Source organism: Ranitomeya imitator, chromosome 6 (assembly GCF_032444005.1).
Source record: "Ranitomeya imitator isolate aRanImi1 chromosome 6, aRanImi1.pri, whole genome shotgun sequence".
Taxonomy (NCBI): Eukaryota; Metazoa; Chordata; class Amphibia; order Anura; family Dendrobatidae; genus Ranitomeya; species Ranitomeya imitator.
The window spans coordinates 81,656,224-81,728,312 of NC_091287.1; the positions used below are offsets into that span (position 1 = coordinate 81,656,224).

At 43.8% G+C, this 72,089-nt stretch overlaps 1 protein-coding gene across 1 annotated transcript; it reads left to right on the forward strand.

The window, feature by feature from the left end:
* Window positions 1–3,501: 3,501 nt before the first annotated feature.
* Window positions 3,502–57,683, forward strand: TMEM196 (transmembrane protein 196). Its single transcript, XM_069732239.1, has 4 exons — window positions 3,502–4,199; window positions 52,647–52,703; window positions 57,269–57,511; window positions 57,561–57,683. The coding sequence occupies exons 1-4, from the start codon at window positions 4,029–4,031 to the stop codon at window positions 57,681–57,683; spliced, it is 594 nt and encodes a 197-aa protein (XP_069588340.1). The 5' UTR covers window positions 3,502–4,028.
* Window positions 57,684–72,089: the final 14,406 nt, after the last annotated feature.

The following is a 72,089-nucleotide window of genomic DNA, read 5'->3' on the forward strand; positions in this document are numbered from 1 at the left end:
TCTTTCTCCTGCAAGAAGTTAACTGAAAGTTTTTTGGAGTTGTTAACACAGATATGGCATCCACCGAGTGTTGTCCTGTCGCGTCTCCTTTAAATTATTTCCAATAAGATGTTAAACTATTAATTTAATAAAATCAATAATTAAAAAAATAATTGAGTAAGTCAAAAGCACATTGCAAATAAACATTAATTACAAATCAAGAAGCATGGCGCGTCCGAGGGTGAGTAGATACCGAATAAGAATATAATCACCCTCGGACGCGCAATGCTTATTTACAACAGCCTTCCTTCCTAAGAATCAGCCCTTTCGTGGTGTAGAGAGAGGTTGTGTTACACTCCAAGGTGTTCCCCGGGTTGCCTTTCATGAGCTTCGATCTTCCGGCTCTCGTTTAGTAGTTGGTGGAAACTACGCTGCATTAGGCCTACAAATTTGGTATGGGGTGTAGAGACAGGTTGTGTTACACTCCAAGGTTTTCACCAGGTTGCCTTTCCTGAGCTTCGATCTTCATGCTCTCGTTTAGTAGGTGTCGGAAAGTAGGCTGCATTAGGCCTACAAATTGGGTATGGGGTGGAGAGAGATGGTGTGTTACACTCCAAGGTGTTCCCCAGGTTTCCTTGCCATTGCTTCGGTCTTCCGACTCTCGTTTAGTAGTTGTAGAAAAGTACACAGCATTAGGCCTACAAAATGGGTATGGGGTGGAGAGAGATGGTGTGTTACACTCCAAGGTGTTCCCCAGGTTGCCTTTCCTGAGCTTCTATGTTCAGGCTCTCATTAAATTGTGGTTAAATGGAACAACTGCATTTGGCGTACTAGTTGGTTTGGGGCCTACTATCGGTGTCTGCCACTCCTTGCTGTTCTCCTGGTTTCCTGTCCTGAAATACCATTTTCAGCCTCTCGTTAAGTAGTTGTTAATGTTAGACTGCATTTGGCCTACTAGTTGGTTTGGGGCCTACTATCGGTGTCTGCCACTCCTTGCTGTTCTCCTCCACTGAACAAAGCTGTGCCGCCTGTTTACTACGGTTGCCAATTTTGAACTGCATTTCGACTACTTACTGATTTGGCCCTACTCTCTGTGTCAGCCTCTCATTCCAGTTGTCCTCCACTGCAATGCCCCCTGGTTATTCCTGTGTTACCAATTTTGAACTGCATTTAGCCCACTTTCTTCTTTGGGCCTATATCTGTGTTTCCACTTCATCGTGCCCATTGCCCAGCCAGTGATAGATGAGTCTGCTGGTACATTGACCCATAACGCAACATTCCCCGTGCACGCTACACAACAACATTGTGACCCTGCTGAAAGTCAGGTTGCTCTTCCCGCATACCATACCACCTTACACGGGGACAAAGAGGAAGGTGCAGATGAAAGTGCAGGTTCCTTCATCAGGTGGGGGGAGGAATACTAGTTGGCGACGTCACTGGCACAGGGCCTCTCATAGTACGCAAAAGTGTTGCTGCCGGTGGGAGGCGCCCCCGCCGTGCAAACACACCGCTGTACTTTGAGGGGCCCTGTGCCAGTGCCAATGCCAACGAGTGGGCCCCCCCTGCTTGCTCAGGTTCACAGCACTTGCAAAGTTGAAATACTTACCTCTCCCTGCTCCACTGCCGTGACGTGGTCCAGATTTCCTGGGCCCACTAATTACTTGAACCAGCCCTACCCCCCACAACTTTAGCCAAATGACCCCCAATTTCAAATGCCTTCCAATTATTATAAGGTAAATTACGCTTGACAAGCTTCATTAAGAAGAATGGATGGTTTTGACATTAAAATGGGCACTCTAGGTGTTTTCCTGGCCCCCACTCACTGCCGACTATGCTGCCCCATTGACTTGCATTGGGTTTCGTGTTTCGGTCGATCCCGACTTTACGTCATAATCGGCCGATTTCACTCGACCCGACTTTGGACATAGTCGGGTTTCGCAAAACCCGGCTCGACTCTAAAAAGGTCAAGGTCGCTCAACTCTATTGCTGACTGTTTTTAGTTAGTATCTGATACTTCTAACTGTAATGTAGGGTAAAGAAGTGTATCAAAAAGTCTCAGAAGACAACACACAACTTGTCCTTGAATTTAAGAAGACTTATTACAAAGGACATTTTACACTGGCATGCAAGTAAATGTACATTTCTAGATTTCACATAGATTTTTTTATGTCAAACAATAAAGGTTGACCGGTTGTAATAAATAGGTTGTGACTATGAGTAATGTACAACATCATTTAGACAATGCTAAGCAAATGTATACAGAAGGATCACAATGTATCGCGGGTGTCAATAACAGATCTGTGGTTAATCACACGGCAGCAGAGTCACCCACAGCTGCTCAGCAATGGAGCCAACACTGGGCACAATCAGGAGTAGCCAAATGCAGTGATCCTTTTATTATAGAATACCCTAATACACTGCACACAAAATAAAAGGGACACTTGCATATAACAGAATAATCAAAATCAATTCAACTTCAGGGATATAAATCTCCGCGGTCGGGAAGCATCAGCGATTGCGAATGATTTCACCTGCTTTGGTGCAAATGAAAGCGACAACACGTGCACTGGAGAGGAACAGCAAGACGACCCCGATAAACCAAATGTTTTTGCCGAACGATTGACCACAGACAATTCCTCTATCCTTATCCTTCCATGGGGATTCTTCTCTAGTTTTGCACTTTGCAATTATTTTTGTCACTATTGGTAGCATGAGGCAGTACCGGCAGCCCATTCAGGTTGCACAGGTTGTCCAGCTCCTCCTGTTTTCTAGCACAGTCTCAGGAGCATGAAGCAGATACCAGGACAGGCGCATTACTGGAGGAGAACTACATCAAACCAACTGCAGGACTGGTATCTGCTCCTTTGTTATTCAATTTACTGGGCGATCTGTGAAGCTGCGGTGAGAGACTTCAAAGGTCCAGCAGTCATGAAGACCATCACATCTCACTGTATGGCTCCAGAAGCCAAGATGATATTTAAAAAATGTGAGGAAGTTGATATTTGCGTAATTCCCAATATATTGTAGTGTATTCTTTCTGATAACTCCAAATATGCAGAGTCGCTTTAATTACAACTGTTTGGTAATGGCCGGGAGCCCTGCTTTTAGACCTCAGGTTTCCATGCTGTGTCATCAGCTCCCGTCATGTGCTCTTCTGATCAATACACATCAAGCACATTCATGTAACATTTATCACGTGTCTCGCTGTTTTCCCGGGGAACATATGATTCATTATAGTCAGTTTGTTATAAGATCTGCTATATCTTAAAGCAGCACTTATACAGCAGCGGTTTCTCTCTTCACAGCGAATGTCTGATAAAGGCAGAGGTGATAAATCTCCTGCCCCTGCTGCTGCTATCACGAGGCTCTGCAGTTCCAAGAGGAACAGCTCTTTAAATTGCCTGTGTCTCCTCATACTGCTGGAGACACCCACCTCTTTACGCTGCCTTAGGCAGTGCCTAATCTAACCTAATGGAATAGCCCTCCCTGCCTGGTGCATAAAACCTCAGTCTGCAATAGTGACACGAGAGACAAACTAGGAATGACTCCAGTGGAGGTTGAACATGAGAGATGTAGTCGACAGGAGGTTTAATGAAGGCGGCTGAACGAGACTAGAGCTTCTCAAATTCTCTGCTCAGAGAAGTGGATGGTTCAGCACTCTGGACAGTGTCTCATTGCGAAAGGAAAGCAGTGAATGAGAAGGTTCAGCACTCTGGACAGCATTCAATCCGATGGAAAGGCTATAGAGTGAATTGGAGACTTCAGTACTCTGGACAGCTACAACTCACACAATGAAGACTCGATCGTTGAGCAGATGATTCCCCGATAACTTGCATTATCACGCTGAAGTTTGAAGTCTCCGCAAGGAGTTTTTCTTCTTTCTTTCTTTCCAATAAGAATCACCATTCATTACTTATCATCAAATAATATGTATTGTAGGAAAAGTTTACATTAGAGCAAATCAGAATAACCAAACAAGCTCCTCTGAAGGTTAATGGTCGATAGTTGGCTTTTTTGCTTAATCTGAAAGGAATGATGATTGGAGAAGCATGTGCACCAGTACCCAAATCATTGGAAGCCTCTTGGTGCTCTCTGTGTTGGAGATAGGACTGGGCTTGTCCAGTGTGGCTGTGGGAGCTGTCACTTTTGCCTGGGTGAGGACAAGGATGGATCCACCACCACAGCTGGGAGACTCTTCTCCGGTATGGAGCGGGGCGTGTGTACGTTAGTCATTTCACTATCTTTTCACTTTTATTAATCAAAGATTTGCTTAGGATAGTTATACTTTATATTGGTAATTAGCTACAAAAATGCAGTTGTCTATGAATGCCTGTGAATGTTAGTGAAAGCAATAATTGTGTTAACAGTGTTATTCATTATTATTACTGAAACCACTTAGTGCAATAATTAACGTCTTTTCAATGTGACCTTTACATTTTGGGTGGTAACAAAGCTGCTGCATAATGTATGATCGTAAACAGCATTTCCTAAGAAACATATTAAATATTCTATTATTTTTACTATTATTTTGGGCATAGTTTATGCACGGGGGGATGAAGTGGTACAGTAATCACATATATCACTGTCATCTAAATCAAGATAATCTAATATATTCATAGATATTTTTAGTTCCCCAATTTTCTATTTAAATGCCGGTTTTCTGAGAGTACTGAATGTCATGACTGGTAGGCTGTGAATACGACAAGTGAGAGTCAATGGAAATACAATAAGTTAGAGATCATATGTAGCAAACCATCTGTTTTATTAGTCTTGTTACGTCATGCAAAATGTTGTCACTCTTACATACTACAGAGTAAAAGCCAACAATGAGAGAGTTAATATTGTAAAGCGATAATGTTTTATGCTGGCATTCCTCAATGAGATCTGGGAATCATATAACTATTAATCAAGAAAAGTAATGCCACCTTAGATTACATGAATATAGTTGGCACATAGTGATGTTCAGTGTTCCAAAACCATCACTGGAAAATCCAGTCAGATACTTTATCCTAAATAATTCTACGGCAATATTATATACGGAAAGTAATGGCGCTGTCACTTTGTGCTTGGATAGGTTTAAATGAGTGTAAACAATGGGATCCTGACTTTTTAAAGAAGAAAATGAAATGTGTTGAAGGATATTTTTATGCAAGGAGATGTTTTATTTTTTAATTGTCCATTGCCTTCATCATTGCTTTGAGCTTATTGTGAAAAAGAATGCATTACAAATGCTTTTTGTTTGTGGTAAGCATCATAGTTTGCTGCATACAGTAGTTGTAGACTTGTCATAGTGCCCATGAGACCATTATTTAGTGTTGTAAGTGATCACAATGGGCAAATAAGCATCAGTAAAGCAATGAAAAAAATGTTTTGGTCTGATGAATTATGTTTTCTCTTAAATACATATATGGTATTTGGCAAAAAAAAAGGTAAGCCTAAATAACTGAGCGACTTTGTCAAGGGTCAAATTGTGATGGCTAGACAACTGGGTCAGAGCATGCAGAAAACGGCAGGTCTTGTGGGATGTTTATGGTAGCAAAAGTGGTCTAAGGAAGGACATCCATCACTCTAGATCTAATCACAAAGGCCAGTCAGTCTGGTCCTACAGAAAAGTTACTGCAGCACAAATTGCTAAAGCCTTACTGGTGGCTATGATGGAAAGGGTGACCAGAAAAATGCCCACAGGAAAAATGCCCACATGAAAATTGCCCACAGGAAAATTGCCCACATGGAAAATTGCCCACACAGAAAATTGCCCACATGGAAAATTGCCCACATGGAAAATTGCCCACACATAAAATTGCCCACACAGAAAATTGCCCACACGGAACACTGCCCACACATAAAATTGCCAATGGCAGCATCACAAAGTTTCAGATCCATGATATTTGAGGTGCAAGGTGAAGAATGCCCACAGAAAATTGCCCACAGGCTGAATTATAGGTTAGGTTAAATGCTCTGTAGGTTCAGGGGGATAGTATATGCATTTATACATGAAATGCTCTGCAGGGCAGAAGAATAATATAGAATTATAAGTGACATGCTCTGCAGGATAGAGAATAGCAAAGACCTACAGGTTAAATGCTCTGCAGGACAGGGGGATAGTATGCAGGTATATGTGAGATGCTGTGCAGGGCAGAAGAATAATATAGAATTATAGGTGAGATGCTCTGCTTGACAGAAGAATAATATAGAATTATAGGTGAGAAGCTCTGCAGGACAGAAAATAGCAAAGAGATATAGTTTAAATGCTCTGCAGGACAGGGGGATAGTATGCAGGTATATGTGAGGTGCTGTGCAGGGCAGAAGAATAATATAGAATTATAGGTGAGATACTCTGCAGAACAGAGAATAGCAAAGATCTCTAGGTTAAATGCTCTGCAGGACAGGGGGATAGTATGCAGGTATACGTGAGATGCTCTGCAGAACAGAGAATAGTATAGAATCATAGGTGAGATTCTCTGCAGAACAGAAGAATGTCGGCGATAATTGCCCACACAGAAAACTACCGACAAGTTTGTTAAGAACAGTTTATTAAGGAGTTCTAATAACAACAATAACTTAAGTTCATTAAACAATCATTGCACACCTGAAAATAATTGGCTGCCGGGTGATAGTCCTTGACTTCCATGGGCTCCATTGAAATACAATACAGTACAACACAGGTAGCAAAGAAAATGCAGAATGGATTTCAACAAAGGTCTCTGGACCCAGTTTACTTCTCCAGGTTCTACAGGTTCGGTTCACTCATCCCTAGTCCCAGAGTACAGATTCTGTTCTTAGGAGTTGTCATTCCACTGTGCTAACAATAATTCTACTCTCATTGTGGCATTTGTGGTGTATCTGGGCCTAGAGACCCTAATTCGACTCTCATTGTGGTGTGTCTGGGCCTAGAGACCCTTATTCCACGCTCATTGTGGTGTGTCTGGGCTTAGAGACCCTTATTCCACTCTCATTGTGGTATGTCTGGGCCTAGAGACCCTTATTCCACTCTCATTGTAGTGTGTCTGGACCTAGAGACCCTTATTCAAATCCAGTCTGCATTTCCTTCCATCCTATGCCTTCCTGCACCTGCAATATATGTGTATGATACTGTTATGACCTGGTGGTTAGGACAATAATGGACCTGGTGGTTAAGAGCACACGGAAAGACCTGATAGTTACTAATAATATAGGACGAGCTCTGAGACGTGGGAACTCTGCTGACCGCAATCCCTAATCCTATCACACACACTAGAAATAGCCGTGGATTGCTCCTAACACTCCCTATGCAACTCGTCACAGCCTAAGGAACTAGCTAGCCCTGAAGATAGAAAAATAAAGCCTACCTTGCCTCAGAAAAATTCCCCAAAGGAAAAGGCAGCCCCCCACATATAATGATTGTGAGTAAAGATGAAAATTACAAACACAGAGATGAAATAAATTTAGCAAAGTGAGGCCCGACTTACTGAATAGACTGAGGATAGGAAAGGTAACTTTGCGGTCAGCACAAAAAACTACAAAAAGGCCACGCAGAGGGCGCAAAAAGACCCTCCGCACTGACTCACGGTGCGGAGGCGCTCCCTCTGCGTCCCAGAGCTTCCAGCAAGCAAGACAAAAATCAAAATAGCAAGCTGGACAGAAAAATAGCAAACAAGAGAAAAACAAGCAGGAACTTAGCTTCTGCTGGGAAGACAGGTCACAAGAACGATCCAGGAGTGAACTAGACCAATACTGGAACATTGACAGGTGGCATGGAGCAATGATCTAAGTGGAGTTAAATAGAGCAGCCAGCTAACGAATTAACCTCGTTACCTGTGGAAGGAAACTCAGAAGCCGCAGCCCCACTCACAACCACCAGAGGAAGCCCATGGACAGAACCAGCCGAAGTACCATTCATGACCACAGGAGGGAGCTCAACAACAGAATTCACAACAGTACCCCCCCCTTGAGGAGGGGTCACCGAACCCTCACCAGAGCCCCCAGGCAGACCAGGACGAGCCAAACGAAAGGCACGAACCAGATCGGCAGCATGAACATCGGAGGCAAAGACCCAGGAATTATCTTCCTGACCATAACCCTTCCACTTGACCAGGTACTGGAGTTTCCGTCTCGAAATATGAGAATCCAAAATCTTCTCCACCACATACTCCAACTCCCCCTCAACCAACACCGGGGCAGGAGGATCAACGGATGGAACCACAGGCGCCACGTATCTCCGCAACAACGACCTATGGAATACATTATGGATGGCAAAAGAAGCTGGAAGGGTCAAACGAAATGACACAGGATTGAGAACCTCAGAAATCTTATACGGACCAATGAAACGAGGCTTAAACTTAGGAGAGGAAACCTTCATAGGAACATAACGAGACGTCAACCAAACCAAATCCCCAACACGAAGTCGGGGACCCACACAGCGCCGGCGGTTAGCGAAACGTTGAGCCTTCTCCTGGGACAATGTCAAATTGTCCACCACATGAGTCCAAATCTGCTGCAACCTATCCACCACAGTATCTACACCAGGACAGTCCGAAGACTCAACCTGCCCTGAAAAGAAACGAGGATGGAAACCAGAATTGCAGAAAAACGGCGAAACCAAAGTAGCCGAGCTGGCCCGATTATTAAGGGCGAACTCAGCCAAAGGCAAAAAGGACACCCAATCATCCTGATCAGCAGAAACAAAGCATCTCAGATATGTTTCCAAAGTCTGATTAGTTCGTTCGGTTTGGCCATTTGTCTGAGGATGGAAAGCCGAGGAAAAAGACAAATCAATGCCCATCCTAGCACAAAAGGCTCGCCAAAACCTCGAAACAAACTGGGAACCTCTGTCCGAAACGATGTTCTCCGGAATGCCATGTAAACGAACCACATGCTGGAAAAACAATGGCACCAAATCAGAGGAGGAAGGCAATTTAGACAAGGGTACCAAATGGACCATCTTAGAGAAGCGATCACAAACCACCCAAATGACCGACATCTTTTGAGAGACAGGGAGATCCGAAATAAAATCCATAGAGATATGCGTCCAGGGCCTCTTCGGGACCGGCAAGGGCAAAAGCAACCCACTGGCACGAGAAGAGCAGGGCTTAGCCCGAGCACAAGTCCCACAGGACTGCACAAAAGAACGCACATCCCGCGACAAAGACGGCCACCAAAAGGATCTAGCCACCAAATCTCTGGTACCAAAGATTCCAGGATGACCAGCCAACACCAAACAATGAACCTCAGAGATAACTCTACTAGTTCATTTATCAGGGACAAACAGTTTCTCCGCTGGGCAACGGTCAGGTCTATCAGCCTGAAAATTTTGCAGCACCCGCAGCAAATCAGGGGAGATGGCAGACAAAATTACCCCCTCTTTGAGAATACCCGCCGGCTCAGGAACACCCGGAGAGTCGGGCACAAAACTCCTTGACAGGGCATCAGCCTTCACATTCTTAGAGCCTGGAAGGTACGAAACCACAAAATCAAAACGGGAGAAAAATAGCGACCAACGAGCCTGTCTAGGATTCAACCGTTTGGCAGACTCGAGAAAGGTCAAATTCTTGTGATCCGTCAAGACCACCACGCGATGCTTGGCTCCTTCAAGCCAATGACGCCACTCCTCGAATGCCCACTTCATGGCCAACAACTCTCGATTGCCAACATCATAATTGCGCTCAGCAGGCGAAAACTTTCTAGAAAAGAAGGCACATGGTTTCATCACCGAGCCATCAGAACTTCTCTGCGACAAAACAGCCCCTGCTCCAATCTCAGAAGCATCAACCTCGACCTGAAACGGGAGCGAAACATCTGGCTGGCACAACACAGGGGCAGAAGAAATATGACGCTTCAACTCCTGAAAAGCTTCCACAGCCGCAGAAGACCAATTGACCACATCAGCACCCTTCTTGGTCAAATCAGTCAACGGTTTAGCAACACTAGAAAAATTACTGATGAAGCGACGATAAAAATTAGCAAAGCCCAGGAACTTTTGCAGACTCTTTACAGATGTCGGCTGAGTCCAATCATAAATGGCCTGGACTTTAACAGGGTCCATCTCGATAGTAGAAGGTGAAAAAATGAAACCCAAAAATGAAACCTTCTGAACTCCAAAGAGACACTTTGACCCCTTCACAAACAAAGAATTCGCACGAAGGACCTGGAACACCATTCTGACCTGCTTCACGTGAGACTCCCAATCATCCGAGAAGACCAAAATATCATCCAAATATACAATCAGGAATTTATCCAGGTACTCTCGGAAGATGTCATGCATAAAGGACTGAAATACTGATGGAGCATTGGAAAGCCCGAATGGCATAACCAGGTACTCAAAATGGCCCTCGGGCGTATTAAATGCTGTTTTCCATTCATCGCCCTGTTTAATACGCACAAGATTATACGCACCACGAAGATCTATCTTGGTGAACCAACTAGCCCCCTTAATCCGAGCAAATAAATCAGACAGCAGCGACAAAGGGTACTGAAATTTGACTGTGATCTTATTAAGAAGGCGGTAATCAATACAAGGTCTCAAAGAACCATCCTTCTTGGCCACAAAAAAGAACCCTGCTCCCAATGGTGACGACGACGGGCGAATATGACCCTTCTCCAAGGATTCCTTTACATAACTCCGCATAGCGGCGTGCTCTGGCACAGATAAATTGAACAGTCGGCCCTTAGGAAACTTACTACCAGGAATCAAATTGATAGCACAATCGCAATCCCTATGAGGAGGTAGGGCACTGGATTTTGGCTCATCAAATACATCCCGGTAATCCGACAAAAACTCCGGGACTTCAGAAGGGGTGGATGACGAAATAGACAAAAATGGAACATCACCATGTACCCCCTGACAACCCCAGCTGGACACAGACATAGATTTCCAATCCAATACTGGATTATGGACCTGTAGCCATGGCAACCCCAAAACGACCACATCATGCAGATTATACAACACCAAAAAGCGAATATCCTCCTGATGTGCAGGAGCCATGCACATGGTCAATTGGGTCCAGTGCTGGGGCTTATTCTTGGCCAAAGGCGTAGAATCAATTCCTCTCAATGGAATAGGATACTGCAAGGGCTCCAAGAAAAAACCACAGCGCCTAGCAAACTCCAAGTCCATCAAATTCAGGGCAGTGCCTGAATCCACAAATGCCATAACAGAAAAGGATGACAAAGAGCAAATCAGAGTAACGGACAAAAGAAATTTCGACTGTACCGTACCAATGGTGGCAGACCTAGCGAACCGCTTAGTGCGCTTAGGACAATCGGAGATAGCATGAGTGGAATCACCACAGTAAAAACACAGCCCGTTCCGACGTCTGTGTTCTTGCCGTTCAGCTCTGACCAAAGTCCTATCACATTGCATAGGCTCAGGTCTATGCTCAGATAATACCGCCAAATGATGCACAGCTTTACGCTCACGCAAGCGTCGATCGATCTGAATGGCCAAAGACATAGACTCATTCAGACCAGCAGGCATGGGAAATCCCACCATGACATCTTTAAGGGCTTCAGAGAGACCCTTTCTGAAAATTGCTGCCAGGGCACATTCATTCCACTGAGTGAGTACAGACCACTTCCTAAACTTCTGACAATATATCTCTACCTCATCCTGACCCTGACACAGAGCCAGCAAGATTTTCTCTGCCTGATCCACTGAATTTGGTTCATCATAAAGCAATCCGAGCGCCAGAAAAAGCGCATCAACATCACGCAATGCCGGATCTCCTGGTGCAAGGGAAAATGTCCAGTCTTGAGGGTCGCCACGTAAAAAAGAAATAATGATTTTCACTTGTTGAACAGGGTCACCTGAGGAGCGAGGTTTCAAAGCAAGAAACAATTTACAATTATTTTTGAAATTCAGAAACTTAGATCTATCCCCAAAAAACAAATCAGAAATAGGAATCCTAGGCTCTAACATCGGATTCAGAACCACAAAATCTTGAATGTTTTGTACCCTTGCAGTGAGATTATTCACACAAGAGGACAGACCTTGAATGTCCATATCTACACCTGAATCCTGAACCACCCAGAGGTAAAGGGGAAAAGAGAGGCAAAACACACTGCAAAGAAAAAAAAATGGTCTCAGAACTTCTCTTATCCCTCTATTGAGATGCATTAATACTTTGGGCCACCTGTACTGTTATGACCTGGTGGTTAGGACAATAATGGACCTGGTGGTTAAGAGCACACGGAAAGACCTGATAGTTACTAATAATATAGGACGAGCTCTGAGACGTGGGAACTCTGCTGACCGCAATCCCTAATCCTATCACACACACTAGAAATAGCCGTGGATTGCTCCTAACACTCCCTATGCAACTCGTCACAGCCTAAGGAACTAGCTAGCCCTGAAGATAGAAAAATAAAGCCTACCTTGCCTAAGAGAAATTCCCCAAAGGAAAAGGCAGCCCCCCACATATAATGACTGTGAGTAAAGATGAAAATTACAAACACAGAGATGAAATAGATTTAGCAAAGTGAGGCCCGACTTACTGAACAGACTGAGGATAGGAAAGGTAACTTTGCGGTCAGCACAAAAAACTACAAAAAGGCCACGCAGAGGGCGCAAAAAGACCCTCCGCACCGACTCACGGTGCGGAGGCGCTCCCTCTGCGTCCCAGAGCTTCCAGCAAGCAAGACAAAAATCAAAATAGCAAGCTGGACAGAAAAATAGCAAACAAGAGAAAAACAAGCAGGAACTTAGCTTCTGCTGGGAAGACAGGTCACAAGAACGATCCAGGAGTGAACTAGACCAATACTGGAACATGGACAGGTGGCATGGAGCAATGATCTAAGTGGAGTTAAATAGAGCAGCCAGCTAACGAATTAACCTCGTCACCTGTGGAAGGAAACTCAGAAGCCGCAGCCCCACTCACAACCACCAGAGGAAGCCCATGGACAGAACCAGTGTGTGTGATAGGATTAGGGATTGCGGTCAGCAGAATTCCCACGTCCCAGAGCTCGTCCTTTATTATCAGTAACTATCAGGTCATTCCGTGTGCTCTTAACCACCAGGTCCATTATTGTCCTGACCACCAGGTCATAACAGGTTAGGTTTGTAGTTAGGGTTATGGTTAGGGTTGGGATTAGGGCTAGGGGTGTATTGGGGTTAGGGTTGGGATTAGGGTTAGGGTTGGGATTAGGGTTAGGGGTGTGTTGGGGTTAGGGTTGTGATTAGGGTTATGGTTAGGGTTGTGATTAGGGTTATGGTTAGGGATTGGATTAGGGTGTGTGGGGGTCAGGGTTGTGATTAGGGTTATGGTTAGGGTTGAGATTAGGGTTAGGGGTGTGTTGAGGTTAGGGTTGCAATTAGGATTATAGTTAGGGTTGGGATTAGGGTTGGGGTGTGTTGGGGATAGGGTTGTGATTAGGGTTATGGTTGGGATTGGGATTAGGGTGTGTTGGAGTTAGGGTTGTGATTAGGGTTATAGTTAAGGTTTGGGATTAGGGTTATGGGTGTGTTGGGGTTAGGGTTGGAGTTAGAATTGGGGGGTTTCCACTGTTTAGATACATCAGGGAGTCTCCAAACGTGACATCGCTCCACCATTGATTCCAGCCAATTTTGCGTTCAAAAAAGTCAAATGGTGCTTCCTTCCTTCTGAGCTCTGCCGTGTGCCCAAACAGTGGTTTACCCCCACATATGGGGCATCAGCATACTCAGAACAAATAGGACAACAACTTTTGGGGTCCAGTTTCTCTTGTTACCCTTGGGAAAATAAAAAAAAATCATTTTTGTGCATATTTTTTTTTAATTTTCACGGCTCTGCGTTATAAACTTCTGTGAAGCACTTGGGCGTTCAAAGTGCTCACCACACATCTAGATAAGTTCCTTTGGGGGTCTAGTTTCCAAAATGGGTTTACTTGTGGGGGGTTTCTACTGTTTAGGCACATCAAGGGCTCTGCAAACGCAACATGATGCCTGTAGCCCATCCCATCAAAGTCTGCATTCAAAAACATCACTACTTCCCTTCAGATCCCTGACGTGTGCCCAAACAGTGGTCCCCCCACACATGGGGTATCGGCGTACTCAGGATAAACTGGACAACAACTTTTTGGGTCAAATTTCTCCTGTTATCCTTGTGAAAATAAAAAATTGCGAGCTAAAATATAATTTTTGAGGAAAAAAAAGATTTTTCATTTTCACGTCACTGCGTTATAAACTTCTGTGAAGTACTTGGGGGTTCAAAGTGCTCACCACATATCTAGATAAGTTCCTTAAGGGGTCTAGTTTCTAAAATGGTGTCATTTGTGGGGGTTTCCACTGTTTAGGCACATCAGGGGCTCTCCAAACGTGACATTGTGTCCGATCTCTATTCCAGCCAATTCTGCATTGAAAAAGTCAAACGGCACTCTTTCCCTTCTGAGCTCTGCCACATGCCCAAACAGTGGTTTATCCCCACATGGGGTATTGACGTATTCAGGAGAAATTGCACAACAAATTAAATTTTGTGGTTAATTTTCTCTTTTTACACTTGTGACAATAAAAAAAATTGGTTGTGAAGTAAAATGTTTGTAAAAAAAGTTAAACGTAAATTTTTTCCTTCCACATTGCTTCAGTTCCTGTGAAGCACCTAAAGTGTCAATAAACTTCTTGAACGTGGTTTTGAGCACCTGGAGGGGTGTAGCTTTTATAATGGTGTCATGTTTGGGTATTTTCTGTCATGTTACTCCCTCAAAGTGACTTTCAATGTAAGATGGTCTCTAAAATAAATGGTTTTGTTAATTTTGTTGTAAAAATGAGAAATCTCTGGTCAACTTTTATCCCTTATAACTTCCTAACAAAAACAAATTTTGTTTCTAAAATTGTGCTGATGTAAAGTAGACATGTGGAGAATGTTATTTATTAACTATTTTGTGTGACAAATCTCTCTGATTTAAGGGCATAAAAATTCAAAGTTTGAAAATTGCAAAATTTTTAAATTTTTAGCCATATTTAGTTTTTTTTTCATATATAAACGCAAGTAATATCGAAGAAATTTTACCAGTATCATGAAGTACAATATGCAGGGCCGTATTTGCCACTAGGCACTCGAGGGCACGTTCCCAAGGCGGCGCCTATGCGGGGGGGGCGGCACCAGAGAAAAGTTTTTTTATTTTTAAGGTCCGGCGGGGTCACCTGGTCTCTGTCCCTAATAATACCCGCCCCCCCCCGTGTTCGCCCGCCCTTGCCCCGACATCATACAGTCAGTGTCAATACATAGATACTCACCTAGCTAGCTCCAGCGATGCCTGGTCTGGTCTGGTCTCCGCGTCGGCCGGCGGCAGCTCGTCCTGCGTGAGGTGCATTCAGGTGGTACCGCTGCTCATTAAGTTCATGAATATGCACATATTCATGAACTTAATGAGCGGTACCACCTGACCGCTCACGCAGGAGGACGAGGGTGCTACGCCGCCGCCGGGACAGAGGTGGATTCCGCGCAGTGAGAAAGGAGTCGGACGGCGACGGACCGACGGTGACTCGGAGTCGGTGAGTATGAATGTCGACAGCCAGGGTGGGAGGACGGCGGGGGGACGACCGTGGACGGGGAGCGGAGCAGTGAGCCGAGCCATGATAGGATGCATTCATGGGACTGGAGCGCGGAGTGGCGGGGTCGGGGAGCCTCAGCCGATGAGCCACCCAGCCCAGGCCCATGAATGATGGTGACGCTGATGCGGCGCCCGGCGGGCCCATGCATGGAGGATGGAGCCTGGGGGCGGCTGGCCAGGGGGGAGAGGAGGGCGGCGATGAGCCACGCGTACAGGAGGGAGGGGGGGATGGGAGATTAGCCAGAGCCACCCCTGCATACAGGGAGGCCTGGGAGGGGGACAAAACATGAGCCACGCATGGGGGGGATGGGAGATCAGCGGCTCATCTCCCATCCCCCCCATGCGTGGCTCATGTTTTGTCCCCCTCCCAGGCCTCATCATGAGCCAGAGCCACCCCTGCATACAGAGAGGCCTGGGAGGGGGACAAAACATGAGCCACGCATGGGGGGGGATGGGAGATCAGCGGCTCATCTCCCATCCCCCCATGCATGGCTCATGTTTTGTCCCCCTCCCAGGCCTCCCTGTATGCAGGGGTGACTCTCTGGCTCATCTCCCATCCCCCCCATGCGTGGCTCATGTTTTGTCCCCCTCCCAGGCCTCATCATGAGCCAGAGCCACCCCTGCATACAGAGAGGCCTGGGAGGGGGACAAAACATGAGCCACGCATGGGGGGGATGGGAGATGAGTCAGAAAGTCACCCCTGCATACAGGATGGCCTGGGAGGGGGACAAAACATGAGCCACGCATGGGGGGCATGGGAGATGAGCCAGAGCCACCCCTGCATACAGGGAGGGGGGACAACATGAGCCACGCATACAGGGTGGGGAGATGAGCCATGCATACAGGAGGGGGGGAGAGATGAGCCATGCATGATGGGAGCGGGATGCCGATGAGCCATGCATGGGGGGGGAGATGAGCCATGCATACAGAATGGGAGGGGGGGTGGGCCATTAAACATTATGCGTGGAGCATCATATGTGGCCATTATACAGTATTGAGCATCATGTGTGGCCGCCCATTATGCAGTATGGAGCGTCATGTAGAGCCATTATACAGTATGGAGCATCATATGTGGCCATTATACAGTATGGAGCATAATATGTGGCCATTATACAGTATGGAGCATCATATGTGGCCATTATACAGTATGGAGCATAATATGTGGCCATTATACAGTATGGAGCATAATATGTGGCCATTATACAGTATGGAGCATCATATGTGGCCATTATACAGTATGGAGCATAATATGTGGCCATTATACAGTATGGAGCATCATATGTGGCCATTATACAGTATGGAGCATAATATGTGGCCATTATACAGTATGGAGCATCATATGTGGCCATTATACAGTATGGAGCATAATATGTGGCCATTATACAGTATGGAGCATCATATGTGGCCATTATACAGTATGGAGCATAATATGTGGCCATTATACAGTATGGAGCATCATATGTGGCCATTATACAGTATGGAGCATCATGTGTGGCCATTATACAGTATCAGTAATAGAATGATAAAGTCCATATAGTAATCCTACAATGTCTGCTGGACATGGTATGGGGAGAGTTTATAGTTCAGTTAGTACACAGACACCGATACTTGTTAACCAGTTAATGCTCTCTTGTCCACCACACTGCAGTGTCAAAAGAGGAAGACGGCGAGACAGGCAGCAACATCGCATCAGAGAGCTCTTGACCTCGAAACAGAAGATCCTCAGATCCTGGTATTGTGACATAATATTAAGAAGAATATTAATTCACTGATATTATTCTATTAACTCCACAGCATTTTTCATGCATCAACACTGTCCCCATTGGGGCTCACAATCTATACATCCTATTAGTTGGTCTTTTGAGTGTGGTAGAAAACCCACACTAACACGGGGAGAACATCAAAACTCTGCAGATGTCATCCTTGTTGGGATTTGAACCCCAGACCCCAGTGCTACAAAGCGGGGGATGGGAGATGAGCTAGAGCCACCCCTGCATACAGGGAGGCCTGGGAGGGGACATCACATGAGCCACGCATGGGGGGAGATGTGAGATGAGCCAGAGCCACCCCAGCATACAGGGAGGGGGGACATGAGCCACGCATAGGGGGGGGATGGGAGATGAGCCAGAGCCACCCCTGCATACAGGGAGGGGGACATCATGAGCCACGCATATGGGGGGGAGATGAGCCATGCATACAGGAGGGGGGGAGAGATGATCCATGCATGATGGGGGCAGGTAGCCGATGAGCCATGCATGGGGGGGGGAGATGAGCCATGCATACAGGATGGGAGGGGGGTGGGCCATTAAACATTATGCGTGGCGCATCATATGTGGCCATTATACGGTATGGACTCGGAGCATCATGTAGAGCCATTATACAGTATGGAGCATCATGTGTGGCCATTATACAGTATGGAGCATCATGTGGGGCCATTATACAGTATGGAGCGTCATGTAGGGAGCCATTATACAGTATGGAGCATCATGTGTGGCCATTATACAGTATGGAGCACTGTGTGGTCATTATACAGAATGGAACATCATGTAGGGCCATTATACAGTAGGTGGAGCACTGCGTAGCCATTATACAGTATGGAGCACTGCGTGGCCATATTTTTTTTTTGTTTTAATTATTCTATTTGAAACAGTGTGATCAGCAGTGCTAAATGGGTGTGGTTGGGACTTGGATATGGGTGTGGTCAGAGGCGTGGCCTAACATTTGCCGTGGCGCACGTAGTGCGCCGCAACCTTTAGACCTTTTTCCCTTCTTCAAAAGTTGGGAGGTATGGCACCGCATTTCCCAGATCACAGCAAGTACCGCAAATCCCATAGGGAATGAATGAAACCAAATGCAGTGTTGCTGTAAGTGATCCGTTACGTGGCAGATGCAGAAAAACTGCCGGATCTGCTGCAAAAGGCGACTTTCACATCAGCGATTCTTGCCAAAGTCTATGCGGATAGTGTCATACTCACCAATGGGGGAGGCAGCACTAAAAGTGCCTAGGGCAGCAGAAACTCTAAATACGGCCCTGACAATATGACATGAAAAAACATTCTCATAATCAGGGGGATCCGTTAAAGTGTTCCAGAGTTATAATCTCATAAAGTGACAGTGGTCAGAATTGTACAAATTGGCCTGGTCATTAAGCAGCAAATTGGGGTTAATATACGGTAATCATTTCTATTTAGTATACTGCATATAGCAATAAACACAGAAGTCTTCAGCCCATCTGATCCAAATAATGGTGGTGCATTGAATTGTAATATAGAAAATTCTACTAGCAATCCTGCGCACAGAAATCCTTTTTATATGGAGAAATGTGCTATATGACCTTTGCCTGTCCCTTGTGAATATTGTAGATAAGATTTTAGTACTGAACTGTTACTTTTATTCCACACATATTTTCATCTAAACGTCTCTGTAGATAATGATCTGTTTTGTCCATGGTGTTAATCTGTATTTAGCTGTTGATGTGAAGAAAAGCTTTGGAAAAAAATACTGGACTGTAAGATTCCTCTTAATGCAGTGTGGTTTGAATAGAAGTGTATAATTTAATTTGTAAAGTACTCCAGTGCGACCAGTCAAGGCATAGCTCCCACCTCTAATTGATTTACAACATTGGATGATGACTGAGCGATGATGTTATTGCTCTGCCACTTTCTGTATTTCTTGTCTGCTGCATTTCATCTTTTCCAATACTTGAATCTCACTAGAAACCTGTTATCACCAATATCTCTTGCAAAAAGTAGTTTACTAAGGGCCTTGGTAATTTCTGTCTGTGAGCATAGATTTGGGAACAATTTGAAAAACATTTTCTGTTGAGTTAGGTTTTTGAGCTGATTTATACTAAAATTGGCATACTGATTCCAAAAATGTAGTCAGTTTTTTTCTAGCACGTCAAGTTTTTCCTACACAGCTTACCTGCCAGAGAAGCACAATTGCACTGATATCTGTAATAAGACTTGTTATCTGATTACAATTCAACTCATATAGAGCTACGTGGCAACTTGTAAGAGTAGTCACAACTTTGTCATGCCTATTTCTTATATATTTCATTTTTTGTTCATATTTGTACTATTTAAAAAAAACAACACTTTTTAGGTACAGTAGTTTACATAGTTTTGAGAAGACAAAAATCCTATAGTTCAAAAACTTGATGTGATAGAGAAAAACTGAGATCATTTCTGGATTCAGCATCCAAAAATTAATTAAGAACAGTTGTCTGACCTAACTCCTTAAAAATTGTGTTCCCCAGTGATATGGATTGGGTAGGGGGACTGCCCATCTTTTTATGGAACGGTTTAATTTCTAGCCTTCAATCTGTCCAGTTTTTGGACTGACTCATTACTGAGTTTAGAAAGCTTTGCAATATGTGCACTGAGGAAAACTGAAGGAGCAGAAGGTGTCTTCTCCAGAGACTCTATTATTGAGGACTGCTGGTCTCCAGTTGGTGATATTAGCGTGAGTTAACGTGAGCTTTCTTTTTTAATGGCATTTGTCTAGTTAGTGCTTAGCAGAGATAGGGTTAATTTATGTTTTGTACTTGAATGTTAAGGATTTGCATTTATTTTGTTAACCAACAATGAAGAATTGGAGACGCCCTGCTTTGAATCGATCATATGTGTCACTATCTGACTGAATTCATCCCATTTTGCCAAGCACTACGCAGCTATTCTTCAGTAGTATACACTGATGAGCAAAAGGGTAACAATGTTTTGAACTTTTGACTTTCAGGCTATATATCTCACCATCCACAACTGTTTCGAACGTGGGACTACCATCATAACATCATTTTAGAAGACAATTATCCAAGACAATTATCTTGGCTATCTCATACACAAATTTGAGTCGCAACTTTTTATCATATGATTAGTTACATAGTTTCTTGTCATGTCACTGCATTGTTACTCTTTTGCTCCTCGTGGTGGTAAAATCTTTTTCTTCCTGTATACTACAGATTACAACCTGTTCTCACATTCCCTAATAGCTCAGTGTGTTATGTTGATTGTTATGTGAGAAATGTCACTGGTTCAAATCGAGGACCAGTCATGAAGAACATTTCCCAAGAAAAGAGAAATAACACCATCCAACTCATTGATAGCTCATCAATAGCGTTCTCTCGGTCAAGAAAATTGACAAACTGCATCATGTGAATGATATGATATGTTTGAAGAATGCAAAATGAATTCCATCTCTCTATGCAAATGTCAAGAGGTGGACTTACAGGCAAAATATCGGAGTCAGCGAGTAGGCTCATCACAAGGTCTATCAGTTCTGGCATGACAAACATGGCCGTGGAGGTGGCTGGTATGCTTCTTAATACTGATATCGCAAGCATCCATGCAAGCATAGCATGATGCACGTTACACAAGTCTGGAATGGTGGTTTGAAAAAAGGTGAAGAACCTGGACTTCAATATTGTCATAAGAAGAGTCTGCTCGAGCTTTCAAAAAAGTATGAAAAGTGGACAATAGAGGATTGGAAATAGGTGATTTGGAGCGATGAGACAAAAGTAAACAGACTAGACTCTAACGAGTGCAAATCAATCTAGGAAAAAAGGGCTAACTGATCGAGAAATTAAAGAAACTGTCCGGTGGAAGAAGCGTGATTATAAAGGGTAGTTTCACAGCCAAAGGAATTGGATTCTTGATCAAGATCGATGGTGTTCTCAATTTTGAGCTATATGTGAGTATCCTACAAGACAAGTTACTTTGTACACTCGAGTTCTATTTGTTTGAAAAGGATGATATACTGTTCCAGCAGGACAACAACCTGAGGCAGATGTCGAGATTGGAGAAGAAATAGATGAACAACAATGAAGTAGAAGTTGTGGATTGGCCCACACAGTCCTTAGACTCAATCAAACATTTGTCGGTAGAGTTGAAGATAAAGTTGTATATATACCCAAGTGAGTCGACCAGTATGCACCAACTTTGGGAACATTTAAAAGAGACCTGGGATCAGATTTCAGTTGATACATACTTGAATCTGATTGAGAGCATGCCCAGAAAGATTCAGACAATGTTCAAAGCCAAAGGTGTGTAAGGTGCCCGAACGAGGTAGTCATGGGAGAGCAGTAGCTCCTGCTGAGTCTGGCACCCTACAGACAAAACGTGTCCTAATACCGGTGTATTACTTGTGGCCCACAGGCCTCCACTGGCTCTAGGCTTTCATCTTCCCGACCTTATGCAGCAAACAGTACAGGTGACATGGAATTCGTAAAAATAATCAGTAGTGGATGCTTTCCTGAAATGGAAAGTACTTGCAAGCAGCAATACAAAGAATAGCAGGTTTACCCAGAATCCTTTGCAGTAGGCGGAGCTATGCAAATCATCTCTTTCCACCCCTGTCTAGTTTCTAAATTTACACAGCCAACCAATTTCAGGAAAGCATCCACTATGTATTTCCTTTAAGCAGAGGGCTTTTCGGTCTCTTTCTTCCCGCTACATTTAGCCCAACTTGGGTCTCTCCCTAAGGTGGCTAGCATGTATGTATCGCTTGCTCACCGAGCCCCACTCCATACAGCCAACCAATTCCAGCCCTGTGCTGATGAGGGCCTAAAGCCCGAAACACGTGTCCACAGGTAGGAATTGGTTGGCTGTGTAAATTTAGAAACTAATCCGCAGCATTGCACGCTTGGCGGTTCCAAGCGCTGTGGATTAGACAGGGGTGGAAGGAGATGATTTGCATAGCTCCGCCCACTGCAAAGGATTCTGGGTAAACCTGCTATTCTTTATATTATGCTGCTTGCAAGTACTTTCCGTTTCAGGAAAGCATCCACTATGTATTTCCTTTAAGTAGAGGGCTTTTCGGTCTCTTTCGTCCCGCTACATTTAGCCCAACTTGGGTCTCTCCCTAAGGTGGCTAGCATGTATGTAAAAATAATCAAACTTTTTACGACTTGTAGTCTTGACAATCAAGCATATAGGATAAAGCCCAATGGATTACAGTCTTTCACACAGGTACGGGACTTGACTTCAGCCCTGGTTCTCGGTATGAGTAGAACATCCCTCTTTCTAACTTCTCTAGCACTAGGAATTCTTCTCCACCACTTGCTGTGCACGTGGATTGCATCACCTCCCACCTCTGAGGGTTTGAGTCCATCTTTACCTGTAGACAAGGGCCTCGACATTCATTTCAAGGTTCCCAGGCCAATAGATGAATTTGCATGGAAGGGTTCTATGGCAATTCACTGCCTCAAATAACAGGTTTATCCATTCCTTTCCAAGGCCGGTGCAGACCTGGTTTGCACAGGGTGACACCCGAATGGTAGACAACCTGGTTGGCCTAGTAGAAAGTTAACAGATGGTCGAGAGGTCCCTAATGAAGCTGAGTGGTGTTGAATCCCCATACTGGGGTACCAAGAAAGAGCCCGAATATCAAAAGTACGGTAGTAGAGCCATCACTGGGGGAGTCAAAGGTCCACCCAGTGAGGTTGCTCAAGAGCCGGGAGCCGACAACAGATTTTCATATTTTACTTTAAATGAGGAGCTGCTTTATTGGGTAACTAAACCAAGATGGGAAGTGATAGAGCAGCAGTTGTTTCTGGGTCCCTATAGGCATAGGGTATTACATCCTCCCCATTCTCATGTTTTGTGTGGGCATCTGGGAGTAGACAAAACTCAAGAGTGGGTCCTTCAGAGGTTTTACTGACTTGGGTGTTTCCAGGACACTGTTAATTCCTGCCGATCTTGCCCTGACTGTCAGCTAACTGTTCTTGTATTCCACTTCCAGAGACCACAAGTGCCATTGCCCATAATAGAAGTCCCATTTGACTAGATTGCCATGGACCTTGTCGGGCCCATAGTTAAGTCTGCTGGGGGTCACCAATACATCCTGGTGGTAATGGACAATGCAACACGGTACCCAGAGGCGGAACGGCTGAGAAACTCCTCCACCTGGAGTATAGCATGACAGATAGTTAATATATTCTCGCGGATGGGCCTGCCAAGTGAGACAGTTGTGTAAGGCTCTCCAGATTACCCAACTTCAGATGTCGGTGTACCATCTGCAGATAGATGGCATGGTTGAGAGTTTTAGCAAGACCTTGAAATCTGTGCTGAAGAAGGTCGTGGAGAAGGATGACCGAGACAAAGATTACTTGCTAACATACCTACTGTTCTCCCTTAGAGAAGTCCCAAAAGCCTCTATGGGGTTCTCATCAGTCGAGCTGCTACATGGACTGCACCCTCGGAGACTTCTGGTCATTAAAAAGGAGACCTGGAAAGCAAAGGTAACACCTCACTGAAGCATCATCGAATATGTGGCCCAGATGCAGGACAGGATCACAAAGGTGATGTGAATTGTGAGGGAGAGACTCCTTCAAACACAAGAGTTCCAGACAAAGGTCTACAATCAGCAAGATTGAGACAGTTTAGCCCTGGAGACTGGGTAAGTTGCTGACCAAGTGGCAAGGGCCATACGAGGTGGTCGAAAAGTTGAGTGATGTCAAATACAAGGTCCACCAACCAGGGATAAGAAAGCTGTACTACATGTACCACATTAACATTTTCAAACCATGGCGAGACAAGGAACTGGTGGAAGTGACATGACTATGGTTCAATCCTGAAGCCAGGTTCGAGGATATCACAGTGTCAGAGACACTGTCACTATCCCAGAAGTAACAGTCCTGAGAGCTGCTTCAGCAGAACTGAGACCTGTTTTTGCAGTTGCCAGGCTGTACGCAGGTCGTGGAGCATGAAATCCTGATGGAACCATATGTGAGGGTAAACCAAAAGCCTTTTCGGATTCCCAAATCCAGCCGCGAGGTGATCTCCAAGAAGGTGAGGAGAACATTCAGTCTGGGCATCATTGAGGAGTCAAAGAACAGCTGATCCAGCCCCATTGTCCTTGTTTGGAAGCTGAATGGAGATTGCCATTTTTTATAATGACTATAGGAAGCTGAACGAGGTGTCCACATTTGATGCATATCCGATGCCCAGGTCGATGAGCTCATTTAGAGACTAGGGTCAGCCAGGTATATCATCACCCTAGACCTAACTAAAGAGTGCTAGCAAATTCTCCTGTCCCCAAGTGCCAAGTAGAAGATAGCCATCTCTACACCTGACAGGTGCTTTCAATACTCCAGAATGCTGTTTGGTCTGCAGGGAGCCCCAGGTACCTTCCAGAGGGCCAGGAACCGGATTCTAGCCTCTTACAAAAATTATATCGCAGCTTATCTTGACAACATTGTTATCTTTAGCCCTGATTAGGAAAGTCATCTTCAGAAGGTCCAGAGGTGGCACTGGATGCGCTGAAGAAGGCAGGGTTTACCATAAACCCAAAGAAGTGTGCCATGGGGAAAGAAGAGGAGAACCTGTTTGGGTGCATGGCAGAGCTTGGAAGGGAAGCAGTGATGTTTTGCAATGCAGACTTTGATGGAATGATCTGCGGACGTCATGTTGTGTTTGCAGAGCCCCTTATGTGCCTAAACAGTAGAAACCCCCCAAGTGACCCCATTTTGGGAAATAGACCCCCCAAGAAGCTTATCTTGATGTGTGGTGAGCACTTTGAACGCCCAAGTGCTTCACAGAATTTTATAACGCCGTGAAAATAAAAAATCTTTTTTTTCCATTTTTTTTATTTTCCCAAGGGTAGCAGGAGAAACTGGACCCCAAAAGTTGTTGTCCAATTAGTCCTGAGTACGCCGAAGCCCCATATTTGGGGGTAAACCACTGTTTGGGTGCACGGCAAAGCTCAGAAGGGAGGGAGCACCATTTGACTTTTTCAACACAAAATTGGCTGGAATCAATAGTGAGCCATGTTGTGTTTGGAGACCCCCTGATGTACCTAAACAGTGGAAACCCACAATTTTAACTCCAACCCTAACCTCAACACACCCCTAACCCTAACCATAACCCTAATCACAACCCTAACTCCAACACACCCCTAACCCTAATCCCAACCCTAACTACAAACCTAACCCTCATTCCAACACACCCATAACCCTAATCCCAAACCTAACCCTATTCCCAAACCTAACCCTAACCCCATCCCTAACCATAACTCTAATCACAAACCTAACCCTAATTCCAAACCTAAGGCTTCTTTTACACTTACAGGGTTTTTTGCGGCCCGTTATTGTGGGCTTTTTTTGCGGGCTGTATTGGCTCAATTTTCACGGTCTGCCGCAATAATGGACCGCAAAAAACTTGCAGATTGCTGTTTTTCGGGTTTGCAATACTATGGCAAATGTATTGGGAAAAAAACAGCAGTCCACAAAACCGGAAGTCACAGTGCACCCCAAAAACAACCTTCTGTTGTTTTTGCGGCCTCATTGAATTACAATGGGGGCCGTGTCCGTTAGCCATGAAAAATATCGAGCAGGCTCTATATTTTTTCACAGCCGTAAATACAGCCCTCACGGCCATACGGCATACAGTGCTCCACAGGATTATTGCGACACATTTTTGCGGTCCCATAGAAATCATTTGGTACTGCAAAAACAGGACGCAAAACCACGGTAAGTGTAAAAGAAGCCTTACCCTAACCCAAACCCTAATTTTAGCCCCAACCCTAGCCCTAACCCTAATTTTAGCCCTAACCCTAATTTTAGCCCCAACCCTAACCCTAATTTTAGCCCCAACCCTCACCCTAACCCTAACCCTAATGAGAAAATGGAAATAAATACATTTTCTTAGTTTTATTAGTTTTCCCTAACTAAGGGGGTGATAAAGGAGGGTTATTTACAATTTTTTTATTTTCATCACTGTGATAGGGTTTATCATAGTGACCAAAATGAACCAATAGGAAAAATCTTCCTATTGTGGCCAAGTACCTGCGAGCAGATCTTGGGGGGGGGGGTGGACACTGCGCATGCGCCCGCTATCTTTTCCCTGATAAAGATGGTGTCGCCCACCGGAGGAAGCAGGAGGGCCGAGGAGCATCGGGAGACACTGGTAAGTATGGGGGGGTGATCGGGGACCCTATTTCTATGTGCGATCACATCAGAGGAGAGAGAAATTACATGGCACATCGGTCTTTTTTTTGCGGCCACCGCTACACTGTTATTAGCGGCGATTGCAAAACCGGGTCGGTAACAACCAACGTGAATTATGTTCTTTGGGGTCTCGGCTACCCTTGGCAGCCGAGACTCCGAGATCTGCCGAGTACCGCCGGCAGATCTCGGCGGGCGCATGTGCCCGCCATTTTTCTGGGTACAGATGGCAGCGCCCATGGGGGGAGGAAGCGGGAGGACCCACGTACATCGGGAGACACAGGTAAGCATAGGGGATTGATCGGGGACCCTATTTCTCTCATCTCTAATGTGCAATCACATCAAAGAAGGGAGAAATTAAATGACAAATCGTGTTTTTTTTTGCGGCCGCCGGTTAATTACCGGCGATCGCAACCTGGGGGTCGGTAAAAACCGACCCGAATAATGTTCTCTGGGGTCTCGGCTACCCCAGGCAGCCGAGACCCCGGAGAAAATCTGACTCTGGGGGGCGCTATACACTTTTTTCACAGCGCCGTTAATTAACGTCTGTAAAGACGCGCTGCATGTCCATCTCCATGGGTGATCTGCAGGTGTCGGTGCACACATAGTGGACATGGGATTTCTTGAAATCCCATCCACTATGCTGTAACATCTGCACACTGCAGGATGGATGCTGTGGATGTATGCAGTGTCCAAACCGCAGCGTTTACTGAGCTTAATATCCTACTGCAAAAAATATTGTAGCCTTAGCCCAGCTGGTCCACCGCAAGTAAAATGATCTCACTTTCAAGAAGTCTTAAAAAGTAGATTCAAGAGTAATCACCATGAATGATGAAAATCATTATATAGATTTAAGAAAAGTTATCTCTACTTATTTATGGATAGAGAAATGAAGCCTTTATGATTTATATTGCATGGGTGAAAAGAAACAACTCCGTCGGTACTGTGCAAATCTGTATATTCTGCAGTCCTCCCTCAAAGTAACTTACTTAAAGGCGTTGTGATCTTTCAGAGATTATTGCTTGAAATGCTTAGGGATGGAACACAAAAAAGAAAAACAGAACATGCTGAACTTTAACTCACACTCCAGGTGATGACCGCTTCTGCTCCAGTCTTTGTTGATCAGCTGCAACAGTGACATCATATTCATAGCACTGCAGCCAATCACCAAGCTCAGCAGCCCGTGCCATCTACATGAACAAGCTCACTTAGTTTAGTGATTGGCTGCAGTGCTGCCACAACTGCAGCCAATAAACAAAAACAGATAAGAGGCAGCACTACACCCTACGAAGTTGTGTAAAATCAAGATTATTTTTATAATTTTTTCATTCCTTACCCTTTGTAGTAATAATCTTTCAAAGAGGACCATCCCGTTTAGGATGTTCACTGCCTGGTACATCACCTTAAAGTCTGCTAGATAATACACACATATGTGAAGCCCCGTGAACTATCACTCTCCTAGAGCTTCAGGCAGACGAGCTGACATTCTAAGAAAGTCATGATGTACCTATACATTACTAGATATAAATGTAATTTTGGTGGTTGATTACTATTTCTACTATTCAACTACAGAAAATGTAAACTGCATTTTATTTACATCTAATAAAAGCTTATGTCTTTTAAATGCTGCAGTATAATTACACTTATTCCTATTATGTTTTGCTGCATATCCATGCCTAGAAAGCTATTAAGGCTTTTATTTGTAAGTTGAAAGCATGGAGAAGCTGGAACCATTTGGATTTCTTAACACCTTGTATTATCCGATATGTGATTGATCTCACAGAGAATAATGGGCTTTTTTTTCGCATTAGAGGATGACAAACGAACACAAATAAGAACAGTCTGTAGGTAAAGAGGCTGTAACTGAAGCTACTTGTTATCTGGTAGCCATGGCTCAGAAAAGAATAAAAGAATTGCAGTTTGCTGAGATAGTTAAAAAGGTACAAGGGAACCTGTGATGTCCAGAAATGCTTATTCAACTGCATCAGTGTACACTGATGAGAATATTCACCAGACGGCACCTGTGCAATTAATAAATAAAATTAAAAAAATGGTGTGGGGACCCCTCTATTTTTGCTAACCAGCACAGGTAAAGCTGACAGCTCTATATTGGCTGGTTATCAAATAGCTGATGAACTCTGGTCACCTTTTCATGTCGGTGCTCGTCACTGAAGCTGTGTTCTTATGCTCTGCTCATAATCTCCTGGATTCACGGCTGAGCGGTCGCATCATGACACCGCACAGTCATGCAATCCAAATGAAGCAGACTTGGAGCACATTGTGGAACATATGGATTATCGTCGGACAGGTGAGGAATATGGTGTTTTAATATTTTTAATTTTACAATAATAAACAGGTGAAAGAGGGTGGTGAGTGTTTACTTCAAATAAAGGTGTTTGCGTTTTTTTTTTTAAATTAAAGGACTTTACTTTGTGTGTGCTTTTATTACATTTTACTATGGGGTTAGTAATGGGGGTGTCCTATAGATGCCTTTCCCTTACTAACCTGTGGCCTTGATGTCAGCTGACATTGCAAAGCTGACATCAACCCCACAAATATTACCACACTTGCCACCACACCAGGATAAGTTGGAAGAGCCAGACAAACTGCTTGAATTGGCTCATCTAAAAGATGTGACTTTTCTGGGGCGGCTGTGTGTTGCCATTTTTAGGCTGGGGAGGGCCAATAAATAATAAGGAGAGCTGTAAGTATTCATAGATATGGTCGTGAGCATGTAAGAATACTTTGAATGTTTTACTTTTTACTGGAGATATTTATTAGGCTATGGCTATGCTATGATTTGGGTCACCCCAAATTGCTGTAAGAGAGTTGCAGGGTTTGCAGTTGCATCTGGGTCCTAGAGCCTAGCCCATATTAGAAAACCATTACTATTAAACACCAATGATAGTTGAGGGCCTTGTTGGAGATCTTGGACTAAGGCACAAAAGCTTCAAGAAACACCCCTGTGTAAAAGTGTTGCAATACATTTTCGCTTTTAGCATGACTGACAAGCCACTTTGTGAGATGATTGTCATGATGGTAATTAGCAGAAAATGCACAATTGCCAGGAAGACGCATTATTGCTAGTTGCAAGAAAAGTCTGTTTTTTCTCATTTAAGCTAGCATAATTAAAGCGAAATTCCTACAAAACACTTTTGTAATGGCTGTTTGGTTGTCAAGCTCCCTCTAAGTTTAATATACCACTATACTGATATGTTTTACACACGCATTGTTAAGTGTTGAGTTCCCGCCGCTGCACAGGGGGAATTTCGACTCTGTGCTGCAACAGAGTTCGCTTTCAGTTCACACGGGGTGAAGCTTAACCCACGTGTGAGCTCAGAGTTTATCCACCATTACTTTGCAGCCGATATCTCTGCATGGCGTACCCCGTGCTGCGAACGCACCTTGCTGCTTCGTACCTATACTCGGTGCGTTCCGCTAGCCCTAACAGGCATTAGCTCAAGTTGATTTTGTGCACATTAAGTGCGGCAATATAAAGACATTATTCCATTATTAATTCATTCATTGTTATATACTTACATATATATCCTATTTTACATGTATTTGACTTTATATTGCAAAAAATGTGAAGTAAGATAGGTGACTTCAACATCTGAGCAGCTTTGCTATATAGTATGTGTCTGGCAACTATTGCAAAAAGCTAAGGCTTGACTTATGACTTCCAGATGCTTTACTGCGAGGTGGCTGATCATTCCATTTTATATAAGCAAGGCATAAACTATCAGTAAAGGGAAAACTTCCTGATTAAATCAATTTACTGAAAACTGGTCTACATCGTGTCCCATTGACACATGCTCTTGACACATTACAAAACAGAACTTTGATACGTTAGATGAATAGTATACCATCAACATAACAAGTCATTATCATCATAGGATTTAAAACTTTGGAATTTTCAAAATAAAGAGGAATTGAAAAAAAAGCTATATTGCTTTAGTTTCATTTATATAAAACAAAGACAAATAAGCATAATAGGCAGTAGACATGTAAAGAAAAGATATCCCAGGAGTGGACATATCTTTGATGGGACCTGTGCAGTCTCACAGGGGCACTTTTCTACCTGCAAAACAGGTGGAATTACAGTTTGCATTATGATGAGCTATTAGACTATAAAGGGCCCATATATTGTTCTTGCACAGGGGCCGTTTTCGGTCTATGTCCATCAGTGAGACATCCACTCTATCTGCTCATTGTAGATGTGAAGCTGCCATTCTTACCACATTATCATTGTTTTGTATGTTTGATTTCGCCATTGTCCCATCTATGATAATATTATCATGTAGGATGACTTATCTAAATCATACCTGCCTATTATGCATCTTCACAACCCTCTTTGAGATGGACATTCAAAATGTAATAAAATAACCATTTTTTTGTTTAGACGACCTCTCAGAGAGGATGTCCAGTACGATGGATCTAGTTTAGGATATGATGGAAAAGACAGTATATCACAGAAATTCTGGTCTAAAATGTTCTTAAGTATTCTGGCTTTTATTTACTTAGTTGCATTTTTGTGTTATAGTTGAACTTTTCAGGATGGATCTGGTGATTTTATGGCTCATGTGCCCTATAGCTGTACTTTGGGTTTTCGGCTAGTTATCATAGCCCATCTATATATATAATTGTCTAAGGGGTACTTCCGTCTGTCTGTCTGTCCTTCTGTCACGGTTATTAGTTCGCTGATTGGTCTCGGCAGCTGCCTGTCATGGCTGTCGCGACCAATCAGCGACGCGCACAGTACGGAAGAAAATGGCCGCTCCTTACTCCCCGCACTGACTGCCCGGCGCCAGCATACACCTCTCCACTCACCGCTCACACAGGGTTAATGCCGGCGGTAACGGACTGCGTTATGCCGCGGGTAACGCACTCTGTGACCAAGTTTTTTACTTGGAAAATGGCCGCTCCTTACTCCCCGCACTGACTGCCCGGCGCCAGCATACACCCCTCCACTCACCACTCAGACATGGTTAATGCCGGCGGTAACGGACTGCGTTATGCCGCGGGTAACGCACTCCGTGACCAAGTTTTTTACTATTGACACGGCCGATGCAGCGCCAATAGTAAAAACATCTAATGTTAAAAATAATTAAAAAAATAAAAAACGATTATATACTCACCTACGCCGCCTTTACCGCTCCTCGCGATACAACCGCCACGTTCCATTGGCACAGATAGTCTGGCAGAAGGACCTGCCGTGATGTCACGGTCATGTGACAGCACCATCATTACAGGCCCTGCGCGCCTGGGCGACCAGGACCTGCCATGACGTCACAGTCATGTGACCGCGACGTCATCATAGGCCCTGCGCACCTGCGAGAGCAGGCTGGGACTGGAAGCTGCCGCATGTACCTTGCACAGGCGACAGAACTACAAGTATGGTGAGTATGTTAGAACTACAAGGGGCCCTCGGATCGGAAGGTGAGTATGTTTATTTTTTATTTTTTAACCTGTCACATACGTGGCTAGGCAATATACTATGTGACTGGGCAATATACTATGTGGCTCTGTGCTGTATACTACGTCACTGGGCAATATACTACGTGGCTGGGCAATATACTATGTCGCTGGGCAATATACTACGTCGCTGGGCAATATACTACGTGGCTGGGCAATATACTATGTCGCTGGGCAATATACTACGTCGCTGGGCAATATACTACATTGCTGGGCAATATACTACGCAGCTGGGCAATATACTACGTCACTGGGCAATATACTACGTGGCTGGGCAATATACTATGTCGCTGGGCAATATACTACGTCGCTGGGCAATATACTACATGGCTGGGCAATATACTACGTCGCTGGGCAATATACTACGTGGCTGGGCAATATAATGCGTGGCAGGGCAATATAGTACGTGACTGGGCAATATACTACGTGACTGGGCAATATACTACGTGGTTGGGCAATATACTACGTGACTGGGCAATATACTACGTGGCTGGGCAATATTCTACGTGACTGGGCAATATACTACGTGACTGGGCAATATACTACGTGACTGGGCAATATACTACGTGACTGGGCAATATACTACGTGGCTGGGCAAAATACTACGTGGCTGGGCAATATACTACGTGGCTGGGCAATATACTACGTCACTGGGCAATATACTACATAATATACTACGTGTCTGACCAATATACTACGTGGACATGCATATTCTAGAATACCCGATGCATTAGAATCGGGCCACCATCTAGTATCATATAAATGGGCATGTTTCTGGCATAAATGAGCATCACCTACCCTAACACTGAAAGTCATCTATGAAAGCAAACTGCAAAAATGACTAGACTCGGTAATTTCATTTTTTTAAGCAATAACATGTACAATAAGTGAATATTTTTCAGCATTATTAAAACTTCCAGAAAACATCTTTAAGGTTCGGTCTTTATCAGAGAGTTACCTACAGTATTTTGAAAAGCTTTTACTCCACTTACAGGAATTGACAATCTGCCAGCCCTAACGCTCGAGGCTGGGACCGTAATATTTATGGTATTTGACATTTGCTTATATAATTTCGTTTTTAGCATGAGTATACAATGCATAGTTTTGGCTATATGAAAGATAAATAACATGTATTGATCAGAGTTAAACTGGATCAATAGTCTCCAGGGACTCATTTCACGGTCCAGCGGAAATGACCAACTTAAGTTTAGCCCATGTAACTTCAATAAAAAGACAATATATTGCACCATTTCATTTATCCTGATTTCTTAGCTAGATCATAATTTTGCATTATTCTGGACTGGAAGAACCAGATCATGAAAAGATACTGAGAGTATGTGACATCAGCAGTTGAAACTAAATGTAATTTTCCTTGCTTTTCAGAGACGGTGCAATAATACACAGTGTTTCATTAATAATAATTGTCCTGACACTAACTTTAAGATCCACTGGGCTCCAGAATGAGGACTTCTTATTTTTGTAGCTTCTAACTCTAAGGGTATGTGCACACGATCAATGAACGCTGCAGGTTGGACACTGCATACTTGTGCAGCATCCAACCTGCAGCAGCCAGTTCTTACATCATAGTGGATGGGATGTCAAGAAATCCAATGTCCACTATGCGTCCACAGACACCCGCTGCTCGCCTATGGAGACTGACATGCGGCGCGTCTTTCTAGACTGCAGCATGTCAATGTCTTTTGAAGAGACGCAAGTCTCCACAAAATAAATTTCACCCATAAAATGTATTGGACGCGGTGAATCCGCATGACTCAGTGAACACATGCAGATTTACCTGCGTTCAATAGATGTCAGTACTGTGGATGCAGCTGACATGCGCTGAGTCCAAAGTGCTGTGACTTCTGGATTGTATGAACATACCTGAACAAAGCTGGGCAATATACTATGTGACTGGGCAATATACTACATGACTGGGCAATATACTACGTGGCTGGGCAATATACTATGTGGCTGGACAATATACTACGTGACTGGGCAATACAGTACGTGACTGGGCAATATACTATGTGGCGGGGCAATATACTATGTGGCTGGGCAATATACTATGTGGCTGGGCAATATAGTACGTGGCTGGGCAATATACTATGTGGCTGGGCAATATACTACGTGACTGGGCAATATACTACGTGGCTGGGCAATATACTACATGGCTGGGCAATATACTACGTGGCTGGGCAATATACTACGTGGCTGGGCAACATACTATGTGGCTGGACAATATACTATGTGGTTGGGCAATATACTACGTGGACATGCATATTCTAGAATATCCGATGCGTTAAAAACGGGCCACCATCTTGTGTATATATAATTGTGATATTTAGGGGCAAGTTATTGTTAGTGTACCAAGTCCTTTCTGTTGTTAGTGTACCAAGTCCCTTTCTGTATGGTCTGTGCATGTCCTGAACAGAATTAGAAATTCATTCTCAGTGCTTGTTTTATTGACTCTTGGGTTTTCATTATTCCAGGAAATCTTTTGTGCGATTTACAGTGGGTACAGAAAGGATTCATACTGCTTTAAATTTTTCACTCTGTTTCATTGCAGCCATTTGGTAAATTTGAAAAAGTTCATTTGTTTCTCATTAATGTACACTCTGCATCTCATCTTGACTGAAAAAAAAACAGAAATGTAGTAATTTTTGCAAATTCATGAAAAAAGAAAAACTGAAATATCAGATGGTGATAAGTATTCAGACCCTTTGCTCAGTATTGAGTAGAAGCACCTTTTGAACTAGCACAGCCATGAGTCTTCTTGGGAATGATGCAACAAGTTTTTCACACCTAGATTTGGGGATCCTCTGCCATTCTTACTTGCAGATCCTCTCCAGTTCCGTCAGGTTGGATGGTGAACTTTAGTGATAGCCATTTTAAGGTCTCTCCAGAGATGCTCAATTGGGTTTAGGTCAGGGCTCTGGCTGGGCCAGTCAGGAATGGTCACAGAGTTGTTCTGAAGCCACTCCTTTGTTATTTTAGCTGTGGGCTTAGGGTCATTGTCTTGTTGGAAGGTGAACCTTCGGCCAAGTCTGATGTCCAGAGCACTCTGGAAGAGCTTTTCATCCAGGATATCTCTGTACTTGGCCGTATTCATGATACCTTCAATGACAACCAGTCGTCCTGTCCCTGCAGCTGAGAACACTACTATAGCATGAAGCTGCCACCATCATGTTTCACTGTTGGAATTGTACTGGGCAGGTGATGAGCAGTGCCTGGTTTTCTCCACACATACCACTTAGAATTATCACCAAAAAGGTCTATCTTTGTCTCATCAGACCATAGAATCTTATATCTCATAGCCTGGGAGTCCTTCATGTGTTTTTTAGCAAACACAATGCAAGTTTTTATTTGTCTTGCACTGAGGAGAGGCTTCCGTCGGGCCACTCTGCCATAAAGGCCCGACAGGTGGAGGGCTGCAGCGATAGTTGACTGTTGTGAATTCTGTTGTCGAGCTCCCTCCTGTGGTCGTAAATGGTACTTCGGCGAGTTCTGTCTATGGGCTCCCTCTGGTGGCTATGAGTTGTTGTGAATTCTGTGGCAGAGCTCCCTCCTGTGGTCACAAGTGGTACTTCGGCTGATTCTCTCTGTGAGCTTCTGTTGGTGGAGGGAAGTGGTACTGCGGCTTCTGAGTTTCCTCCCTCAGGTGATCTTGTGAGGTCGTTAGGTGCTTCTCTGCTTAACTCCACCTAATGCTTTGATCCTGGCTTCCTGTCAATGTTCCAGTGTTGGACTTGCTTTTCCCTGGATCATTCCTGTGGCCTGCTGCTCTGCATAGCTAAGTTCTTCTTTGCTATTTGTTTGCTATTTTTTCTGTCCAGCTTGTCTAATTTGTTGCTGGAAGCTCTGGGACGCAAAGGGTGTACCTCCGTGCCGTTAGTTCGGTACGGAGGGTCTTTTTGCCCCTTTTGCGTGGTTTTCTTTAGGGTTTTGTGTGGACCGCAAAGTTGCCTTTTCTATCCTCGCTCTGTTAAGAAAGTCGGGCCTCATTTTGCTGAATCTATTTCATCTCTACGTTTGTCTTTTCATCTTAACTCACAGTCATTATATGTGGGGGGCTGCCTTTTCCTTTGGGGTATTTCTCTGAGGCAAGGTAGGCTTATTTTCTATCTTCAGGCTAGTTAGTTTCTCAGGCTGTGCCGAGTTGCATAGGCAGAGTTAGGCGCAATCCACGGCTGCCTCTAGTGTTGTTTGGAGAGGATTAGGGATTGCGGTCTGCAGAGTTCCCACGTCTCAGAGCTCGTTCTATGATTTTGGGTTATTGTCAGATCACTGTATGTGCTCTGACCGCTGTGTCCATTGTGGTACTGAATTGCCTTTCATAACAGTACAGGAAGCCAAAAGTACTAATGATTCTCAATAGAGGGAAAGGAGAAGTTCTGAGACCATTTTTTTTTTCTTTGCACTGTGTTTTGCCTTTTTTTTCCCCTAGACATTTGGGTGGTTCAGTACACAGGTGTAGCGATGGACATTAGAAGTCTGTCTTCATTTGTGGATCAGCTCTCGGCAAGAGTACAAAAGATTCAAGACACTATTGATCAGAAATCTATGTTAGAACCAAGAATTCCTATTCCTGATTTGTTTTTTGGAGATAGAACTAGGTTTCTGAGTTTCAAGAATAATTGTAAATTATTTCTGGCCTTGAAACCTCGCTCCTCTGGTGATCCAGTTCAACAGGTTTTGATTGTTATTTCTTTTTTGCGCGGCGACCCTCAGGACTGGGCATTTTCTCTTGCGCCAGGAGATCCTGCATTGAGTAATATCGATGCGTTTTTCCTGGCGCTCGGATTGCTGTACGATGAACCTAATTCAGTGGATCAGGCAGAGAAAAATTTGCTGGCTCTTTGTCAGGGTCAGGATGAGATAGAGGTATATTGTCAGAAATTTAGAAAGTGGTCCGTGCTCACTCAATGGAATGAATCTGCGCTGGCAGCTATGTTCAGAAAGGGTCTCTCTGAAGCCCTTAAGGATGTCATGGTGGGATTTCCTATGCCTGCTGGTTTGAATGAGTCTATGTCTTTGGCCATTCAGATCGGTTGACGCTTGCGTGAGCGTAAATCTGTGCACCATTTGGCGGTATTACCTGAGCTTAAACCTGAGCCTATGCAGTACGATAGGACTTTGACCAGAGTTGAACGGCAAGAACACAGACGTCTGAATGGGCTGTGTTTCTACTGTGGTGATTCCACTCATGCTATCTCTGATTGTCCTAAGCGCACTAAGCGGTTCGCTAGGTCTGCCACCATTGGTACGGTACAGTCAAAATTTCTTCTGTCCATTACCTTGATCTGTTCTTTGTCATCGTATTCTGTCATGGCATTTGTGGATTCAGGCGCTGCCCTGAATTTGATGGACTTGGAGTATGCTAAGCGTTGTGGGTTTCTCTTAGAGCCCTTGCAGTGTCCTATTCCATTGAGAGGAATTGATGCCACGCCTTTGGCCAAGAATAAGCCTCAATACTGGACCCAGCTGACCATGTGCATGGCTCCTGCACATCAGGAGGTTATTCGCTTTCTGGTGTTGCATAATCTGCATGATGTGGTCGTGTTGGGGTTGCCATGGCTACAAGCCCATAATCCAGTATTAGATTGGAAATCCATGTCGTTGTCCAGCTGGGGTTGTCAGGGGGTACATGGTGATGTTCCATTTCTGTCAATTTCGTCATCCACCCCTTCTGAGGTTCCAGAGTTCTTGTCTGATTACCGGGATGTATTTGATGAGCCCAAGTCCGATGCCCTACCTCCGCATAGGGATTGTGATTGTGCTATCAATTTGATTCCTGGTAGTAAATTCCCAAAAGGTCGACTGTTTAATTTATCCGTGCCTGAGCACGCCGCTATGCGCAGTTATGTGAAGGAATCCCTGGAGAAGGGGCATATTCGCCCGTCATCGTCACCATTAGGAGCAGGGTTCTTTTTTGTAGCCAAGAAGGATGGTTCGCTGAGACCTTGTATAGATTACCGCCTTCTAAATAAGATCACGGTTAAATTTCAGTACCCCTTGCCATTGTTATCTGATTTGTTTGCTCGGATTAAGGGGGCTAGTTGGTTCACCAAGATAGATCTTCGTGGTGCGTATAATCTGGTGCGAATCAGGCGAGGAGATGAATGGAAAACTGCATTTAATACGCCCGAGGGTCATTTTGAGTATCTAGTGATGCCATTCGGACTTGCCAATGCTCCATCAGTGTTTCAGTCCTTTATGCATGACATCTTCCGAGAGTACCTGGATAAATTCCTGATTGCGTACTTGGATGACATTTTGATCTTCTCGGATGATTGGGAGTCTCATGTGAAGCAGGTCAGAACAGTTTTTCAGGTCCTGCGTGCTAATTCTTTGTTTGTGAAGGGATCAAAGTGTCTCTTTGGTGTGCAGAAGGTTTCATTTTTGGGGTTCATCTTTTCCCCTTCTACTATCGAGATGGATCCTGTTAAGGTCCAAGCCATCCATGATTGAACTCAGCCGACATCTCTGAAAAGTCTGCAAAAGTTCCTGGGCTTTGCTAATTTTTATCGTCGCTTCATCTGCAATTTTTCTAGTATTGCCAAACCATTGACCGATTTGACCAAGAAGGGTGCTGATTTGGTCAATTGGTCTTCTGCTGCTGTGGAAGCTTTTCAAGAGTTGAAGCGTCGTTTTTCTTCTGCCCCTGTGTTGTGTCAACCAGATGTTTCTCTTCCGTTCCAGGTTGAGGTTGATGCTTCTGAGATTGGAGCAGGGGCTGTTTTGTCGCAGAGAGGTTCTGATTGCTCAGTGATGAAACCATGCGCTTTTTTTTCCAGGAAGTTTTCGCCTGCTGAGCGAAATTATGATGTGGGCAACTGATAGTTGCTGGCCATGAAGTGGGCATTCGAGGAGTGGTGTCATTGGCTTGAAGGAGCTAAGCATCGTGTGGTGGTATTGACTGATCATAAGAACTTGACTTATCTTGAGTCTGCTAAGCGGTTGAATCCTAGACAGGCTCGTTGGTCGCTGTTTTTTGCCCGTTTTGACTTTGTGATTTCGTACCTTCCGGGCTCTAAAAATGTGAAGGCGGATGCTCTGTCTAGGAGTTTTGTGCCCGACTCTCCGGGTTTGTCTGAGCCGGCGGGTATCCTCAAGGAAGGAGTAATTGTGTCTGCCATCTCCCCTGATTTGCGGCGGGTGCTGCAAAAATTTCAGGCTAATAAACCTGATCGTTGTCCAGCGGAGAGACTGTTTCTCCCTGATAGGTGGACCAATAAAGTTATCTCTGAGGTTCATTGTTCGGTGTTGGCTGGTCATCCTGGAATCTTTGGTACTAGAGAGTTAGTGGCTAGATCCTTTTGGTGGCCGTCTCTGTGGCGGGATGTGCGTGCTTTTGTGCAGTCCTGTGGGATTTGTGCTCGGGCTAAGCCCTGCTGTTCTCGTGCCAGTGGGTTGCTTTTGCCCTTGCCGGTCCCGAAGAGGCCTTGGACACATATCTCTATGGATTTTATTTCTGATCTTCCCGTTTCTCAAAAGATGTCAGTCATTTGGGTGGTCTGTGATCGCTTTTCTAAGATGGTCCATCTGGTACCCTTGTCTAAATTGCCTTCCTCCTCTGATTTGGTGCCATTGTTCTTCCAGCATGTGGTTCGTTTACATGGCATTCCAGAGAATATCGTTTCTGACAGAGGTTCCCAGTTTGTTTCAAGGTTTTGGCGAGCCTTTTGTGGTAGGATGGGCATTGACTTGTCTTTTTCCTCGGCTTTCCATCCTCAGACTAATGGCCAGACCGAACGAACCAATCAGACCTTGGAAACATATCTGAGATGCTTTGTTTCTGCCGATCAGGATGACTGGGTGTCCTTTTTGCCTTTGGCTGAGTTCGCCCTTAATAATCGGGCCAGCTCGGCTACCTTGGTTTCGCCATTTTTCTGCAATTCTGGGTTCCATCCTCGTTTCTCTTCAGGACAGGTTGAGTCTTCGGACTGTCCTGGTGTGGATACTGTGGTGGACAGGTTGCAGCAGATTTGGACTCATGTAGTGGACAATTTGACCTTGTCCCAGGAGAAGGCTCAACGTTTCGCTAATCACAGACGCCGTGTGGGTCCCCGACTTCGTGTTGGGGATCTGGTTTGGTTATCTTCTCGTCATATTCCTATGAAGGTTTCCTCTCCTAAGTTTAAACCTCGTTTCATTGGTCCGTATAGGATTTCTGAGGTTCTTAATCCTGTGTCTTTTCATCTTACCCTTCCAGATTCTTTTTCCATACATAACGTATTCCATAGGTCATTGTTGCGGAGATACGTGGCTCCTATGGTTCCATCTGTTGATCCTCCTGCCCCGGTTTTGGTGGAGGGGGAATTGGAGTATATTGTGGAGAAGATTTTGGATTCTCGTGTTTCTAGACGGAAACTCCAGTATCTGGTTAAATGGAAGGGTTATGCTCAGGAAGATAATTCCTGGGTTTTTGCCTCTGATGTCCATGCTCCCGATCTTGTTCGTGCCTTTCATGTGGCTCATCCTGGTCGGCCTGGGGGCTCTGTTGAGGGTTCGGTGACCCCTCCTCAAGGGGGGTACTGTTGTGAATTCTGTGGCAGAGCTCCCTCCTGTGGTCACAAGTGGTACTTCGTCTGATTCTCTCTGTGAGCTTCTGTTGGTGGAGAGAAGTGGTACTGCGGCTTCTGAGTTTCCTCCCTCAGGTGATCTTGTGAGGTCGTTAGGTGCTTCTCTACTTAACTCCACCTAATGCTTTGATCCTGGCTTCCTGTCAATGTTCCAGTGTTGGACTTGCTTTTCCCTGGATCATTCCTGTGGCCTGCTGCTCTGCATAGCTAAGTTCTTCTTTGCTATTTGTTTGCTATTTTTTCTGTCCAGCTTGTCTAATTTGTTGCTGGAAGCTCTGGGACGCAAAGGGTGTACCTCCGTGCCGTTAGTTCGGTACGGAGGGTCTTTTTGCCCCCTTTGTGTGGTTTTCTTTAGGGTTTTGTGTGGACCGCAAAGTTGCCTTTTCTATCCTCGCTCTGTTAAGAAAGTCGGGCCTCACTTTGCTGAATCTATTTCATCTCTACGTTTGTCTTTTCATCTTAACTCACAGTCATTATATGTGGGGGGCTGCCTTTTCCTTTGGGGTATTTCTCTGAGGCAAGGTAAGCTTATTTTCTATCTTCAGGCTAGTTAGTTTCTCAGGCTGTGCCGAGTTGCATAGGCAGAGTTAGGCGCAATCCACGGCTGCCTCTAGTGTTGTTTGGAGAGGATTAGGGATTGCGGTCTGCAGAGTTCCCACGTCTCAGAGCTCGTTCTATGATTTTGGGTTATTGTCAGATCACTGTATGTGCTCTGACCGCTATGTCCATTGTGGTACTGAATTGCCTTTCATAACAATGAGTGAAGCTGCTGCTTCTGAGGTTCCTTACACAGGTGACGTGGTTTATCCTTTGGTTGGCTGCTCTATTTAACTTCCCTCAGATCGTTACTCCATGCCAGCTGTCAATGTTTTTGCATTGCTTCAGTTCGCTCCTGGATCTCTCTGGTGACCTGCCTTCTCCTGCAGAAGCTAAGTTCCTGATTGTCATTATTTGTTCATTGTTTTTTTGTAAAGCTGGTTTTCATGATTTTGTCTTGCTAGCTGGAAGCTCTGGGATGCAAAGTGGCCCCTCCGCACCGTGAGTCGGTGCGGAGGTCCTTTTTGCACACTCTGCGTGGTCTTTTGTAGGTTTTTGTGCTGATCCCAAAGTTACCTTTCCTATCCTCTGTCTATTTAGTAAGTCTGGCCTCCCTTTGCTGAAACCTGTTTCATTTCTGCGTTTGTGACTTTCTTCTTTACTCACAGTCAATATATGTGGGGGGCTTCCTTTACCTTTGGGGAATTTCTCTGAGGCAAGGTAGGCTTTATTTTCTATCTCTAGGGCTAGATAGTTCTTAGGCTGTGACGAGGCGCCTAGGTCTGGTCAGGAGCGCTCCACGGCTATTTTTAGTGTGTGTGATAGGATTAGGGCTTGCGGTCAGCAGAGCTCCCACATCCCAGAGCTCGTCCTGTATGAGGTTTAACTATCAGGTCATTCCGGGTGCTCCTAACCACCAGGTCATAACAGTACAGCTGGCCCAAAGTATTAATGCATCTCAATAGAGGGATAAGAGAACTTCTGAGACCATTTTTTTTTCTTTGCACTGTGTTTTGTCTTTCTTTTCTCCTAGACCTTTGGGTGGTTCAGGACACAGGTGTAGCTATGGACATTCAAGGTCTGTCCTCTTGTGTTGATCATCTCACTGCAAGGGTACAAAACATTCAAGATTTTGTGGTTCAGAATCCTATGTTAGAGCCTAGAATTCCTATTCCTGACTTATTTTCTGGGGATAGATCTAGGTTCTTGAATTTCAAAAATAATTGTAAACTGTTTCTAGCTTTGAAACCCCGCTCCTCTGGTGACCCCGTTCAACAGGTAAAAATCATTATTTCTTTGTTGCGTGGTGACCCTCAAGACTGGGCATTTTCCCTTGCGCCAGGAGATCCTGCATTGCGTGATGTTGATGCATTTTTTCTGGCGCTTGGATTGCTTTATGATGAACCAAATTCAGTAGATCAGGCAGTGAAAATCTTGCTGGCTTTGTGTCAGGGTCAGGATGAAGCGGAGGTGTACTGTCAGAAGTTTAGAAAGTGGTCTGTGCTTACTCAGTGGAATGAATGTGCCCTGGCGGCAATTTTCAGAAAGGGTCTTTCTGAAGCCCTTAAGGATGTCATGGTGGGATTTCCCACGCCTGCTGGTCTGAATGAGTCTATGTCTTTGGCCATTCAGATCGATCGGCGCATGCGTGAGCGCAAAGCTGTGCACCATCTGGCGGCATTCTCTGAGCATAGGCCTGAGCCTATGCAGTGTGATAAGCCTTTGACCAGAGCTGAACGGCAAGAACACAGACGTCGGAACGGGCTGTGTTTTTACTGTGGTGAATCCACTCATGCTATCTCCGATTGTCCTAAGCGCACTAAGCGGTTCACTAGGTCTGCCATCATTGGTACGGTACAGTCTAAATTTCTTTTGTCCGTTACTCTGATTTGCTCTCTGTCGTCCTATTCTGTAATGGCATTTGTGGATTCAGGCGCTGCCCTGAATTTGATGGACTTGGAGTTTGCCAGGCGCTGTGGTTTTTTCTTGGAGGCCTTGCAGTATCCTATTCCATTGAGAAGAATTGATGCTACGCCTTTGGCCAAGAATAAGCCTCAGTACTGGACTCAATTGACCATGTGCATGGCTCCTGCACATCAGGAGGATATTCGCTTTTTGGTGTTGCATAATCTGCATGATGTGGTCGTTTTGGGGTTGCCATGGCTACAGGTCCATAATCCTGTGTTGGATTGGAAATCTATGTCTGTGTCCAGCTGGGGTTGTCAGGGGGTACATGGTGATGTTCCATTGCTGTCAATTTCGCCTTCCACTCCTTCTGAAGTCCCTGAGTTCTTGTCAGATTACCGGGATGTATTTGAAGAGCCCAAATCTGGTGCTCTACCTCCTCATAGGGATTGCGACTGTGCTATTAATTTGATTCCTGGTAGTAAGTTTCCTAAGGGCCGTCTGTTTAATTTATCTGTGCCAGAGCACGCCGCTATGCGGAGTTATATAAAGGAATCCTTGGAGAAGGGTCATATTCGTCCGTCGTCGTCACCATTGGGAGCAGGGTTCTTTTTTGTGGCCAAGAAGGATGGTTCTTTGAGACCTTGTATTGATTACCGCCTTCTTAATAAAATCACAGTCAAATTTCAGTATCCTTTGCCGCTGCTGTCTGATTTATTTACTCGGATTAAGGGGGCTAGTTGGTTCACCAAGATAGATCTTCGTGGTGCATATAATCTTGTGCGAATTAAACAGGGTGATGAATGGAAAACGGCATTTAATACACCCGAGGGCCATTTTGAGTACCTGGTTATGCCATTCGGGCTTTCTAATGCTCCATCAGTATTTCAGTCCTTTATGCATGACATCTTCCGAGAGTACCTGGATAGATTCATGATTGTATATTTGGATGACATTTTGGTCTTTTCGGATGATTGGGAGTCTCATGTGAAGCAGGTTAGAATGGTGTTCCAGGTCCTTCCTGCGAATTCCTTGTTTGTGAAGGGGTCAAAGTGTCTCTTTGGAGTTCAGAAGGTTTCATTTTTGGGTTTCATTTTTTCCCCTTCTACTATCGAGATGGACCCTGTTAAAGTTCAGGCCATTTACAATTGGACTCAGCCGACATCTGTGAAGAGCTTGCAGAAATTCCTGGGCTTTGCTAATTTTTATCGTCGCTTCATCGCTAATTTTTCCAGTATTGCTAAACCGTTGACTGATTTGACCAAGAAAGGTGCTGATGTGGTCAATTGGTCCTCTGCGGCTGTAGAGGCTTTTCAGGAGTTGAAGCGTCGTTTTGCTTCTGCCCCTGTGTTGTGCCAGCCGGATGTTTCGCTCCCTTTTCAGGTTGAGGTTGATGCTTCTGAGATTTGAGCAGGGGCTGTTTTGTCGCAAAGAAGTTCTGATTGCTCGGTGATGAAACCCTGTGCCTTCTTTTCTAGAAAATTCTCGCCTGCTGAGCGCAATTATGATGTGGGCAATCGGGAGTTGTTGGCCATGAAGTGGGCATTTAAAGAGTGGCGACATTGGCTTGAAGGAGCTAAACATCGCGTGGTGGTCTTGACGGATCACAAGAATTTGACTTATCTCGAGTCTGCCAAACGGTTGAATCCTAGACAGGCTCGATGGTCGCTCTTTTTCTCCTGTTTTTATTTTGTGGTTTCATACCTTCCTGGATCTAAGAATGTGAAGGCTGACGCCCTGTCGAGGAGTTTTGTGCCTGACTCTCCGGGTGTTCCGGAGCCGGCGGGTATTCTTAAAGAAAGGGTAATTTTGTCTGCCATTTCCCTTGATTTGCGGCGTGTGCTGCAAAAGTTTCAGGCTGATAGACCTGACCGTTGTCCTACGGAGAAACTGTTTGTCCCTGATAGATGGACTTGTAGAGTTATCTCTGAGATTCATTGTTCAGTGTTGGCTGGTCATCCTGGAATCTTTGGTACCAGAGATTTGGTGGCTAGATCCTTTTGGTGGCCTTCTTTGTCACGAGATGTGCATTCTTTTGTGCAGTCCTGTGGGACTTGTGCTCGGGCTAAGCCCTGCTGTCCTCGTGCCAGTGGGTTGCTTTTGCCCTTGCCGATCCCGAAGAGGCCCTGGACGCATATTTCCATGGATTTTATTTCTGATCTCCCTGTTTCTCAAAAGATGTCGGTCATTTGGGAGGTTTGTGATCACTTCTCTAAGATGGTCCATTTGGTACCCTTATCTAAATTGCCTTCCTCCTCTGATTTGGTGCCTTTGTTTTTCCAGCATGTGGTTCGTTTGCATGGCATTCCAGAGAACATCGTCTCGGACAGAGGTTCCCAGTTTGTTTCGAGGTTTTGGTGGTCCTTTTGCGCTAAGATGGGCATTGATTTGTCTTTTTCTTCGGCTTTCCATCCTCGTTTTTCTTCAGGGCAGGTTGAGCCTTTGGACTGTCCTGGTGTGGATGCGGTGGTGGACAGGTTGCAGCAGATTTGGACTCATGTGGTGGATAATTTGACATTGTCCCAGGAGAAGGCTCAACGTTTCGCTAACCGCCGGCGTTGTGTTGGTCCCCGACTTCGTGTTGGGGATTTGGTTTGGTTGTCATCTCGTCACGTTCCTATGAAGGTTTCCTCTCCTAAGTTTAAGCCTCGTTTCATTGGGCCATATAAGATTTCTGAAGTTCTTAATCCTGTGTCATTTCGTTTGGACCTTCCAGCTTCTTTTGCCATCCATAATGTGTTCCATAGGTCGTTGTTGCGGATATACGTGGCGCCTATGGTTCCCTCCGTTGATCCTCCTGCCCCGGTGTTGGTCGAAGGGGAGTTGGAGTATGTGGTGGAGAAGATTTTGGATTCTCGTGTTTCGAGACGGAAACTCCAGTACCTGGTCAAGTGGAAGGGTTATGGTCAGGAAGATAATTCCTGGGTTTTTGCCTCTGATGTTCATGCTGCCGATCTTGTTCGCACCTTTCATTTGGCTCATCCTGATCGGCCTGGGGGCTCTGGTGAGGGTTCGGTGACCCCTCCTCAAGGGGGGGTACTGTTGTGAATTCTGCTGTCGAGCTCCCTCCTGTGGTCGTGAATGGTACTTCGGCGAGTTCTGTCTATGGGCTCCCTCTGGTGGCTATGAGTGAAGCTGCTGCTTCTGAGGTTCCTTACACAGGTGACGTGGTTTATCCTTTGGTTGGCTGCTCTATTTAACTTCCCTCAGATCGTTACTCCATGCCAGCTGTCAATGTTTTTGCATTGCTTCAGTTCGCTCCTGGATCTCTCTGGTGACCTGCCTTCTCCTGCAGAAGCTCAGTTCCTGATTGTCATTATTTATTCACTGTTTTCTTGTCCAGCTGGTTTTCATGATTTTGTCTTGCTAGCTGGAAGCTCTGGGATGCAGAGTGGCCCCTCCGCACCGTGAGTTGGTGCGGAGGTCCTTTTTGCACACTCTGCGTGGTCTTTTGTAGGTTTTTGTGCTGATCGCAAAGTTACCTTTCCTATCCTCTGTCTATTTAGTAAGTCTGGCCTCCCTTTGCTGAAACCTGTTTCATTTCTGCGTTTGTGACCTGTCACCCCGTTTTTTCAAGATGAGCTAAAAATAGCGTTAAATAGGGGCAGAGCTGTGCTTTACATTAGTGTATTTTGTGAGCCTTTATTCCCCACCTATGCTGCCAAAATACCTTTGTAAAGTCGCCGTTTTGGGCTGTCACTCACGCTGGTCAGGTCATATGGGCGTGGTGACAGCGCTGTTTCTCCCCCAGATCTCTGTTGGTGGCGTAGTGGTGTGCGCATGTCCAACTGGCGAATCCACTGCGCAGCTTGAAGGAAAATAGCGCAATCTGCGCTATTCAGCCGTTTATCGTGGACTCGGCCATCTTTGTGAGGCCGCGCGTGCGCAGATGGTTCTTCTTGGCTTTCCGGGGCTTCAGGAAAATGGCCGCGTGATGCCGTGCGTGCGCAGATGGCAATCGCTGCGGCCATTTTCCTGCAGCCAAGATGCGAACTCGGCTTCAGGAAAATGGCCACCGAGATCTCCATGTGCGCACGTGCGGCATCCCGCGGCCATTTTCCTGAAGCCCCGGGAAGCCGAGAAGAACCATCTGCGCACGCGCGGCCTCACAAAGATGGCCGCGCCCACCAATAAACGGCTGAATAGCGCAGATTGCGCTATTTTCCTTCAAGCTGCGCAGTGGATTCGCCAGTTGGACATGCGCACACGACTACGCCATCAACGGAGATCTGGGGGAGAAACAGTCACCACGGCTGTCACCACGCCCATATGACCTGACCAGCGTGAGTGACAGCCCAAAACGGCGACTTTACAAAGGTATTTCGGCAGCATAGGTGGGGAATAAAGGCTCACAAAATACACTAATGTAAAGCACAGCTCTGCCCCTATTTAACGCTATTTGTAGCTCATCTTGAAAAAACGGGGTGACAGGTTCCCTTTAATGAGAAAAAAATGAACTTTTTTGAATTTTACCAAATGGCTGAAATGAAACAGAGTGAAAAATTTAAAGGGGCATGAATACTTTCCGTACCCACTGTATGTAGCTAGTAGCTGGAAATATTTACAAGACTGTGCATTTCCAAGTTGCAAAATATTTTTATTTCTAAGATCTGGCAATCGTGATTCTAGCTGCTAAAATGTGAGAATGGAGCTCCCACTGCTTGGGGTAGAGTCATCTTTTCCTAAGAAATGTCCCTGGATCATACCTGATAGTTCTTTTTCAGCTGTTAGGAGTCTGAATCCTGAAGCCTTAATTGGGGGAAATTAACTCAGAAGTAACCAGGAAAGATATTTAAAATGGGTTTTCTAAACTAGACAATCATTTTAATTAATATGAAAATATACCATTCCAATTTTCTATGACTGTTAGTGTAAACATCTCAATCCTCATGGGGCTTGAGGTAATCTCATAAGTTTCTGAATGGGTAATTAGTACATTTTGAGTTATTAGCCTTGGATTCCATATAGAAGTTTACCTATGTCATTATTGTAAAGAGCACTACCAGACACTGTCTATAGAAAGGTCATGGACCTCTTGGTCTTCACAACACATAATATCTAACTAAAAATATTAACAGTTGACCAGAAGGTCCATGACACCACTGTGTGCAGGTACCTTGCCTCTTACAACAATCTTCAAACAACTAAAGAGAAATGTAGTCATAGGTGGCTTATAATGAGGGCAATTTGGGCTACTGCCCAGGGCCCAAGGCTCCAGGGGGCCTAGGGCCTGATTGCTTTCGTTATAATATCTTTTGCACCACCATCAGCGGTGTTTTTAGCCAGCAGGGAACACTCCTATCCTCCTGCTGGCAATAGGGAGACGGAGCGTAAGCACAGCAGTCGCCTTCTCTATGACTCAGCCGGAGCGATGATGTCATCATTAGGCTGCATTGTTTACCATATATGAGATGGCAAGAAAAGGAAGGAAGCAGAGACGCAGAAGGTCGCCAGGAGAGGTGAGTTATTCTTTTTTTTTCTTTAAAGTGAATGAATTGGGATGGGTGGATGGGTAAGAGTAATTGGATGGGGGATAGGTGAGAGAACAGTATGTTCTAAAAAATTAGATGGGTGATAGATGAGAAAACAGTGTATTATAATGAATTGGGATTGTCGGATGGGTGAGAGAACAGTATGTTATAATGAATTAGGGTGGGGGATGGGTGAGAGAACAGTATATTATAATGAATTGGGGTGGAGGATGGGTGAGAGAACAGAATGTTATAATGAATTAGGGTGGGGGATGGGTGAGAGAACAGTATATTATAATGAATTGGGGTGGAGGATGGGTGAGAGAACAGAATGTTATAATGAATTGGGATGGGGATGGGTGAGAGCACAGTGTATTATGAATTGGGATGGGGATGGATGAGAAGATATTACACTATAATGGGATGGGGTTTTAAAAGAAGGGATTGCATACTGAATTGGGGTATGTAATTATAATTAATTTGGGGTATGTAATCATAATGAATTGGGGGTGACTATAATGAATTAGGGGGTATGTAATTATACTGACTTGGGATATGTAACTATAATGAACTTGGGAGTATGTAATTATAATTATTTGAGTGCATGTGACTAAATTGAATTGGGGTGTATGCCATTTAAATTTTGGGATATACAGTTAGGATGAATTGGAGAGAGGACAAGTAATTATGATGAATTGGGGGAACGGGTGGAGCATAGTGGGAGGGTTGAGAAAGCAGGAGAAAGTCTAGTAATGAATTTGGGGAAAGACCACAGGGGCTAATTAATTTATGGTTTTATTGGGCGGGAAAATAGACTAATTATAGTTAGTGAGGGTCAAAGTAGTGGTGTATTAATTTATATTTTGAATGGTGAGTTGCACAATGGCTAATTATAGATTAGTAGGGCAAACTCTGCAGTGGCCACATCACAGTTTTATTACGCCGACAAGAAGGTTTGACAAGATGGACAAGAAACAAAAAAATGGCTGTAATCAGACAAGAAGTCAGAGGTAAGATACTGCCTGCAAACACTAATTCTGTATCTGCACCATTCAAAGGATTATGCATGTGATCAGTGGCACTAAATAAGTTTTCCTTCTTTTTTCTACTGACAGCCATATCCATTACTTAAAGGGAGCCTGTCATCAGATTAAAGCTGCTCGATCCCCGGTCAGCATGTATCAGACACTGGCTGTGCGTTTACAGCCAGATATGTTTTCTCTGAAATACTACGGCCTTACTGAGAAAACATGAAAGCTGTCCGGGAACAATGGATCTCAAATGAGAAGGTTACCCAGATCCCCTGCATTGACAGGTCTCTCCACATGAGTGTATGTAGGGAGAAGCTTGTCAATCAAAGTTATTGGGGGAAGGGACCTCACACAGATTAGATTTCTCTTAAAAGCTGCAGCAGTTCAGAGTAAAACATACCTGGCCAGCACAGCTAGAGTTTGATTCATGCTGCCTGTAGTTCAAGCAGCATTAATATGAAAACAGATTCCCTTAAAAACATTGGACGGGAAATATAAATTAAAATAGATTTTGTGTTAGTGTCCAAGCCCTACATACAGTTGAAAGATAAAAAAAACAAAACATCTGCAATCTAAAAGTGAATTTTTTAGTTTTTTCCTGAAGATTGAGTTTAAATGTTGCTGAATCAGAACCCATTAGTGGTTTTGTAAGAATTATAAAAATAGAATTAGGATATTGCACCTCATGTGGAACATATCCTAGATATTAAATAGAAAGACTGCAAAGTTTGTTTCTTAGGCCAGAGTCACACTAGACCGTACTACGGCCGAGTGCAATGCGATAAAAAAATCGCATAGCACTCGGCTCAATGTTAATCAGTGGGGCAGCTCCTATTATCCGTTGTTTTCTCGGCCGTATTCAGGATCCAAGTGAAATCGCAGCATGCTGTGATTGTCAGCGTATCTCGGCCGAGAATCACAATTGAAAGTCTATGGGGGCGAGAAAAAATCGGATTACACACGGACCATCAGTGTGACTTGCGAGAAATACGCACCGGTGTTCTATAGAAAAGTCGGCAATTCAGTACAGTAAAATCACACTGACAGAATAGAATAGAATAGGTAGAATAAATGTCTACACATAGTATAGATATATATATATATATATATATATTTTTTTATATATATATATATATATATATATATATATAAATATAAGTATATATTCAATTGCCAGCTTTTCCTATCTCCTTCACAAACCCGACAGGATATGAGACATGGTTTACATACAGTAAACCATCTCATATCCCTTCTTTTATTACATATTCCTTTTTAGTAATGTAAGAAGTGTCTTTGTGTCAAATTTGGGGTCTCTAGCTATTAAATTAAAGGGTTAAATCCCGGAAAAAATTGGCCTGGGCTCCCGCGCAATTTTCTCCGCCAGAGTGGGAAAGCCAGTGACTGAGGGCAGATATTAATAGCCTAGAGAGGGACCACGGTTATTCCCCCCCCCTGGCTAAAAACATCTGCCCCCAGCCACCCCAGAAAAGGCATATCTGTAAGATGCGCCTATTCTGGCACTTAGCCTCTCTCTTCCCACTCCCCTGTAGAGGTGGGATGTGGGGTAATGAAGAGTTAATGTCACCTTGCTATTGTAAGGTGGCATTAAGCCAGGTTAATAATGGAGAGGCGTCAATTATGACACCTATCCATTATTAATCCAATAGTACGAAATGGTTAATAAAACCCACACACATTATTAAAAACTATTTTAATGAAATAAAGACACATGGTGTTTTAATATTTTATTATACTCTTAATCCACCTGAAGACCCTTGTTTAAAAAAACAAACAACAATATTCCATACCTTCTGTCGTTACAGTCTTGTCCAACGCTGTAAATCCATCTGAAGGGGGTAAATCATTTTACAGCCAGGAGCTCTGCTAATGCAGCTGTGTTCCTGACTGTAAAACTTGGTGAATGAATGGAATGCAGGGGAATGTACTGTAGTTACCTCGAGTCGCGGTGATGCGCCCTCTGCTGGATGAACTCATATGAACTCGAGCCTGGGAACTTTTCAGAATATTTTCCCACGCTCGAGTTCATATACGATGTGTGTGTCCCCGGCCTTACAAACGTTGTAGGTTTAACCCCTTTGTGCCATCGGAAGGAATAGTACGTCCGATGGCAGAACCCCTGCTTTGATGCGGGCTCTGGCGGTGAGTTGTGGCAGCTTCTAGCTTCCCATGGAGGCTATTGAAGCATGCCAAAATTGAAAAAAAACGTTTTTAAAAATATGAAAAAAATATATATATAAAAGTTAAAATCACCCCCCATTCGCCCCATTCAAAATAAAACAATAAAAAAAATCAAACCTACACATATTTGGTATCGGCGTGTTCAGAATCGCCCGATCTATCAATAAAAAAAGAATTAACCTGGTCGTTAAATGGCGTAGCGATAAAAAAATTAAAAACACCAGAATTAAGTTTTTTTGGTCGCCACAACATTGCATTAAAATGCAATAACGGGCGATCAAAAGGACATATCTGCAGCAAAATGGTATTAGTAAAAACGTCAGCACGGCATGCAAAAGTAAGCCCTCACCCAACCCGAGATCACAAAAAATGGAGACACTATGGGTCTCGATAAGTTGCGCAATTTATTACTTTTTTTTTAGCAAAGTTTGGAATTTTTTATTACCACTTAGATAAACAATAACCTAGACATGTTTGGAGTTTATGTACTCTTAAGGACCTGGAAATCATAATGGCAGGTCAGTTTTAGCATTTAGTGAACCTAGCAAAAAGGCCAAAAAGAAAGCAGATGTGGGATTGCACTCTGTTAGCAATTTCACTGCACTTGGAATTTGTTACCCGTTTTCTAGTACACGACATGGAAAAACCAATGGAATCGTTCAAAAGTACAACTCGTCCCACAAAAAATAAGCCCTCACATGGCCATATTGACGGGAAACTAAAAAAGTTATGGCTCTGGGAAGGAGGAGAGCGAAAAACGAAATACTGAAAAAATCTCTGGGGGTTAAGGGGTTAAATTAATAAATAATCCCAGTTCTGATAACTACACAAGAATTGTAGAGCCACAGGTTGGTCTACAGTCATCCATTCCTCTAGTTACATTGGTCAGATAAACCATTATCACACCATTCTTGTATTTTCAGCTATATTCTTTAATTGCAGTTACGTACAATAAAGATATATGTATTTTGCTAACATTTCTTAATAATTATGATTTCTCAATTGTTGCATTTTTTTTTCATTGCAGTTTCTCATGTGTGGAGTTTGTGGAGTCTTCTGCGCCAAAAAGAAATCGGGACTCATAGTAAGTGCCTAATATGTAACACATATTCTTTGTAAAATGGATAAAGAGTGAGGCCTGATGGTAGAATTCAGCTACTTATCCCAATCCTGATGTACAATAAAAGCCAGGAAGCCGCATACTGAGCCAGTCCTCCAATACAGGTAACAGTTTTCTACACGTTCTTAAATTGCACACTAAGGACCCAATTTAATAAGAACAGTGTTGCTCACGGTGGTCTTGATGAGGGGGCATGCTGGAGTCAGACACTTCTGAGTCATGAAGAGGAGGATCTGATGAGTGGTGTGCACCTCTGTGCGCTATTACAGAAATCTTACTACAGTCAGGTACTGGAGTGAGATTTAGGGAACGCAATGTCATGAATTAGACAAGCTGCACCCTGATCCCACCTTAGCGTGCCCATTTTGTTGGAGTTGTGAGAAACTGGTATGAAAAGCACAAATGTTTTGTGCAACTCCAAGGTGTCCCTAAATTATTCAACTCTCAAAGCTTCTACACCATGCAAATTTAATATGTAAAAATATTAGAATGGATTTTTTAAAAATATTATTTATATATATAATTTTTGGAAGTGCATTGAACGGCAAGGTGGATTGCTGCTGAGCGGAAAAGAAAAAAAAATCTCTTTAAATCTTCAGCTTAGCGAGTGTGAACAAGCTGAGTGTGACCTGAGCGTGAGTGTGAATGGCGGTAAGTGTGACTTGAGATTCAGTGACTTTGGACTCAGGGAGTTTCCAAGGGAGGATTTACTAAATTGCTGTCTGTATTTTATTGATTCTTTGCATTTATTTTTTATTTACCGTTTCTGTGTGGTGCAATCCCCATTAAGAAATGTGCTCCACTATTGTTAATGCCATCCAGTGCACATCTTGCCACATGTATGCATTCCTTGATCAGCCCGTCAAAGGTGCATACTGCTGTGCGAGATGTGAGCACGTTGAGCATTTGGAAACCCAGATTCTGAATCTGCAGCTGGCAACACTGAGATCCATAGACAATATGGAGAGGAGTCTTCTGCTCACTGAGCAGACGCTCAATGGGATAGATGAGGGGGGGATGGTGGGATGGAGCTGCAGGACAGTGGAGCAGCAAGCTGGGTGACAGTTAGAAGGTCAGACAGAGGGAAGAGTGCCAGTGAGGCTAGTCCTGATCTGGCACACCCCAATAAGTTTGCTAAGTTGGCAGATGAGGGGGGTGCCAGTACAGAGGTAGCACTGCTGCAGCCAGGCATGTCCTCCGAAAGCCAGAGGAGTGACTGCTACAGTAAGGAGGAAAATAGGAGAGCAGGGCAGGCCAGAAAGGTGCTGGTAGTGAGGTATTCAATTATTAGGGGAACATATAGGGCAATCTGTCACAAAGACAGGGATCGTCGAACGGTGTGCTGCCTACCTGGTGCTCGAGTCCGACACATCGCTGATCGGGTTGACAGATTACTGGGAGGGGCTGGTGAGGACCCAGCAGTCATGGTGCATATTGGCACAAATGACAAAGTTAGAGGTAGGTGATAGGTCCTTAAAAATGATTTCAGGGAATTAGGCTGCAAGCTGAAAGCAAGGACCTCCAACGTGGTATTTTCCGAAATACTGCCTGTAGCACGTGCCACGCCAGAGAGGCAACGGGAGATTAGGAAGGTTAATAAGTGGCTCAAGAATTGGTGTAGGAAGGAGGGGTTTGGGTTCCTGCAGAACTGGGCCAACTTCTCAGTTGGCTACATGCTCTACGCTTGAGAAAGCGGCGCTTTTGAGCCGCGAAACGCGCGTCGGGGCACTTTTCTTCCGGTCGGACCCTCTCCCTGCATCCCCCACTGGTAAGCCTAGCCACGGTACCTGCTATATCATGATGCACTGCACATTATCGGTAACACTGTTCTATTGTTTATAATACCATTTACCTTGGTACATGTGGGCTTAGTCTCACCAGTTTACAATATATGGGAGTTTTTTTCTCCCCGGCTACTATGTCTACAGACATGGGGGTTTGCATGGGGGTGGTTTTCCTTCTGTGCCTGAGTGGATGACACCTAAGATGTAATTGCCTTACTATTTTTAGTATTTTTGTATCAATAAAGTTATGTGTTTACAAAATTATCTATATTGTATGCTCCCTTTTTCTCCTATTTATATGCTAGGGATGGACGGCATCTCAATGGGGAGGGTGCAGCTGTGCTGGGGGAGAAAATGGCTAGAAGGTTGGAGGAGTGTTTAAACTAGGGAATGGGGGGGAGGTTATTCATTTTATAGGAGGGGAAGATAGTGGAGATAGAGACCTTTTATGAGGGACCACAGGTTCTATATGGGGTTCATATCAGGTGAACAAGGGGGCCATGTCATTATTTTTTCTTCTTTGAGACCTTTACTGGCCAGTAAACTCCTGTGGAGTAGTTGGAGGCATCTGATGGAGCATTGTCCTGCATGAAAATCATGTTTTTATTGAACGATACCGACTTCTTCCTGTACCACTGCTTGAAGAAGTCTTCCAGAAACTGGCAGTAGGTCTGGGAGTTGAGCTTCACTCCATCCTCAACCCGAAAAGGTCCCACAAGTTCATCTTTGATGATACCAGCCCATACCAGAACCCCATCTCCACTTTGCTGGCGTCTGAGTCAGAGTTGAGCTCTCTGCCCTTTACTGATCCAGCCTGTGGCCCAACCATCTGGCCCATCAAGAGTCACTCTCATTTCGTCAGTCCATAAAACCTTTGAAAAGTCAGTCTTAAGATATTTCTTGGCCCAGTCTTGACATTTTATCTTATGTTTCTTGTTCAAAGGTGGTCGTTTTTCAGCCTTCCTTACCTTGGCCATGTCCCTGAGTATCGCACATCTTGTGCTTTTTGTTACTCCAGTAACGTTGCAGCTCTGAAATATGGCACAACTGGTGGCAAATGGCATCTTGGCAGCTTCATGCTTGATTTTCCTCAATTCATGGGCAGTTATGTTGTGCTTTTTTTGCCCAACATGACCCTGTTGGCTATTTGCCATGAAATGCTTGACTGTTCGGTGATCATGCTTCAAAAGTTTGGCAATTTCAAGACTGCTGCATCCCTCTGCAAGACATCTCACAATTTTTGACTTTTCAGAGCCCGTCAAATCTATCTTCTGACCCATTTTGCCAAAGGAAAGGAAGTTGCCTAATAATTAAGCACACCATATATAGGGTTTTGATGTCATTAGACAACCCCCCTCCTTATTACAGAGATGCGCATCACCTGATTTACTTAATTTGTCGTTGGCTCTCAAGCCTGAACAGCTTGGAGTAGGACAACATGTATAAAAAATATCATGTGATCCAAAAAACAACTTGCCTAAAAATTCTGCACGCAGTGTATATATATTTAATATATGGTATAGCATCTCTATCTTCAAATTCACTATATAACTTCAGTAGCTGTACTGCTTCAGCTTACTTTTCGTAAAGAAGCAATTCTGCTCTTGGTTCTTTGAGCATGGTCTAATTGCCCCCATAAACCTCACAGTTTGTTGTCATTGAATGATAGTTTGGCCAATAGATAACTCTCCTAACTCACTTAAAAACAGTAATGCTTGCACCAGCCAAGCACTCTTGTGTTCTCTATGCGAGAGCCACTTGCAGAGTTCTCTGAAGAGGTTGTACTTATGTGATGTAAAAATCCTAAAAAAAAACATACAGAAACCAATTAATTTAACATTTTGTAACAAGAATATTACAAAACAATTTAAGAATATAATAATTTAGGCTACTTTCACACTAGCGTCGGATTCGGCCTGTCGCATTGCGTCAGGCCGAGATTCCGACGCTAGCGTTTGTTGCGCCGCACAACGGGGCCAGCGGATACATTTCTCCGGCGCATCCGCTGCCCCATTGTGAGGTGCGGGGAGGTGGAGGCGGAGTTCCGGCCGCGCATGCGTGGTCGGAAAAAGCGGTCCGTCGGCAGCAAAAAACGTTACATTTAACGTTTTTTGCTCCCGGCGGTCCGCCACAACACGGCTCAACCATTGCACGACGGTTGCGACGTGTGTCAATACGTCGCAATGCGTCGGTAATGTTACTCTATGGGGCAAAAACGCATCCTGCAAACAACTTTGCAGGATGCGTTTTTTCCCCTGAACGACGCATTGCGACGTATTGAAAACGACGCTAGTGTGAAAGTAGCCTTACCGGTGATTTCAATGGTTTTATTTTCATATTTATATTCTACATACTCAATACATTAGAGTACATCGGCGGGATGGGCCGAAACCCATTCCCTGACCACTCTTACCTGAAAAAATGATATTGCAAGAAAGCAGGACCCAGCCATTGGAATTTCAACAGCTGATCTTCTTTTTCGACAAGGAGATAAGTCTCATGGGATTATCTTTGTGTGGTTAGTTTTGTAACGTACTTACATATTAGGGTGTTAATTGTGATTTACATGCATTGGCTGCAATGCTATTTAGTTTTAAAAGTAAGTGAACCCCATTTTGTCTTAGGCCAGTTTCACAAGTTTTCTTTTTCTCACACATTAAAAAATAATCCATCTTTGAGTGTACTGGACCCATTTTTCGTCTATAGTCAGTTTTGTTGATGTTTTTGTTTCTTTTTCTTCTACAGATGATTCTTTTTTCTGCCTGCTGCATATGTGGACTTATTGGAGGCATTCTAAATATTCAATTTCTACGTGCAGTCACCGAAAGATCCTCATTACACAACGTTTCATTGTCCCTGGCATGCATCGGTATCAGCGGCTGCACTATATCTACATGGCTTACGTGTCGCTTAGCCAGTTATGAGCAAAGGAGGATGTTTTTAGAAAGAGAACATTCACTTCATCACTCCCATGAAATGACAGAGAAGGTAAAAGAACTCGGTAAATAAATCCTTTTTTAATTGTATTACTACTTAGAGGAACCCTTCAGAAAAATATAATTACATTTTAGATGCCTTAAGAAATGAAGAGGGTGCTCCTGAACTAGCTGAGTCCCAAGCCAACCTTTATATTGCTTTCAGATTTTACTTAGCTGGCTGACCATGTGGGACCATGTGGCCGTATGCATGGAAGACTGGTTGTAGCTATGGATGAGGCCACATTAGTCAGCACATCTGTTAAATAGTCTAAAGTTAAAGAAATCTGTAATTTGGCCATGTTCATGGGCTTTTAATTTAAGTGTGGTACATATTATTTAAACACAAAAGAGAACCACAGTATAAAGTGCCAAATATATCATACATTTTATTACACAATTTTTTAAAAGAACAAAAAGTATCCAAGGTAACTGCTTAAAAGCAAGGACAGCTACTACGAATGTAAACAACAAGTGGTTCCAAAACAGTGACTGCACATAAATAGTTAATACAAATCCAAGTCACAATGATGGCAATGTAATAAGGTTATAATTAGCAGCACTTACGTGGAATAGGTCTTATGTGTAGCATCTCTGCCGCCCCAACGCGCATTTCGCTTCTTCGTCAGGAGGCATGTGTTGGGGAGGGATGAGGCTGATTATATAGTATGACTGGCCAATGAGCAACAGTTACTGTGGAGGTGTATCTGAATATAACAGGTGCCGTGCCGCGGGCGGTGTGTAGAGTTCCGGTTTCTTCTGCGCATGCGTGGCTGGTGACGCTCGTCACTGAGATGCATAAACCTGCGTCCGTGGAGCGCAAGCTAACAGGGGCCGTCATGGAGACAGCGCATGCGCTAGGCTCCCAATGGCCACTCGTGTAGGCGTCAAAGAGCGGGGCAGCCCTGCATGCGCTAGACCGGGAAAATGAAAAGAAAACATGCGCTCTATTTTTGTCTATGTATTGTGGTGTATTAAAAGCTTGTGAATGTGTGCTATATAGAAAATGTGCGGCTTGATTGGTTTACAAATAATGCCTGTATATGTACACAAAGTACGTTAGAGTGAAAGTGAATTGTGCTAATAAAGTGCATTGTGCTTGCTAGATTATAACATTAGATAAAGGCAAACAGTGAGCCACTCATTTACACAAATTAATACTCAATAATTAATCAGCATAAAAATTATTAATAGTGTACTTAAAAGTGCCAAAGTGTCACACATGAGTGCACTAAAATTGTGCATCCATAGCTGTGTTTAAATAAAAAATATTATTATTAATTAAACAAAAAGGTTAAATACTGTATTTTCTGGCGTATAAGACTACATTTTAACCCTTGAAACTCTTCTCAAAAGTCGGGTATCGTCTTATACGCCAGGTGTCGTCTTATAGGGCAGGTGCAGAGTAATCTGCGGTCGCCGCATATTGTGGGGGGAGCGACCCCAATGACAAGGAGAGGGGGCACCTCAAGGTGTAAGTGAAGCAGAGGCAGAGAAGTAGATAATAGGATACAAGGGTGAGCCAGATTAGTGAAAGAGGAGTGTTTTTCTAGGCACAGCAGCGCTCTCTCTCTCTTATTTGCATAATCCTGGCATCCCAGACGCTGACAGTTTGCTTCACCTCGTCATCGGGACCACTCCCCCCCACTATATACTTCGACCGCAGATTGCTCCGCACCAACCCTATAAGATGACACCCGGCATATAAGACAACCCCCTGACTTTTGAGAAGATTTTATATTTTACCTGGAAAAGTTGGGGGTCGTCTTATACGCACAGTCATCTTATACGCCGGAAAATATGGTAGTACCATTTAGAAAACAAAAAAACACACACATAATGCTCAAAAATATCAATCTATGAGAATTACCGCAAAATATGAAAAAAAACAAGAAATTGGCAATATAGACTATCCATATTTCATTCATCTTGAAAGATATATTATGGACTTGTCCTTTTGAGATAACACTCACTGTCCACTTGAGTACCCGATATTGCACCCGTAGGGTTAGACACCACTTGATGGTAGTATAGATAGCCAGAATAAAGATGAACAGATTTGTAGCAATAAGGTTTCTGGAAACCGAAGTAACATGCTTGGGCCATGCTATTCCATTACATCAGATAGCAATAAGAAGTTCGATGTGAATAACTAAAATAGATAACATAGATTAGTACCCTAAAATAACAATTAAAAACATAATTATTTACAACCTACAGAAACCCCCCACCCCTACTCAAAATTATAGATACCTAAATTCAGAGAAAAGAACTAAACCCAAAGTTCTCATTAAGGCCCAAAGGTGTGACAGTTTGTAATCAATAGATCCATCGACTTTCTATTTGTGCGAGTCTTCTGAATAAATTCTGACCCATTGATACCTGGTCAATGGCCCTCAGGATGAGTTTACTTGAATCCGAGTTGTGGAATTCCTTAAAGTGTTTTGGCAGAGTCTTTAGAGGTTCATCACACCGCATAGTTTTGGATTTCTCGATGTCTCTTATATGCTCCCTTACCCGAATTTTGAATTCTCTCGTGGTCATGCCAAGGTACATCTTTTCGCATGGGCATTGGAAATAATAGATCACCCCAGAGGATGAACAAATGAGTCTGTGCAGAATTCTAAAAGTACGTGTCCCTTCCGAATTACTAAAATCCTTGCATTTACTTAAGTTTCTGCACGCTTTGCATAGTCCACAAGGAAAAAAAAACCTTGTATGAAGGTAGAAACTGAAGGATTGATTTTGTTGGGATTGGGGGCGTAATGACTTTCAACCAAAAGATCCCATAAATTCTTACATCTTTTTACTGTAGCTAGCAGTTGGTGAAATAAATTTTCGTAAAATTGGATCAGTTTCCAAAACTTTCCAATGTTTGTAGAAAATACCGGTAAGTTGGTTCCACTGATTGTTAAATGTAGTTATTAGTCTGACTTGCTGAGACTCCCCACTCGGTTGAGATGGTGGCTTAAAAAGTAGTGCATTTCTAGAGGCATCTCTTGCCCTGTGGTAGCCCCGACAGATCGATCTGTGACTATAGCCCCTTTGACGGAACCTGGAGTAGAGATCTCTTGCCTGTTTATGAAAGTTTTCTTCCGTCAAGCATATACGTTTAATTCTTAGATGTTGGCTTATGGGAATTCCGTGAATAGTTGATTGAAGATGAGATGATTGAGCATGGAGTAAAGTATTGGTGGCAGTCAGTTTTCGGTACACATCAGTATTGAGGATGCCATCTGCAGTCACCTGAATGTCAACATCCAAAAAATTCAAATGACGACCATGTGCATATGTCAATCGTCCATCAGGCATTTTAATTCATCTGTGGAGCCCTCCCAGATAAACCAGATGTCGTCAATATAACAAATCCAATGGTGTATTTTATCGGTATATCTAACAGGGTTAGATATACAGAGTATTTTTGACCTCACTGTGCTCTTTTGTCTAAAATGGGAAGAGGCGGTTACGGCATGCTCCTTATCGTTTATGCAGATCATCAATGAAAAAAATGTCAGGACGCTGGAGGATATTGATGTACAGATTAATCAATCCCAGATACATATGAGTCAAAATTTTAAAACTGATATGCTGGAGACCTTCTATAACGAATCCAATGGTGTATTTTATCGGTATATCTGACAGGGTTACACTGAAAAATATCTCGTTCCCAAGCTCCAAGGAACAAGTTGGCATACAAGGGGCACAAGTGGCCCTCATAGCAGTTCCCTGGAGTTGGAGATATATTTGGTTGTTAAAAACTAAAGACAAATAAGGAATTCCACAACTCGGATTCAAGTAAACTCATCCTGAGGGCCACTGACCAGGCATCAATGGGTCATGGGGGTGGGAATTTATTCAAAAGACTCGCACAAATAGAAAGTCGATGGATCTATCGATTACAAACTGTCACACCTTTGGACCTTAATGAGAACTTTGGGTTTAGTTCTTTTCTCTGAAATTAGGTATCTATAATTTTGGGAAGGGGTGGGGGGGTTTCTGTAGGTTGTAAATAATTATGTTTTTAATTGTTATTTTAGGGTACTAATCTATGTTATCTATTTTAGTTATTCACATCGAACTTCTTATTGCTATCTGATGTAATGGGATGGCATGGCCCAAGCATGTTACTTCGGTTTCCGGAAACCTTATTGCTACAAATCTGTCCATCTTTATTCTGGCTATCTATACTACCATCAAGTGGTGTCTAACCCTACGGGTGCAATATCGGGTACTCAAGTGGACAGTGAGCATCATCTCAAAAGGACAAGTCCATTATATATCTTTCAAGATGAATGAAATATGGATAGTCTATATTGCCAATTTCTTGTTTTTTTTCATATTGTGCGGTAATTCTCATAGATTGATATTTTTGAGCATTATGCGTGTTTTTTTGTTTTCTAAATGGTACTATTTAACCTTTTTGTTTAATTAATAATAATATTTTTTAATTAAACACAGCTATGGATGCACAATTTTAGTGCACTCATATGTGACACTTTGGCACTTTTAAGTACGCTATTAACAATTTTTATGCTGATTAAATATTGAGTATTAATTTGTGTAAATGAGTGGCTCACTCTTTGCCTTTATCTAATGTTATAATCTAGCAAGCACAATGCACTTTATTAGCACAATTCACTTTCACTCTAACGTACTTTGTGTACATATACAGGCATTATTTGTAAACCAATCAAGCCGCACATTTTCTATATGGCACACATTCACAAGCATTCAATACACCACAATACATAGACAAAAATAGAGCGCATGTTTTCTTTTCATTTTCCCGGTCTAGCGCATGCAGGGCTGCCCCGCTCTTTGACACCTACACGAGTGGCCATTGGGAGCCTAGCGCATGCGCCGTCTCCATGACAGCCCGTGTTAGCTTGCGCTCCACGGCCACGGGTTTATGCGTCTCAGTGACAAGCGTCGTCGGCCACGCATGCGCAGAAGAAACCGGAACTATACACACCGCCAGCAGCACGGCACCTGTTATATTCATACACACCTCCACAGTAACTGTTGCTCATTGGCCAGTCATATCTATATACAGTGGGGCAAAAAAGTATTTAGTCAGTCAGCAATAGTGCAAGTTCCACCACTTAAAAAGATGAGAGGCGTCTGTAATTTACATCATAGGTAGACCTCAACTATGGGAGACAAACTGAGAAAAAAAAATCCAGAAAATCACTTTGTCTGTTTTTTTAACATTTTTTTTGCATATTATGGTGGAAAATAAGTATTTGGTCAGAAACAAACAATCAAGATTTCTGGCTCTCACAGACCTGTAACTTCTTCTTTAAGAGTCTCCTCTTTCCTCCACTCATTACCTGTATTAATGGCACCTGTTTAAACTTGTTATCAGTATAAAAAGACACCTGTGCACACCCTCAAACAGTCTGACTCCAAACTCCACTATGGTGAAGACCAAAGAGCTGTCAAAGGACACCATAAACAAAATTGTAGCCCTGCACCAGGCTGGGAAGACTGAATCTGCAATAGCCAACCAGCTTGGAGTGAATAAATCAACAGTGGGAGCAATAATTAGAAAATGGAAGACATACAAGACCACTGATAATCTCCCTCGATCTGGGGCTCCACGCAAAATCCCACCCCGTGGGGTCAGAATGATCACAAGAACGGTGAGCAAAAATCCCAGAACCACGCGGGGGGACCTAGTGAATGAACTGCAGAGAGCTGGAACCAATGTAACAAGGCCTACCATGAGTAACACACTACGCCACCATGGACTCAGATCCTGCAGTGCCAGACGTGTCCCACTGCTTAAGCCAGTACATGTCCGGGCCCGTCTGAAGTTTGCTAGAGAGCATTTGGATGATCCAGAGGAGTTTTGAGAGAATGTCCTATGGTCTGATGAAACCAAACTGGAACTGTTTGGTAGAAACACAACTTGTCGTGTTTGGAGGAAAAAGAATACTGAGTTGCATCCATCAAACACCATACCTACTGTAAAGCATGGTGGTGGAAACATCATGCTTTGGGGCTGTTTCTCTGCAAAGGGGCCAGGACGACTGATCCGGGTACATGAAAGAATGAATGGGGCCATGTATCGTGAGATTTTGAGTGCAAACCTCCTTCCATCAGCAAGGGCATTGAAGATGAAACGTGACTGGGTCTTTCAACATGACAATGATCCAAAGCACACCGCCAGGGCAACGAAGGAGTGGCTTCGTAAGAAGCATTTCAAGGTCCTGGAGTGGCCTAGCCAGTCTCCAGATCTCAACCCTATAGAATACCTTTGGAGGGAGTTGAAAGTCCGTGTTGCCAAGCGAAAAGCCAAAAGCATCACTGCTCTAGAGGAGATCTGCATGGAGGAATGGGCCAACATACCAACAACAGTGTGTGGCAACCTTGTGAAGACTTACAGAAAACGTTTGACCTCTGTCATTGCCAACAAAGGATATATTACAAAGTATTGAGATGAAATTTTGTTTCTGACCAAATACTTATTTTCCACCATAATATGCAAATAAAATGTTAAAAAAACAGACAATGTGATTTTCTGGATTTTTTTTTCTCAGTTTGTCTCCCATAGTTGAGGTCTACCTATGATGTAAATTACAGACGCCTCTCATCTTTTTAAGTGGTGGAACTTGCACTATTGCTGACTGACTAAATACTTTTTTGCCCCACTGTATTTAATTGCCTAAGGGTTTTTCCGTCTGTCTGTCTGTCTGTCTGTCCAGGAAACCCTGCGTCTCTGATTGGTCGAGGCCGCCAGGCCTCGACCAATCAGCAACGAGCACAGTATTGACGTAGATGTCATAATGGTTGCCATGGCGACGATGATTTCATAACGGTTGCCTCGACCAATCAGCGACGGGCACAGTCTGCCGCGAATTCTGGAATCATCATTGTCCATATACTACGGGGACATGCCTGGCGGCCTCGACCAATCAGAGACGGGCACAGCATGGCGACGATGATGTCATAAAGGCTGCCTCGACCAATCAGCGACGGGCACAGTCTGCCGTGAATTCGCCTCGACCAATCAGCGACGGGCACAGTATCGACGTAGATGTCATAATGGTTGCCATGGCGACGATGTCATAAAGGTTGCCTCGACCAATCAGCGACGGGCACAGTCTGCCGCGAATTCTGGAATCATCATTGTCCATATACTACGGGGACATGCATATTCTAGAATACCCGATGCGTTAGAATCGGGCCACAATCTAGTACTATATAATCAGCCTCATCCCTCCCCAACACATGCCTCCTGACGAAGAAGTGAAACGTGCGTTGGGGTGGCAGGGACGCTACACATAAGACCTATTCCATGTAAGTGCTGCTAATTATAACCTTATTACATTGCCATCATTGATTCTGACTGGGTGTAATACCCCTACACTGTGTAGTTGATGTGCTTGTGACATGGATTTGTATTAACCATGTATATGCAGTCACTGTTTTCTAACCACTTGTTGTTTACATTAGTAGTAGCTGTCCTCGCTTTTAAGCAGTTACCTTGGATACTTTTTGTTCTTTTTAAAACTTGTGTAATAAAATTTATGATATATTTGGCACTTTATACTGTGGTTCACTTCTGTGTTCATATATGATTCAGTTTTTTTGTGCCGCTGAGATTTGATATGGGTTTAGAGATATAATTTGGTACATATTATTGCCTAGGCTGGGGCTACATGGCAACGTTGGCCAAGACACAGGCTGTGCATCCAAAGATGGCTATATGCTGCTGCTATATCGCAGCGTAATACAGGTGAAAGGGGGTCACAATGCAACCCCTAGGGTATTGTGATTTAAAAAATTAAGTCATAAAAATGTGACTGATTCTATTTCTGAATTGCTTGTTGTGACCTTGGTACCCTGAGATTGCAACGTGACCCAAGTCACCTGCATTTTGCTATCATGTACCAGTGAGATATGGGGATCTCTGTCAGCATGACATCTGTTGAGGCCCCAAGCACTAGGTAGCTCCAGCCTTAAAGGGAATCTGTCACTAAGATCAATCCCCCACTCAAAAGCATACTGTATATAGGTCTTTGAAATGTAATTCAATGTAATTAAATTCTATTTGCTACACTCTAGAATAATTTTCATTCACATGTAAATGAGTATAAAAGTCTCGCACTCAACTTAAGTTTCTTTGATTAGTGAGATTTATTGATGCAAGGTAGCACTAGAAACGTTTCAGCTCAATAGAGCTTTCATCAGTCACGTGCTGTGCCTTAGGAGAGTGTATCGGACATGTCACAAGTTGATATATGGATCAAGTGTGGTACTACCAATGAGGGTTAGAAAGATGAGATGGTGGTACTATGTTTAATGCTTAAAATACCAGATGGAGATGCTCATAGGGATAGGAGTCTCTGGGAAAAGACCTGGGGCCTTGGAATGATCAAAATGAGAGTAGGGGCTTATATATTTGGTATCCGTAATAGAAGGAACTGGCCTCAATACCGGCTGATGAGAAGCAGGGGCTGCTATATGGAGCCGCCTAGGAATGGGTAGCGTACCCTGAGACGCGGAGTCCACCGCTCGTCTGAGACTTTTATACTCTATTACTGATGGTTTGGGAACCTAGTCTCTGCACCACACGTACAGCAGTGCACACGGTGTTTATTTGATCACATGTAAATGAGGCATCAAGTGCTCTGGGTGTAAATGAGCTTTTAAGGAGCCACTGCCTCCTGAGCACCCTACACCAACCACCCTGCACAAGGCAAGGAAATCAGACAATGCGCTATTAAAGGGAACCTGTCACCCCAAAAATCGCAGGTGAGGTAAGCCCACCGGCATCAGGGGCTTATCTACAGCATTCTGTAATGCTGTAGATAAGCCCCCGATGTTACCTGAAAGAGGAGAAAAAGACGTTAGATTATACTTACCCAGGGGCGGTCCCGCTGCTGGTCAGGTCGGATGGGTGCCTCTGGTCCGCTGCGGCGCCTCCCATCTTCTTTCCATGACGTCCTCTTCTGATCTTCAGCCACGGCTCCGGCGCAGGCGTACTATATCTGGCCTGTTGAGGGCAGAGCAAAGTACTGCAGTGCACAGGCGCCGGTCCACTCTGACCTTTCCGGCGCCTGCGCACTGCAGTACTTTGTTGTGCCCTCAACAGGGCAGACAAAGTACGCCTGCGCCGGAGCCGTTGCTGAAGATCAGAAGAGGACATCATGGAAAGAAGATGGGAGGCGCCGCAGCGGACCAGAGACGCCCATCCGACCTGACCAGCAGCAGGACCGCCCCTGGGTAAGTATAATCTAACGTCTTTTTCTCCTCTTTCAGGTAACATCGGGGGCTTATCTACAGCATTACAGAATGCTGTAGATAAGCCCCTGATGCCGGTGGGCTTACCTCACCCGCGATTTTCGGGGTGACAGGTTCCCTTTAATCAAACTAAAAAGGCTAATGCTGGATGGGAAACAACTTGAGGAGACAGTGGCTCCTTAACTCCTTAAATACTGGCACACCCAGAGCACATAATGCGTCCTCCGCATAAGAAAGAAAATGCTACTTACTCAGAATACAGCAATGGATAGAAGATAGAAAGGTATGGATGGAGTAATATTTCAAAGACCTACGTGCTGTAATATGAGGGTTTGGGGAGTTGATCTTACTGAGAGATTTCCTTTAAAGCAGACCTGGGCAAAATGCAGCCCTTTGGACACAACCAAGGCCTGCAGACCGGAACAACCAACGAGCTGGAAACAATGGCGTAACACACTATATGAGCACATGCTGCCAGGTGTCTTGATTTTACTGCTATATGCTACCAGCTGCATATCACAATGCGGAGCCTCAGTATGCAAACTGCACTGACCAATACAGTGCATTGAGAGAACATGGCAAAGTATTTTTAGTTAATTTGTTACTTTTAGTTGTCAGTCGGTTCTTGGAGGAAACTGTGGGGCTACCATACTGTGTGAGAAGCTGTGGAAGCATCATACTGGGTGGTGGCTGTGATGGCATGATACTGTGTGTCACCATACTTAAAGCTGTCTTATCAAAAAATGCTAATAGCTTGCAAATATGAGGTTAATCTACAGGTTAATAGTGTTCTAAAGCTGAACTTTATATCTTCCAGCAGTCTCTGGCTTTCAGTCATGGTGCAGGTGCGGCTATAGTCATCGCTCAGTACTTAATGAGCGGTGGCTGTAACCATGCACCGACACGGACTGACAGCCAACTCAGTATTGCATCAGTGCAGTCTTTCCTGCTTCAAAAGTTTTATATTTACCTGTATTAAGGCATATTGTTCAATCTTTTAAAGAGTGTCTTTCACCAAATGTTTCATGTTGAACTGGACACACTGTGTAATACTGGGTGCACAGCAGAATAAAACATTTTCTTTGTTTTGTTTTTGTTAATTTCACCTGTCTTTTCCATAGATTTTAGCAATCAAAGTATATGGTACCTAATGAGTTAGCTTTTGTTAAGTCCAAGTGGGTGTCATAAAATAGTTTATTACTAGGGGTGTGTATTTCTTTCTTTCGTATAAGGCTAACTAATAACCAAACAGCCACACTGAAAGTAAAGAAGGACACACCCCAACATTTCTTAGAGCAGGTTTCTCAATATGTGAGATGTAATGATGCAGCCCCGATCTCCTGGTCTAACCTCTTGCAAAAGTCAGTGGGGTGTGTCAGTGCAGCTGAGTTTAGCTACATCACATTACTATCCCTTCTGTTTAGAACTGAGAGCTCAAACTGTTAGGCTATGTGCACACGTTCAGGATTTCTTTCAGAAATTTCCTGAGAAAAACCTGAAATTTTCTGCAAGAAATCTGCATGCTTTTTTTGCGCGTTTTAACTGCGTTTTTGGTGCGTTTTTTTGCGGATATTTCCGGACATTTCCCAATGCATTATATAGCGGGAAATCCGCAAAAAATCCGCAAAATTAATGAACATGGTGCGTTTTTTAACGTGATGCGCTTTTTTCACGGAAAAAAACGCATCATGTGCACAAAAATTGCGGAATTCATTCTAAATGATGGGATCCATAATGTATGCTTTTTTTTGTGGTTTTTATAGCGTTTTTATAGCGAAAAAACGTGAAAAAAACGCGAAAAATCAGCAACGTGTGCACACAGCCTCAGTGATCAAACATATAGCTGTTATGCTCATGCAACTTGTAATCACTCTGCAGTGTGAATAGGGCTGTCATTTTATCACACACAAAAGTAACCAGCCTGTGTTGGACTACTTCTGTGTGAGATGAAATGCCATCCTGCTCTGATCTTAGTGCAAAGAGATTACAAGTTGAAAACAATGGATATAAGTGTGATTACTGACACATCTCTGGACATGCAGTGTGGATGAGAGGTAGAACAGCAGAGCTGACAGTGATATAAAAGGAGTAGAGCTTATAGATAGGTTTGTATTGTAACACAAATAAACTCTGCAGCACTGCCCATTCCTACACACTGACATATGCAGGAGGTTAGACCAGATTATTAGGCTGTCTGTCATACATCTCACATCTGAGAAACCTGCTCTAACCTATTGCGGGGTCATGTTCTTCTTTACTTTGCATGTTGTTGCTTGCTTAGGATTGGTCAGCATTATACGGGGGAGAAGTACACACCCTTAGTAAAAGTTATGTGATAATGCCCACTTGGATTTAATAAAAATTAACCCATTATACCTTTATTGCTAATATCTCTACAAGGTAGAGGCAAAATAAAAAAAAAATGGTTTATTCCACTCTGCAGCCACCATTACATCCTCATTGTCATTGAGATCTATAGAAAATATTAATGTGCCCTCTTTTTGCACCACAAAAAGTAATAATGTTCTCTGTGATTTCCTTTGATAGTTATAATACCCACAGTGCTCCTATAAAGTAATAATCCCCTTTAAATGCTCCGACTTAATATTGTTCTGTAAGCCCCTAAAAAATAATAATGCACCTGAGTACTCTTTTAACCCCTTTACCCCCAAGGGTGGTTTGCACGTTAATGACCAGGCCAATTTTTACAATTCTGACCACTGTCCCTTTATGAGGTTATAACTCCGAAACGCTTCAACGGATCCTGGTGATTCTGACATTGTTTTCTCGTGACATATTGTACTTCATGATAGTGGTAAAATTTCTTTGATAGTACCTGCGTTTATTTGTGAAAAAAACGGAAATTTGGCGAAAATTTTGAAAATTTCGCAATTTTCAAACTTTGAATTTTTATGCAATTAAATCACAGAGATATGTCACACAAAATACTTAATAAGTAACATTTCCCACATGTCTCCTTTACATCAGCATAATTTTGGAACCAATTTTTTTTTTGTTAGGGAGTTATAAGGGTTAAAAGTTGACCAGCAATTTCTCATTTTTACAACACCATTTTTTTTTAGGGACCACGTCTCATTTGAAGTCATTTTGAGGGGTCTATATGATAGAAAATGCCCAAGTGTGACACCATTCTAAAAACTGCACCCCTCAAGGTGCTCAAAACCACATTCAAGAAGTTTATTAACCCTTCAGGTGTTTAATAGGAATTTTTGGAATGTTTAAATAAAAATGAACATTTAACTTTTTTACACAAAAAATTTACTTCAGCTCCAATTTGTTTTATTTTACCAAGGGTAACAGGAGAAATTGGACCCAAAAAGTTGTTGTCCAATTTGTCCTGAGTACGCTGATACCCCATATGTGGCAGTAAACCACTGTTTTGGCGCATGGGAGAGCTCGGAAGGGAAGGAGCGCAGTTTGACTTTTCAATGCAAAATTGACAGGAATTGAGATGGGACGCCATGTTGCGTTTGGAGAGCCACTGATGTGCCTAAACATTGAAACCCCCCACAAGTGACACCATTTTGGAAAGTAGACCCCCTAAGGAACTTATCTAGAGGTGTGGTGAGCACTTTGACCCACCAAGTGCTTCACAGAAGTTTATAATGCAGAACCGTAAAAATAAAAAATCATATTTTTTCACAAAAATTATATTTTTGCCCCCAATTTTTTATTTTTCCAAGGGTAAGAGAAGAAATTGGACCTCAAAAGTTGTTGTCCAATTTGTCCCGAGTACGCTGATACCCCATATGTGGCAGTAAACCACTGTTTGGGCGCATGGGAGAGCTCGGAAGGGAAGGAGCGCCGTTTGACTTTTCAATGCAAAATTGACAGGAATTGAGATGGGACGCCATGTTGCGTTTGGAGAGCCACTGATGTGCCTAAACATTGAAACCCCCCACAAGTGACACCATTTTGGAAAGTAGACCCCCTAAGGAACTTATCTGGATGTGTGGTGAGCACTTTGACCCACCAAGGGCTTCACAGAAGTTTATAATGCAGAGCCATAAAAATAAAACAAAATTTTTTTCCCACAAAAATTATTTTTTAGCCCCCAGTTTTGTATTTTCCCTAGGGTAACAGGAGAAATTGGACCCCAAAAGTTGTTGTCCAATTTGTCCTGAGTACGCTGATACCCCATATGTGGGGGGGAACCACCGTTTGGGCGCATGGGAGGGTTCGGAAGGGAAGGAGCGCCATTTGGAATGCAGACTTAGATGGAATGGTCTGCAGGCGTCACATTGCGTTTGCAGAGCCCCTAATGTACCTAAACAGTAGAAACCCCCCACAAGTGACACCATTTTGGAAAGTAGACCCCCTAAGGAACTCATCTTGATGTGTTGTGAGAGCTTTGAACCCCCAAGTATTTCACTACAGTTTATAACGCAGAGCCATGCAAATAAAAAATATTTTTTTTTCCACACAAATTATATTTTAGCCCCCAGTTTTGTATTTTTCCAAGGTTAGCAGGAGAAATTGGACCCTAAATGTTGTTGTCCAATTTGTCCTGAGTACGCTGATACCCGATATGTGGGGGGGAACCACCGTTTGGGCGCATGGGAGGGCTCGGAAGGGAAGGAGCATCATTTGGAATGCAGACTTAGATGGATTGGTCTGCAGGCGTCACATTGCGTTTGCAGAGCCCCTAATGTACCTAAACAGTAGAAACCCCCCACAAGTGACCCCATATTGGAAACTAGACCCCTCAATGAACTTATCTAGATGTGTTGTGAGAACTTTGAACCCCCAAGTGTTTCACTACAGTTTATAACGCAGAGCCGTGAAAATAAAAAATCTTTTTGTTTTCCCACAAAAATTATTTTTTAGCCCCCAGTTTTGTATTTTCCCAAGGGTAACAGGAGAAATTGGTCCACAAAAGTTGTTGTCCAATTTGTCCTGAGTACGCTGATACCCCATATGTTGGGGTAAACCCCTGTTTGGGCACACAGGAGAGCTCGGAAGGGAAGGAGCACTGTTTTACTTTTTCAACGCAGAATTGGCTGGAATTGAGATCGGACGCCATGTCGTGTTTGGAGAGCCCCTGATGTGCCGAAACAACAGTGGAAACCCCCCAATTATAACTGAAACCCTAATCTAAACACACCCCTAACCCTAATTCCAACGGTAACCCTAACCACACCTCTAACCCTGACACACCCCTAACCCTAATCCCAACCCTATTCCCAACTGTAAATGTAATCTAAACCCTAACCCTAACTTTAGCCCCAACCCTAACTGTAGCCCCAACCCTAACCCTAACCCTAGCCCTAACCCTAGCCCTAACCCTAGCCCTAACCCTAGCCCTAACCCTAGCCCTAGCC

What these genes read in the sequence shown, in the direction of transcription:
- TMEM196 (XM_069732239.1), top strand. Translation starts at nt 4,029, where the DNA reads ATGTGCACCAGTACCCAAATCATTGGAAGCCTCTTGGTGCTCTCTGTG. An exon ending in CGGTATGGAGCGGGGCGTGT is followed by an intron (nt 4,200 to 52,646) that starts GTACGTTAGTCA and finishes TTTTCATTGCAG; the next exon opens with TTTCTCATGTGTGGAGTTTG. An exon ending in CCCATGAAATGACAGAGAAG is followed by an intron (nt 57,512 to 57,560) that starts GTAAAAGAACTC and finishes ATTACTACTTAG; the next exon opens with AGGAACCCTTCAGAAAAATA.